Here is a 72089-nt window from a genome sequence, read left to right as displayed (position 1 = left end):
TGAACTTGTGATGTTTAATTGATGAATCCGCAACTATTCCGGGGTGAATTATAATAACTTGAATTGTATAATATTCTTGTGTGATGGAGTAATTCGAAGAGAGAATTACGGTGAGTATGTGACTCACGAGTGATTAATGAGGATCGTAGTATGCATAATGTCATAATGTTTGTGTTTGTGGTGTGGCATGCATTCATATCATAGTATGTGGAGATGAGCCTAAGTGGGAATCCATTATGGGTGCCTAATCTCGTCCGAACTCTTGGGTTAGAGTCTAGTTGAGATAAGTCACAATTCGGGGGAACGCCTAAGACTTATCCGGTTTCTGAAGGGAATCGGGTTCATATAATTGAATCGTATTGGTTGTGTTGGTACCACATGCATAAAGTCATGATGGGTAAATCACTATGCATACATAATTGAAATATGAATTGTACATAGTGAATGTCCAGAGTGTTGTGACATTAATTGTTTATACATGTGATTATTGTGTTGCTTTGTGAATAATACTCCTTAGCATGCAATATTCACCGATTATTATTTGAATGAAATTCTCACCCCTTTTATGTTGTTATGTCGGTGCTTCTTCGGAAGTAAAGATAATTCAGGTATTTGAGAAAATCATGGAGCTTGTGTTGCTCGATCGAGTCTTAGGAGTCGCTTTGATTCGTAACACGGGCATTATGGGACTTTCATTTGTGCTTGTTTTAATTGTTTCATTCGTTACGTATCTCACTTTCTTTGGATTATGTTGAACCACGGGTTGGTGGAGTTTATTTCCGTTGAGGCCTTGGAGCCATTGAATTAAATTATTTTGAACTTCCGCTATTTAATTTTATTGCTGAGCAATAATTATGAAGTTACTTAATACTTCGTGAGAGTTTTTGATGAAATGTGACATTCCTACTTGTGTGTACTCTAATATTTTCGCAAATTATTTTATAATTAATTAATAGGGATGTAGGGTGTTACATTACGTGTATCAACCAAGGTGAAATTGGATGGGCCATACGCGAATGGCCTCCCTCATACGCGTTTGGGCAATAGGTTTTGAAAATCCTCTTTTTTCTTCTAATCATGTGTTTTGGCCCAGATTTAGCTCTGATCATCTTTCCTTTGTTTCTTCGGACCTGCAAACAACATGAAATTTATATCAAACACGAAAAAATAGTCAAAAAAGACTTAAACCATGACAGATAAAGACTTGACACAAACTGAATAAAAAATAACCCTAAACTACGACACAAGTACATCAATTCACCTGTTTTTGACGTCTAAATGATGATAATTCTTACATAAATTGTAATTGATCACCTTCTCTACGTATCATTGGATACGAGAGTTAGCATAAACAACAAGATGGATACGTCCATCACATACATATCTACTCAACCTACTATGAGGTTAACTGATCACTAAGGATCATAAACTTTGAGATATTCTCAAAACACTTGCTTTGATCATTGTCGTTGATATTCACCATCATCGTACATTATTGGATCAAAGACTTAATGTATACTTAAGATTATACTTCTTGAAATTACAGTCATCGTTGGCAAGGTTGTCAAACTCGCGAGTCTACTCAGACTCGTAAAGGGTCCATAGACTCGACTCGCAGACTCGACTCGCAAACTCGTACGAGTCTATGGAAAATAAAAAATGACTTTCAAAAACCTATAAGTGACACATATATGACACACTCCTAAATTTTTACACTTGTAAATACCTCATATATGACATAAATATAAATAATAGTACACAAATTAACATTAAAATTTAAATTTCATACTCTATAACAAACTTCTTAGCAAAAAAACTCGAAAATAAAACAAATAAAATAGCAGAGTATGTAGTTAAAAACTTAAAGTACTAATATATTCTTAATTGGCTACTGCATAAAGCAAAAAAAAAAACATAAAACATATATGCTAATGGCTTCAATCATCAAAAATTCTAGTGAAATTATCACCACAATTATCATCACCATCAAAATCTACCCTAGATGAATCAACTTCTTCATCATTAACCATTGTTGAATTACTTCAAGTTCTACTTCCACGTAACTCAACATTGTCATCCCACCACAGCATAACTTTAATAACAACAACATCATCTTAAACAATATTGTTAACAATAACATCATTTTGCTCAACAATAACTGTAGTTTGCACATTATCTTCATATGGATCTTCAGTAATCCATTCATCATCTGAATGAATATCTTAAAATGAAATAACAACACTCTTTACTTTTCTTTTTTTACTTTTCAACTTCAAATTGCATATTGCATAAACCAAATTATTGATCTTTTTCATATTAGGAGGGAGAGAGAGAGAGAGAGAGAGAGAGAGAGAGAGAGAGAGAGATTGTAATTCTTGTACAAAAAAAGGTTTTTTAAAAAATAAAAATAAAATCTCTTGGGGATTTTGGACCTTTATTGGTTTAATAAAACAAAATTAAAAAAACTTATAGACTCGTAAACTCATGATAGACTCGCGAGTCTATACGAGTTTATGCGAGTCTACCAGAGTCTATTCGAGTCTATCAAAAAATGATTCTATGTGCGAGTCTACTCGTTTACGCTTCCTAGACTCGTAAACTCGTACGAGTTTACGAGTCTACCCGCGAGTTTGACAACCATGATCGTTGGTATTGCTTTTGATTTTGATTGTTTATCAATTTGTGTGTAAAATATATTATTTGATTTATTGTGTGTTTGTATCCTTCTCTATTATTGTAATTCAATTGTAATAATATGTTGTATTTGTATTCATTCTCTTCGGCTATTTAAGTCATTGTACCTTTGAGAAATGTTTAGATTCATTGACTTAGTTGTTGTAGTATATGTTTATGTCTTCCTTTGGGTCTAGCAGTTAGTTGTACGTTAAAATTACAAGTGTTACTTGAATTATAAGTTATAACTCTTGAATCAAGACAGTAAGGATGTATGATTTGAATTATACGTATGTGTGACTCAATTCATGGGGCATCATGAAAGGTGGGATTTGGCTCTGCCTCATTTGATTTGAATCAAAGTTAAGTGTGATTTGAATCACAACTTTTTTGAATAGAATAATGAGAAATACATGACTTGAATCATGGCCTCTTTCACCTCTTTCCAACCTTTGATTCAAGTTGATTATATCTTTGATTCGAATCAATACTTTATGATTTGATAAAAGCCTTTTGTCTAAGTTAGTTGAGAGTAGAATTCCCAATATATTGTGTCTTTCCTCTTATACAATTATTCATCTTTCTCCTTTTTTGTCAATGCGAGAGAGAGTGTGTGTCACCCTTAAGAGAAAAACTCAAAAAAGTGTGAGGAAACACATCTCTTAGATCATTGTTGTTCTTGTGGTTTTGTTGAAGATCAAGAAACCCAACGAAAATGAAGTGATTCATCAATTAAGTGATAGAATCGATCAATCTTAGAACAATCACCAAAGAACCTAGAAACCCATTTTTTCCAAGAATCTTAAAAGAACCTAGAGTGTGTTCTTCCTTCACCTACACCTAGTTCCTTGTTGATACCTTGTGATTAACCTCCTAGAATGTGGATCTTGTAAATTTTATTTGTGTGTGTGAGATTCATTAGATACTATTCATCATCTTCAATCTTTGTCAAAAACCATTGTTGTGGACCTTCAACTCTAACGATTGAGTATGAGTGGTAGATAAAGGTACATTAGGGAATCTAATGTTTTTTTTTGAAGTTATGTCTGGCTATACAGACACGAAGAATTTGAGGACTTATTCGGGGGTTTCACTTACAAGGAGGATCCCTAAGAAGAAAAAATTCACACACATTTTAGAGAATCTTAAGTCGAAACTAACAAGCTGGAAAGCTCAACATTTGTATTTTGCAGGTAGATCAACATTGGCTAAGGCGATCATTGAAGCAATTCCAACATACACCATGAAGACATGTTCATTACCAAAGGAGTGTATTAAAGATATTTAAAAGATGTAAATATATTTTATATGAGGATATTCTGATGATCATAAGCATACACACGTAGTCAAGTGGAGAACACTAATGCAACCTAAAAGAATGGGAGGCTTGGGTTTCAGGAACTTGGAGGACATGGACAAAGTCTGTCTAAATTTTTTGGATGGAACTGATAGCAGGTGATGACAACATATGGTGCCAATCTGTTAGTGGAAAATATGATAGAGGAAACAAAAATTTAGAGATTGTAACTATCAAACCGCACGACTCAAGCCTATGGAAGAATATTGTGAAAAACTGGCCTATAGTGAAAGAGATAACATATTGGGACATTGGAAATGGCATGAAAGTCAAAGTTTGGAATGACTGCTGGATTAGGTCATGAATAATTCGGCAAGATATGATAGATGTTAGGAGTATGCGACAAATGGAAATGATGGAGGATCCGGTGGAAGATAATGAAGAGTGGAATATAAGTTTACTTAATAACTTATTCGATCAAGACATTGAAGGAAAATTGCGATATAATACGCAATAGAAATTAAAATTTTTCCTTTAGTGATCCTTATGAATGGGCATGATCAGTGATAGAAACGGTTACCTCTTGTGGCGATTGAAACCTTTGATGCCAAATCGAAGGAATGATCACAAGCGTTGATAAAGAGCAACGCCTCTACTTAGTCAACACGAACAGATCCATTCAGTCTTAGTGCTAGTTGATACAAATGAAGGCTTTGAGTGAGAGAGAAGAGAATACGCCTAGGGTTTCTCAGACTGAATTTTCATCAAGTCATAATGCTTCTGCACAATGGTTCTATTTATAGAACCACTTGTGTAGGCTGCAAACTAAAAAGCCCACTTAAGTGTATGTGCAACATACCTTATGATGTACGGTATATCACCTAAGCGCGTGGTACCTTACCATATTTTGTATTCTACTTAAGTACATCGAACATTACGGTGTTCCTTTTTTTTATCTCTCATCAATATGTCCTTGTGTGTAACCCTGTAGGTTCTCGCGACATTGACAATTATATTAAATCAAGTGTTTAACATAATAAATAGTGAGCGGTATCTAGCAACACATCACTGCTACCCAAGTCACAAAAATGTCATATGATCTAAAAAAAAATTTTTTCGTGATAATACTTGTGTGTACAATTTGTTAGAACATAGTTTGGTTCTAATCATATTTTAGTGTTTTGATGATAACAAGCAAATAAATTTTGTATAAAGCAAACATGGTACAGAAGATGTACCCGTACCAGCATAATTAGAACTTGATAAATATGCAAAGCTGGATAAACGCAAGAGATACTCAAGTCTTAAGGCAACTTCTCATAAAGTACCAAGAGATGAGAATACATCTATAACAGAAGCTAAAATGCAAGGCTGAATAGAAGATCATGAAAACTGACTCAAATAATACCGTTAAGACATAATTATTTGGAAAACGGATGCAACACTCCAAATGGTGCAACTCCCAAGGCTGATTGAAGAAGCAACCTACATGCAGCTCATTGGAGAAAACAAAAGCAAAATGGGAAACGCGCAAGCATTTATTACGCTCTCCAAAGATCAAGACAACGAACACAATTTCAAAGCTATAAATAGAAGAAAGATTTCTCATGGAATGTGTGGTTCGCAAAAGGACGTCGTGCTAAAATTGCAAAAATCACAGATGTGATTAAAGCTTAAACAAGAAGAAACTTTGAATAAGAACAATTTTTCTTAATCTACTTGAAAAGAAGAATAGAAGATCCAAACAAGAAGCAACTCTGAATAAGAACTGTTGTTCTTAATCTGTTTGAAAAGAAGAATAGAAAATCAAAACAAGAAGCAACTCTGAATAAGAACTGTTGTTCTTAATCTGCTTGAAAAGAAGAATAGAAGATCAAAACAAGAAGCAACTCTGAATAAGAACAATTGTTCTTAATCTGCTTGAAAAGAAGAATAGAAGATAAAAACAAGAAGCAACTCTGAATATGAACTGTTGTTCTTAATCTATTGAAAAGAAGAATAGAAGATTAAAATCAAAAAGCAACCTTGAACAGATATTGTGTTCATAATCTGACTTTAAAGAAGCATTAAAGATGAAGATCAACTTGAAGAAGCTCTCAACACAGGGAGCTGGTGCTCTTACTCTGCTTACCACCAATAAGCAAAGATCTTGTTCAGAAGATACAACAAGAAGACTCCAAAGATTATTCATTCACTCAAAGTGATTACTTGTTATTGTATCAAAACAACTGTACTTAGACATAGGAGAAAAACTGCTTAACTAAGAAGCACACTTGTAATCTCTAGAAGATTGATGAACGTTATATCCCGATAGGATCACTAAATGGTTCATCATCTGTGGTTAGTCACAACGGGTTGGTTGTGCAGGTTCAGTCACAACAGTTTGGTTGTGCAGGGTTAGTCACAACGGTGGGCTGTGTAGGATTCAATGGATGTTATATCTGTGGATCATATCATTGAACAGTCCATTGCAGTTAGTCACGAGCAGTTGGCTTGTGCAGGGTTACTAGATTGATGAACGTTATATCTCGTAGAGATCACTGAACGGTTCAGTCATCTAGGGGTTAGTCACTCGTGGGTAGCTTGTGCAGGGTTAGTCACAATAGTTGGTTGTGCAGGTTGTTAGTCACGAAGGTTGATCGTGCAGTTGTAATCAAGTTTGGCTATAGTGGATTAAGTCCTCTAGAGAGAGGCAAAATCACCTGAGGAGGATGGACTGGAGGTAGCCTTATTCAGAAGGTGAACCAGGATAAAAATGAATGCGTCTTTTACTTTCTGTGCATTTCATTTTAACTCAGAATATCCATGCAGAAATCTTCAGAACTGTACTGAGCCAAGTCAGAAGTTCTGATAATATACAGAAGTTAAAATGAATGTCTCATTGGTTATGCAACTATACTTCAAATATGCTTCCGCAACATGAATCAAAGCATATCCAAATAATGAGACACTAAAAGAAAGAAAAGATTTTAACGAAAGGGAAGTATGTTTTTGGTAGAACACAATTCAATCTCCCCTTTCTTGTGTTTTTCTCCACCTTCAATTGGTATCAGAGCATGGCTCTGTTATTGATATCAAGATCAAACACTTAACCGTGTAGAGAGATCCAGAAGGAGAAAAACCACACTGAGTAGAAAAACAACGTCATATTCCAACACTCAATATAATAAGATGTCAAGGCAAAGATCACAATACTCTGAGAACATTATCTACCATCTAAAAGAGTTTTGTGGATCAACATCAAAATTTCATTAGAAGCTCAAGACATCAGAAAGAAGAATATGCGCTTAATGGAAATATCCAAAGACAAAAAGTGTAGTGGACTCAAGTTAGTTGGTCTAAACCAAAGCTAACTCATCAAGATCAGATCAAAAGAGTGGGGACACAACAGAACAAGACTGAAGCAGAAACAGATAGAACTTCTGCATAAGAAGATGCTCTCTTTCTCAGAAGATACTGGAAGAAAGTTTTATCATCAAGAACAGTCAGATCTTTCTAAAGCCTTGTCTTTTATTATTCTGCGAATTAAAATATGTGTTTATAGTTAAGAACTTATATAGAGCATTTTTGCTTGCCTAGTATTCATTGCCGCCTACTCTATGGTCTGTCATATTCTCCATGCATGTGCTATAACTCTGGGTTAATCCTTAACCACTGTGTTCATTTTAAGCCAAACCAGATAAAAGAAAAGAAAGCAAACTGTTTCTTTTTAGAAAATCTATCAACTCTGAAAGGATAAACAATAAACTTTTGAGGTTTCAGAAGAAAAGAACAAATCCTTGGTAGGATAAACAATAAACTTATGCATGTACGCACTCCCTAGCCTGTAGGGATTTTCCTTTTATATCTCGGTATTTTTATAGCTACGTGTCCCTCCCACGAAGGACATCCACGTTCACGCACGTCAATTGGCCTCCCGATGGCCATGAGACCTAATGACTGTCTTGAACAGTCACCCTACGCTTACATCTACGCATTCCCTAGCCTGTAGGGATTCTATTCCTTCGTATGAAAGACATCTTCGTTAGCACACGTCGATTGGCCTATCGATGGCCATGAGACCAAATGACCCTCCTGAACGGTCACTCTATGCTTGCTCCTACGCACTCCCTAGCCCGTAGGGATTTTCCTTTTACATCTTTGTATTTTTACAACCACGTGTCCTTCCCACGAAGGACATCTTCATTAACGCATGTCGATTGGACTCTCGATGGCCATGAGATATAGTGACTGTCTTGAACGGTCACCTCGTGCTTGCTCCCGCGCATCCTTTGACTTGTAGGGTTTGGACTTCCATTTATGCGCCTTCAATCCCTAGCCTGTAGGGAGTTCACTTCGTCTTATATCGTGCTTAGATAGGTTGCGTTCCGCATAGAGAACCTTCCCACGAGGGACAACTTCGTAAGTACACGTCGAACGACCTCTCGAAGGTCATGAGACTTGGTGACTGTCCTGAACGGTCATCAGCTGCTACTTTCCGCGTACCCCTTAATCTGAGGGATTCCCATTGGCGTATTATAATCTCAAGCTCGCACGTATGTTACTAGGGTCTAATGTCATCCCTAAATCCGCATAGACTATCCTTAGGATTATATCTATCGCACGTCCGAATTGCATTACATACAAGGAGTCATAATATACAAAAATAAAGGGGTCCTTTGCATACGCGTTCAGTCGCATTTTCGTGCATTCATACATTTACATTCACATTTGCATTTCTACCTTCGCCCGCATCCATACTTACCATGCTAGCCGGTTTCCCGCAACTTTCAAAGACCAAAGGGGATCATCAACTATGGAGAAAAGAGGATAAATTATTGAAAACGATCTCGGCCTCACTACAAAAAAAGAGAGGATGTCTTTCGCCATGCCATTTACATATCCATGCCTTGTCGTAACTTGATATAAATACAATAAAAGACTATCGTCGAGCAAGGACTAGTTCAACAAAAGAGTTCCCTCATAGATACACTCAAGGGGTATCTAGCCATAAAAGGGTTCATCTTAGAACACATCAAATTTGCAAGGACACTCTACGATAACTTAGGGGCAAGGATTAGTCTAGCTGGGGCAATATCCTGAACAAAGGTGCATAACTACGGTGGAGGGAAAGCGACATATATTAACTCTCCACCAAGGGGCAAAAGGGTCCTAAATTTCCTTTATCAATCTACGAACTCCGAGGATTGCGAACGGTGTGATACTATCCTTAGAAAAAGCAAAAGAGGTCCAGTCAAAGGAAACTCGTGAAGGTCCGATACGACGAAAACCCATCGCTAACAATTTATTCCCGACAGATTCGACGTGCCCAAGGGGAATTCGAGATTACCCTTCACTTCTACTAGTCCATGAACTAAGGAGTGAAACAAGGTCAACGGATTCACAAAGGAGATTGTCCTTAGGATTAATAGGTTTATCTTTCAAGTTGTAATTCCTACGATCAAAAAATGCTATTTGATGTAAAACGTTGTACCTTTTGAATAGTAATTCAATAAAATAATCATGCATGTTTTGAAATCAATTCATTCGCTTCATTCGCTCACTACTACGACTTTCCACTCACACCCTTCTATTCTATTTCAATTTCGACTTTCAATTATTAACAAAAGGGAGAATGACGAATACAAATAACTAAGTCTCGCTAAACATATGCTTTCAAGGTAAGACCGAGCCGAGGATGTACATGCATGGTTTCAATTCCCAAACAGTGGAGATATAAGGATGTTAATCCCTCGTTACCCCCTCGAGCCAGGAGTTGGATTTTGTTTCTACTTTTTAAACAAACCTTGATTTTAACCAGGGGCAGGGTAGATTTCAATTAATTCAATGGCGTATTTTAGTTGTCAGGAGAATCAATCAATAAAGCAAAGGTTCAAGCATAAGGATCAAGGAAAGCAAAGGTTCAAGCATGCCTTCTTCCTCGCGTTCATCCAAGATTGAGGAAGCAATGGAGATAACATTTGCAATAATCTTCTTCCTCAACATATCATTCAAGATCGAGGAAGTATCAAAGTCGAAGCTTACAAATCAAAATCAACATGGCAGTCACAAAATTCAATATCCAAGGATCATATCTCAAAAGGAGCTTTCAAAAGAAAAAAAAAAATGTCCGCTAAGTCAAAATGGAAAATTCCATAAAAGAAAACAAATGACTTAGGCAAAAATTAGGGCATCCCGATGGGTCAAATTCAAAGGATTTGGTTCATGCAAAAATAAGGGATCAAAACAAAACGAAGGCAAAATACGAAGGATAATCTTGTGATTGCTAAATCATCGAAGTTTACCATCAATGCTTGAATCTCTACATTTTTTATCTATGCTTGGATCTTTACAATATTTTTACCATCAATACTTGGATCTCTACTAAGGCCTCTGCTTAACATCAAGACTGAAACGATTCTCTTACAAACAAAGCACATCCATTGGATTAGGCGAATCTTTAGAATTTGGAGAACATCAAGGAGAAAAGGGTGGGCTAAATAAATTTTGAGCCTTATATCCATTGTTTCTTAAAACATGAACCAGGCCAAGTTACAACACTCAAAAGTCCTAATTGAGGCAAGGTTAACTACAAAAGCATATTAAGCAGGATTTTATTATACTGACTCCTAGGTTTGTTAAAACTATTTCTAACCGCCACGCTTTTTCAAACATTCATTTCTAATCATCCAGTCCTAATTCATAACGGACTTCGATTTCAAAACTTGCATACGCATCGCATCGGAGTTACATCTTAAAGGGTACAACGTCACCTACGAATATACACTTAGCATCAAGGAGATCTCGAAATTGGTTAATCAAAGGAGATTATTTCTAATAAAGACTCTGGAACGGGGGAACCACATCCAGAGGGTTCTCCTAAACAGGGGCAAAATTTCAGGGATTACAGGGGCATGCAATCAAGGATCCTATTAACTAAGGGGCATTCATCCTAAAGGTTCAATCGACATGGGTCACATCTCGAAGCAATCTCAATCAGGGGCATGTCAAACATAGGATAAATTCAAAGGATAGAACACCATGGATAACCCTCCATATCTTGGAGATCAAGAGCATACCCTTCAATCTAAACGTTGAAGCATCTAACAAGGTTATTTCTCGGGGCACTTCCTTCACGACCTGGAGATCACAGGCACCTTTGGGGCATCAAATCCAAAAGGTTAAAGGAGTGGGGAACCTCCAAAGGTTAAAGGCGTGGAGTATTTCACAAAGCCAAAAAGGGGCAAGGCGCACAACAAAAGGAAAAGACATCTTCATACTTTACAACCTCGAATCAATCTTTCTCCTAACTACGATCTTCAAAACTCAAAAACAAGGATTGGGAAGTCGCGCTAGCATCACACCCCACCTTATCAAACAACCTTACAACATTAGAGAGCTATATACGCTTTGGTTATCAACAACCTATCATTGGAGCATCATGCAAATACATATAAATCATGCATTACATACATTGGTTGATACATCACACCACACCTTTTTAGGTAGTCTTCTTTAAGATATTCTTTTTCCAAGAACCTTTTTAGGTGGTCTTCTTTAAGACATTCCTTTTAAGGACCTCTCTAGGTAGTCTTCTCTAAGACAATCATCGTCCTTTCTAAGAACCTCTCCAGGTAATCTTTTTTAAGACATCTTTCAACCTTTTCAGGTAGTCTTCTCTAAGACAAATCGCACGATCCTTTCTAGGAATATTCTCAGGTGGTCTTCTTTAAGACAAATCGTCATCCTTTTCAGGAACCTATTCAGGTAGTCTTCTTTAAGACATTCTAAGAACCTTTCTAGGTAATCTTTTTAAGACATCTTTCAGCCTTTTCGGGTAGTCTTCTCTAAAACAAATCGCACGATCCTTTCTAGGAATCTTCTCAGGTGGTCTTCTTTAAGACAAATTGTCATCCTTTTCAGGAACCTATTCAGGTAGTCTTCGTTAAGATATTCTAAAAATCTCTCTAGGTAGTCTTTTAAGACATTTTTCAGCCTTTCCAAGTAGTCTTCTTTAAGACAAATTTCTATCCTTTCTAAGAACCTTTTCAGGTAGTCTTCTTTAAGACAAATTTTCATATCCATTCCAGAAACATTTTCAGGTAGTCTTATAGAAGACATTATTTCGTTCCACTCATCACATCAATCAACATATGCATGAGCATAAGCATTGTCCACATACATAAACATTACCAAGCCGACATAAGCATAGCCATGGTGTAGGGGCAAACATGGATTAAACAGGTTCAATGGGTTTAAAGAGATCTCGGGATTACATCAGCATACTTACATACGCATTAGCATGTGCATACCATCAAGTGCATTCAAATATTACAAAAGTCCAGTTTCCGACCCTCGAGTCGTGAGTGTCCAACCCTCGTGTTGTGACAGGTGTGTTTTCCGACCCTCGAGTCGTGAGTTTCTAAACATATCGTTTCCTTTCCGACCCTCGAGTCGTGAATATTTAACATGCTATTTTTTCCGACCCTCGAGTCGTGAGTCTCCAAACAAGTGAATTCTTTCATGCAGGTAAGTTTGCTAGAACTATAGCAAATGATTCCTCTTATGCAGGTACGCTTGTCAGAACCATGGCAGGCAATTCCTTTGGTGCAGGTAAGTTTGCTAGAACTATAGCAAATAACTCCTAATGGTGCAGGTGAAATTTGTCCGAATCAGGGCAAATAATCTGAATGGTGCAGGTAAGTTTGCTAGAACTATAGCAAATAACTCCTAATGGTGCAGGTGAAATTTGTCCGAATCAGGGCAAATAATCCAAATGGTGCAGGTGAGCTTGTCAGAACTATGACAGGTAATCCTAATGGTGCAGGTGAAATTTGTCTGAACCAGGGCAAATAATCCTAATGGTGCAGGTGAAATTTGTCCGAACCAGGGCAAATGATCCTAATGGTGCAGGTGAAATTTGTCCGAACCAGGGCAAATAATCCAAATGGTGTAGGTGAAATTTGTCCGAGCCAGGGCAAATGATCCAAATGGTGTAGGTGAAATTTGTCCGAGCTAGGGCAAATGATCCAAATGGTGTAGGTGAAATTTGTCCGAATCAGGGCAAATGATCCAAATGGTGTAGGTGAAATTTGACCGAACAAGGACAGAGATCCAAATGGTGCAGGTGAGCTTGTCAGAACTATGACAAGTAATCGTATTGGTGCAGGTGAGCTTGCTAGAGCTATAGCAAGTGATCCTTTTGGGGTTCACAAACTACGGAAACTTACTAGAACTATAGTAAGTGAGGTTCGCAAATTACGAAAGTTTGCTAGCAATATAGCAAGCTAATCAAGTCCTCGTTATGTAACACTCAGGCTTTAGCAGGACGATCCTTTTCTCTCACACTCGAGCAAAGGGTTTTACAAAAGGTTCCTCAATTGGGTTTATCACGTTAGTCCCTCGGCAGTGATCTTCTCCAAAACATCATCAATAAACAATCAAAGGTGTTATCTCTCTTTTCAGAATTACTAACATACTTCAACTAACAATCATGCATCATTCAACTAACATACCTCGTTCATACAAAATGCATATACATACATCGCTCTCATTTATTTTGAGAAGCTCACTACATCATACATTACATGCATCATGACATTGAATAAAATTCAGGTTGCCTTTTCAGGCCATGCTACGATCAAAATGCGTAGTTCCTTCCAAAAAAAGAGAGCATCTGCTTCACAGTAAAAAAAAAAGAGGGGTATTTACCTCAGATGGCATCTCTAAGCCCATCTCCCGCAGAAAATCCTTCCCGACAAATGCAAATTTTAGGGTATTCTCAGTGTTCAATCATCTCCTACCTGTAGATCATGATAGGCAGACGTGCCTATCTGACTCTTCAGGTTTAAGAAGATTGAACAGGGGCAGCTGTCATACCCCAAAATTTTCCCGATCAAATCTACGTCCGTTAATCCATCAAGGTTCAAAATTAAGAGTCATGGGGTTTGACATTTCTATTGTCAAACCCGCTCTCTTATAAACCAGGTTGAGTTAAAACAAGGGCGTAATTAACAGATGTTTAAGACCCAAACATTTGAGTCCAATTATTACAAGGGTTCTATCATTTTTGGATATAATTGCTTTTTATTAACATTTTTGTTTTTTTGTTATTATTGTAATTTCATTAACTGTTGCTATCTATTGCAATTTTATTAACTAACTAATATTATTATTTAATATTATTATTTAATATTATTAGGATTATTAGTATAATTAGAATTGTTGCTATTAATTTTAATATTAATATTATTAGGTTTTTTTATTATCCTTTTATTATTTTTATTAAATTAAATGAATTAGTTGGGCAATAGGCCCATTAGGTGTAGAAAACCCTAAGTGGAGCATTAAAATTTTCTAACAATTAAGGGGGCCGACATTCACACAATTTTATATGATACATCCGCATATATTTTTTCCGTCAACTAACAAGTAACTCTTATTCCTCCACACACAAATTCACGATAGATAGTCTCTTGCATACTAACATTCACGTACAGATTTTCTTTACCAAAAATCATCGCCTTCAAACTAACAAAAACATTAATCCCTCACCATCGACGACAAACTCGGACAATCTCCCTTTCGAAGGCGGATCTACAAACAGCAACACCACCGAGTTGTTTTTGCAGGCAAAAGGAAAGAGCAAGAACAAGTGAAGAGGAAGATGGAAATCGCCATATCATCACCGCCGATCTGAACCGCAAGCGATACCGGTCACCTCCGTGACTCACCAACTCCGTGATCACGAATCTCTGCACAACTACAACCTTCGACCACCCCAGCCGCGAGCACTAACGAAGCCGCCGGAAGTTTCTCCGTCAACTCCTCCGCGCATGGATCTCCTCTCCTCTAGCACTCCCTTCGACGATCCGAATACGAGATTGTGTTATCACCTGGTATGACTCTTGAATCTATTAGATTGTTGTTTATATTTAGCTGTTTTTGGATTGGGACAAAACGATTTGGCTTTTATTTTGAATTTGCTTCATGGTGTGCTTGAGAAGATAAGTTTTGCAGAAAAAGAGAAACACGGTTTCTCTCACCCTTGTTTCCCATTTATTTCTTTTTTTTATTTTATTTTATTTTTTCTTTATTAGTTATATAGTAAGAGACCCGTGCTCCCGCACGGGTAAATTTATTTTAATTTTGACGTAATAATTATTTTAGATATACATATGAAAAAGTCATTTTTATTGGAAAAGTATAATGAAAAATTATGAAATCAAAATATTACAACAAATAATGGCTTCTGCATCTTTCTTGTTAACTGATATAATCAAGTTTCTTCAATATAGAAATCTATCTTTTGATGCTTTACAAATACTATTATTGCTATGTCAAATAGAACTATATGATTTCAAATCATGTGACAAAGGTGCAATTGTACAGATTTCAATAACAATCATAATTGTTATATCAAGTAGGGGCTTCATAATATTCACAATTATTTCTTGAGGAAAACCTTTTTTGTTTTGTTTTAACTTTTCGGCCCTCGGGAGAGAAAAGAGGCCCTAGTAATCTGAAGTTTAGCCGAGAAGTAAGTAAAATATGACCAATGATTATTTCAGCCAACAAAAGCCTGTATTATAGACAATTCATGAAGTACAGGAATATAGCATAATCATTAGCGGCAAAAGGTTATAGAAAATTTATGATAACAAAACTATAGAAGGAGGAAAAGCAGCAAATTGCCTATTCCACGGTTCTAAATTGAACAACCTGTTTCACTTCTTCATTTTCATTTCAGAAGGCAAAATTAGGGGTAAACTCCAAATCTGCCAACAAATCAAAACCATAGCTAAAATCAAAATATGGTCCATATAAGAAGGCAAAGAATGAGCAACAAAAGCAGGGATCTCATCCATAAATATTCAGCAAGGTAACATAGTGCTTACCAGAGCATAATAAATAGAGGAGTTTCGACAAATACCAGGTGCAGGAGATGAAAAATCAAAACTTGTAGTATCTTAGTTTGTCCAATTGCACCATTCAAACATCCGAGAAGAAATGTTGTGATAACCACCATCCAAAAACTCGTACTAATGCCAAATAGTATGTTGAAAATGACACTAAAATCAAGTTAACATTAGTGATTTTCAACACATTCATATGCTATAGAATCAAAATAAGCAGAATCAAAATAAGCAGAATCAAAATAAGCACATTCATGATCTTGCCAAAACATGAATTTGTTCATGAAGAAAAGTCAATTCAAAAGTACATTTCACATAAACACATATATTATCAAATGATATAGCAATACAGGAAATGAAACGTTGAAGAAACCGATAAGGGAAAAAAACCTTGGATATTAGTGGAGGCTCTTTGGCAATCTCCCTTCATACTTTTTCTTACAACATCTTCCTGCAGGAATAGATTTGTAGCATACTAACATAATGTGAGATTTAATAAGAATAACCATATATGGGGCAAGAAACCCTTTATAATGCCTCCCCAAAGCGATGAGTGATTTCAGTAATATCTAAGCTTACAAAAACCTAGTACAACGGATTTTTCACCAAGAAATGAAAATAATAATATCTTGAACTGATGCAAAAACTTACTACTTCCAATCTGAAAATTTCCTTTAGATGTAACATAAATAGTAGGCCTGCATCAAGGATCATTTAACTTCATCAGAGCCAACAAAATCAACAAAAAAAAACGAAAAAATAGAACCAACAAAGTTTTCTATTGAATCTTTTTCTCACCAAAAAGAAACATGGTAGCTATGAATCCACCTTTTTTTCTCTTCTATGAATCCACCAAAAAGAAACTTGTTTACTTGCTTCTTTCTTTTGAAATCAAAACCCCTAAAAATCACCAGAAATGAGAAGCAAACAAAAAATTAAATCAATACACCGTAGTGAAAAGAAACATGTTGACATCTGAAATCACATCTAAACTCTAAAATAAAAAACAAACCCTAAACCCTGGAAAAAAACAAATCACATCTAACTACAAAAAACAAAACTTTAATGAAATCGAACCTCTTGTTCATGTTGACATTAGCTTTCTTGCAACAAATGTTAGCGAATCTTCTCCCAATACCTTTGGTTGAGGTAAGAGCAAACATGATCTTCTGCTTTCCATCAACGTTGGTGTTCAACACAGGAAGAATGTGTTGGAACTTTTCGTTTGCGACCAATGACTACAAATTTCCACAAATCAAAACAAAGGTTAAAATACAAATCGAAATCGAAATCAAGTATAAGAAAATTCTATTACATGTGAGAAATCAGGAAAGAAAAATGAAATTGGACTTTACTGATCCGAACAGGGCTATGAAGATGGAAGAAACGGATGTGAGAGACGAGTTGAATGGAGAGAGGGAGAAGAGAGAAAATGGAGAGAAGTGAGAAGTGTAAGGTTGTGCAGCTATGGTTTTGAGAAAGGAAGGATTAGACGAGAATGAGAGAGAAGTGAGAATGAAGGAATTTGATTAAACTGACGAATGAGAACACAACACTTGGCATAGAGTATTATTTATTTTGTTAATTACGTGAATAACCTTTACTAAGGGCAAACATTTTATTTTGAAAGGGCAAAATGGACAGTTTGGTCAATACTTCAGTATTGGGTAGATAGTAGATGTGTTTTATATTTTGTTAGTTAAAATGATAAGCCACGTATCTCTTAATAATTGATTATTTGAAAAAATTAAGAAAAAATGGAAGTGCCTGATAAGAGGTGGTGTGGACCGATCTATGTTCACGTGTGTTCCTTTTGGTTTGTTCTAATTTGTTTATCATTTTAAATATTGTTAATGTCTAGTCTAATTAGAGTTTGATTGGCTCCGGTAAGTTGGACTATTCGTCGTTTTAATTAAATTATTTTTTTACTTAAACTAATTTTATTTGGACGAGAGGACAAACTAATTTCATTAAGATATTAATTAGTTTACACAATTTTGTAAAACAACCTCATTCCAATATTTTAATCAACCATTTAAATCACAAAAAAAAAAAAAACCCTAATAAAATTATCAATACATTAGGGTTTGCCTGATCCCACTGGCCATTTGGCCAAAGTGTTAGGAAATTGATTTACTATTCGTTTCGACTAGCCAAAGTGTTAGGAAATTAATTTACTATTCGTTTCGACTAAACCTATTGGTCGCGATGGGTAATAATCCATAATCAATTATTCAACCATTTAATATAAATTAAAATAACAATTTATTCTGCTAAATGGTTCTAACCAAAGCTATTGGTTATGATGTTTAGCATTTCCTCCTTCATTGAATTCGTTATTATTTGTAATTGAATCCATCGATTATGAGGAGTAACGATAATTAAATTATTTAAAATACATACATTTGCTTTTCGTGATAATCGAATCTATCGATTATAGTGGTTAGCAATCCTCCCTTCAATCCGTTAACCATGGTGATCAAACCTATTGATCATCGCAACTAATGGTAACAAATTAAACCAGGGTTGTACGCCCAAATCCTAAAACACTTCCCAAACCTTTTCAAACTACTAGTACCAAACTACAGATTTTCATCCTTTTCAATCAGGCAACTCAAAATGCCTTTCAAAGCACAAAACAACTTCAAACACCTCCATATCAAATTCTAAGGGCGTACAACCCTTCCCCGAACTAAGTTGACTCTGATTCTCCATAAGGAGATACGTAGGCACTTGGATAACCAAGGCGAGTCCCCTTCCCTAAAATCTCAATTTTTCCCCTATTCACTTCCTTATCTATAAACCTTAATAATTCTGGCCACAAACCTTTACCTTAAAATGCAAACCTTAGGAAAGGGTTGAGGGTGCCTAACACCTTCCCTCGACCTGAATATAGTATCTTACCCTGATCTCTTAACTGCGCGAGGTTTCCTATTCGCCTTGGTAGAATAGGTGGCGACTCTAAAAGTCTAATTTTTAGGGAAGGTTGCTACAGAAACACATCTAAACTCCGGGTTCAAAAGATCATAGGTCAGAAGATCCATTCTACAATAGTGCGGTGTCACACTAACTCCAAGATGATTAACATGTGGGTAAGTCTCTGAAACATCGCGCGTGCAAGGTATGGTGATGAAACTCTAGGAAATTGTTCCAATCAATTCAATAGTCACGTCCCTTCCCATGTTTGTCAAATCCATTAAATGATTACCATGATTGTATCTTTAATATTTGATAAAAATCTTTTATTCTCCATTTAGATTTTTCTTATAACTGTATGTGTGTTCTCTATAAATAGTCTGTGAAACCGTCCATCTTTCCTTTCTCTCCCTCGTCTTTTCAAAAACCCTATAAGCTTCTTGCATCTCTCTCTCTCTCTCTCAAACATCTCAACTGCTCATCAATGGCGTCTGCATCGTCATCCCATGAAAACCCCTCTACTGCCTTCAACCGCCCTCAACCCAAAGGTTATATTGAACCACAAAGGACGATGCTTCTTCCCGTGGATGAAATAGAAGTTATCTGCGAATACATGGTTGATCTGGCAAACATAAAAAAAACGGGATTGATTTGCTTCCAGCAGTTAGGTTTCAAGGATGGGAAAGTTTCTTTGACAGATTAATCGAACCAGTCTTCCCTCTTCTTGTCAAAGAATTTTGGAATCATACAGTCACTACTCCAACTGCGATTCTGTCAATCGTCTTCGGTAAATAGATTGTGATCACTGAAGTATTGATCAGAAAATCGTTGGGTCTTAAAGGAAAAGGGGTTGTTGGTGTTTCTGATGGAAGACCTGATATGGAATTGGTTCATGCTGAAATATACAAAAACTGAGAATCCTTTCTAAACTCAAAGGTTAAACAGTTGAAAGAATACTACCAAGTTTGGGCAAAAATCCTTCTAGGTTGCATCTTCCACCGTAAAGCAATAAGCTCTTCAGATTACGTAAATGCTGACCAACAATACTTGTTATACTGCCTTGGTAAAAACATCAAAATTGATTTACCATTCATTCTCTTCAAACACATGTGGACTCATGTCAAAGAATCAAGAGAGGATCGAAAAGTCAAATTTCAAAAAAATTGGATTCCTCTTTCAAGGTTAATCTCAGACATTCTGACAGAAAATGGTCTAATTACTCATCTAGAAGAAGCCAATCTGGTTCAAGAGTTAGAACCAATATGTGGGAAAACCCTAAGTGGGAAGAATCTGAAAAAGATGAATATCATAAATAAAATTGCTTGTAAACCCACTTCTCCTGAAGCAAGCCTCATCACAAACAAGAGAGTTCAAATTGTTGACTTTCCTATGTTCAATGCTGGAGACACTCCTGACATCATTCTGAACTTCATTGAGCTAAACAAGCAAGCAGGCATACCCATTGATCCAGCTTGGCTTCAAGGCAGAAATGACCCCACTCCAGAAGTTTATAAGAAGAAGAAGTCCAAGAAGAGGAAGGCTGAAGAATGAGGAACCTCTATCAAAGCTCCCAAGGCTCAGAAGACCAAGAAGGAAAAGTCTTCAGGTAATTCTTCTATCTCCATCTCAGCTATTAATTCTGATAATATTGAAACATCTGTTTTACCCGAGCCTCAAACTATTGAATCCCGTATCCATCAATCCTCCAAATATCCTGATATCCCAACTTTAGAAACCAATCCCACAAGTCCTCCAAGAAATGAAAGTTTAGCACAGCTGTTGTGAGACATTGACAATTTTGATTCAAAATCAACTGAACCATCCAAACCAACAGAAACCATTGCTGTCACCCAGCAACAAGAAACTCAAACCCCTGCTCCTCAAGCTATTTCCAGCACTTTAGAAAATCCAAAAGAAACAGATCTTCAAAGTTCCAACCAAAAAGAATTCTCACCCATATCATCTGTTGAAACCCAAACAAAAATAACTCCACCAGAAATCCAGCAGGAAAATCCTATCATTGGTCCCATACCAATAAATCTAAATCCATCTGAAACTTCACCCCCAAAAGAAAAAGAAAATCAACCACCAAAAGAAATGGTATCTACCACTCTTTCTGAACCAGAAGCTTCACCTTCATCAGAAAATGATCCATCATTCCGCGTTGAAAAAGTCTGTTCAGAATCATCTGAAATCAGACCTCAACCTATAAACTAAATTGCAAAACCTTATGAGTGGTATAAAGGATCATGAAACATTCTTGGGATTACCAGCCCCTTAGCGACATTATTACCCAATGTTCCGACATATAACACCCTTGATGAATCAATCACACAAACACCACCACACTTAACTAAAACTACTTCACCTCACTCATCCCCAAAAGACATTGTCTGTCCATCCTAACCAGAAGTACAAGTCATCTCAGCCTCACCTTCACCACAAAACTCACCAATTCACACATCAAACTCACACCCAATAATCTCAGAAGTTTCAACTCCAGAATCTTAGCCAACTAAAATCATTGAACCTCAAACTGAACAAACTATTGAACCAGAACCAGGATAGTATGCTGAATCGGAACCAAAATAGTCTGCTGAACCGGAAACAGAGCAGCAAGAACAAGAGCAATCCCCCAACCAACAACAAGAACAATCCATTGAACCTGAACCTAAACAAACCTCTGAACCAGAACCAGAACTTTCCCATGAACCTCATCATCCTGATCCCATCCTAATAGATGTTGACATATTATTCAAGAATTTTGAAGCAGAGATGCAGGGCTGGATTGCAAGATTAAAAGATGATTGTGCAACAAATGGAAGTCCAGTGGCCTCATAAGCCCTTTGGGATGAATTCAGAAGGAGATTCAACTCTGAGTCTCTTAAACTCAAAGAAGTATGCTGCACTCATGCTAATGAGAAATTTTCTGAGTATTTGAATGCTGTCATCACTCTTGTGATGGATCTCTGGGCGCTAAAACCTCCTCTAGTAATCAGCAACACTCCCTGTACTACATCTTCTGAGCATATGGATATTGATGATGATCAAGCAATTTCCTTGGCCTTGATAAAGAAAATCCCTATTGAAGTGCCTGAAGACATTTGTGAAGGAAGAATACCAACTTGGGAAGTAAATGCAAATCAGTTGACTCCCAAAGTTCTTATTGTTTCCTCTGTGCTTGCAAGTGTTGCTAGTTACAAATCTGCTAAGATGCTTGAAACGCTAAATGAACTCAAGAAGGAAAATGCAGAAGTCAGAAAACGACTAGACAGGCAGGACGCAACCAACAGGGAATTCAAATCCTGGATGATGAGGCAAGAGGAGTCCACAAATGAAATCAAGAATCTTCTGCTATCTCTCATTCCCAAACAAACCTAGTTTATGATATTGGTCTAGTTAATTTGTATTTTTACTCTGCTTGAATTGCCTTGAACTCTGCTTTGTCTATTCCTTGAATTTCCTTGTGTGCTTCGTCTGCTCTAATACTCTACTACTCTGAATTACTTTTTGTTTATGACAAAAAAGGGGAAAATTATTAAAGAAACATTAATTAAAACTTTTTAGAAATTTTGAAGAATCAGAAAGGGGGAGAATCTTAATCATCATTATATAAATTTGAACAGAACATATCTAATTCTATATCAAGTACTCTGTTCATTGAACTCATAAAGTAAAATTACTATTCTGAATTATCTGAACATTATCTGGACAAATCTTAGGAATCAAAGATAAATCTTTTCTAACTTGTTTTCTAACTTGTGTACCAGAAGTTTATGTTGTTAAAAGAATGCAGGTATATCTGAAACAATAGAAATATATATCCTTAGAACTTCTGTGAAGATGCGCGTATGCATAGCCACATCCATCAATCTTCAGAAGAATCAGGTTAAAGGGAAAATTATTCACGGAAGTTATCTATTATATTTCTCTTTAAATATTTATTTCAGGGGGAGATTACACATCTCATGGGGAGACTATTTCTCTCATATACAAAATTTCTGAACATAACATAAATGTTTTGTCATCATCAAAAAGGGGGAGATTGTTAGAACATAGTTTGGTTCTAATCATATTTTAGTGTTGTGATGATAACAAGCAAATAAATTTTGTATAAAGCAAACATGGTACTCTAATTATATATTTCTGATTTCAGAAGATGTACCAGTACAAACAGAATCAGAACTTGACAAATATGCAAAACTGGATAAACGCAAGAGATACTCAAGTCTTAAGGCAACTTCTGATAAAGTACCAACAGACGAGAATACATCTATAACAGAAGCTAAAATGCAAGGCTGAACAGAAGATCATGAAGACTGACTCAAATAATACCATTAAGACATAACTATTTGGAAAACGGCTGCAACACTCCAAATGGTGCAACTCCCAAGGCTGATTGAAGAAGCAACCTACATGCAGCTCATTGGAGAAAAAAAAGCAAAAAGCGAAACACGCAAGCATTTATTACGCTCTCCAAAGATCAAGACAACAAACACAATTTCAAAGCTATAAATAGAAGAAAGATTTCTCATGGAATGTGTGGTTTGAAAAAGGATGTAGTGCTAAAGTTGCAAAAATCACAAATGTGATTAAAGCTTAAATAAGAAGCAACTCTGAATAAGAACAGTTGTTCTTAATCTGTTTGAAAAGAAGAATAGAAGATCCAAACAAGAAGCAACTCTGAATAAGAACAATTGTTCTTAATCTGCTTGAAAAGAAGAATAGAAGATCAAAACAAGAAGCAACTCTGAATTAGAACTGTTGTTCTTAATCTGCTTGAAAAGAAGAATAGAAGAACAAAAAAAGAAGCAACTCTGAATAAGAACAGTTGTTCTTAATCTGCTTGAAAAGAAGAATAGAAGATCAAAACAAGAAGCAACTCTGAATAAGAACTATTGTTCTTAATCTGTTGAAAAGAAGAATAGAAGATTAAAATAAAAAAGCAACTCTGAATAAGAACTATTGTTCTTAATCTGTTGAAAAGAAGAATAGAAAATTAAAATAAAAAAGCAACCTTGAACAGATACTGCGTTCATAATCTGCCTTTAAAGAAGGACTAAAGATGAATATCAACTTGAAGAAGCTCTCAACACAGGGAGCTGGTGCTCTTACTCTCCTTACCACCAAGAAGCAAAGATCTTGTTCAGAAGATGCCGACAAGAAAACTCCAAAGATTATTCATTCACTCAAAGTGATTAATTGTCATTGTATCAAAACAACTGTACTTAGACATAGGATAAAAACTGCTTAACTAAGAAGCACACTTGTAATCTCCAGAAGATTGATGAACATTATATCCTGATAGGATCACTGAATGGTTCATCATTTATGGTTAGTCACTGTAACACCCTTCTAAACCCCACGGAAATTTATAAAATAATTTTCAGAGTAAAACATGAAAACAAGGGTGCCACAATTCAATTTAAAACAAATTATCATAAATTCATTGTCATGCTTTCACTAAGGAACAATATGTCATAATACATAAAATCTCATGTTTACACAGCGGAAAATTCATCATACGGATAAGCATAACATTATCTATGCAATATCCCACATAATTTAATACAATAACAACACGATAGAGTATCATCATAAACTCTAATCTAACGTTCCCCCAGTGTTACAATATCAGAGCATGACACCTGACGCTACACTAATACACTGACTTATGAGCTAATCCTCACCAAGTCGAAAGCAGCTATCCTCAATCTGAAAATGTCAACAGTAAGGGTGAGTCTCATCACAGTTAACAAATGTTATTGCATCTTAAATAACAACACATCATAGTTATATCATTCACCCAATTTCATCATATTCAGATTATCAGGAACATCTATCATTTACACAAACATCAACAGAACACATCTTTCAAACAGACAATCATACTCAACATTAATTCAACAAAACACACAACCAACACATCATCAATATTTATAACACTGGAATACATCCAATCATGTTATAAAAGTATGCATATGTATGAACTGACACTATGCATGTGGTACCAAAATTCGTGAATCATATTCACAGGACTTCTCTCTGCGATACTGCCCTTCAAGTCGCTCCCACCCCACATGGGCACACGACTAACCTCATCGCTCACACCCCCATGGGCACACGATGACTGCTTACTAATCTCCGCACAATGGGAATTAGTCACCAACGATCCACTCATCAACGGGATCCAATGTAAATGATTTATGAATGAATGCACACATATCACATACTGATATCATCACCGATCCGATGCTTAACATCGTCTCATTTCATCCCACCAATATCATCACAACAAGTATGTACATGTCCAAGCATCATTCAATCATTCACATGCATTCACCACAATCAACATATTGATATTAACAGCATATTAATATTCACAATTCATCAATCATCATCATATAATTCTCAACAATCATCACATCGTAATGTTTTCAAAACAACATCATATATTGTCACATTTCCTCTTATATGTCAACAATACATCATCCAATTAAACAGATCGTCACATGATTAATATTTCAACATAGCATGTATTTAACATACCTCATCACATATATGTACAATACATCAATCACCAAGAAATAAAATCATATTTAAAAATAATTGGATTCACGCCTCATTCCATCATTTAAAACATAGGCTATCTCATAAGATTCATCATGCTCGAAACGGCACTAAAAACAGGCCTACAGTTCGAAAGTTACACATCATTTAACTTTTCAAGAAAACAACTAACGCTACAGCACGCGGCGCAACCAAGACTCGCGGCGCGACCTGAACCATACAAACGTGTTCGCGGCGCCAACCTATGCACGCGGCGCGGTACGAGCAAACAAGTACGCCTTCGCGGCGCCAACACAGGTACGCGGCGCGACCTGTGCGTATCACAATTTCCTGTCATTCTGCCCACCTGTTCGCGGCGCCAACCCTGTGCACGCGGCGCGAACCGGCGATCTCAGAAACCCCAACCTGCAGAAAACAGCATTCTATGCATTCCAAACACACCCAATTCATACCAGTACGAACCTAGGGAAATCGAATGCACAAACAACACGAAGAACACCTCATAATATCTCAATCACGCATCAATTGGGACCAAAACAACATAGGTATCATGGATTCAAACATAGGGATCAAACATCATACAATTCGACTAAATCCCTAAATCTATCATATAATCCAATTGACTCAACAACATCCCTAATCAATATTATTATCTAAGAACACGATAATAGATGATAACCGGAGAGTCCCCCCTTACCTTAGCCAAAGATTCTTGATTGGTCTCTCCCTCCATTGCTCCTCTTCACGTACCAGCTTCCCAATCCCTCATCTCCTCTGCTCTGCTTTTCACGTTCCTTTTCTTATTCTCAATTCCTTATTATTTTATAAAATAACCTTTAATTGGAATAAGACCTTTACTAACATAACACCCCCTCATTCCTTAACGTCACACATGGCCCAACACCATAAACCATCATTTTCCAATTAAATTCTACAAATCACCAATAATTCTAATTATTAAATTAAATTTCCATTTAAATTAAAAATTAAAATATACGGGTATTACAACTCTCCCCCACTAAAAGAGTTTTCGTCCTCGAAAACATACCTCAAGTATCCAGCTCGTATAAGAGTCCTCCACTTGACTCTTCATCTCCCAATTAACATTACCATCGGTCAACCTCAAAAATCCATCTGACATAACCAACAGGAAACATGTTTCATACATTCAAATCCCAGTTCTTACGTCGCTTTTGGCTATCCAAAAGTATACCACTCGCTATAGCTCCAAAAGGTTAACAACAACAGAACATTGAGATACAACCTATACAATACGCCCAACAGCCGATTAATACAATTACACAATCTATAGTATGATCACACTGATCAACACTGCAGTAATGCATACCATCTACCAACACACCAACCTTAGGCATATTCTTCCATCTGAGCGATAAAATAATACTTACACTTTTCACTAACCGCTTCCTTCAAGAAACTCAATACTCATATTCCTATACCATTGAATTCCAATTATCTGTCTCCTCTTAAGTCACACCAGCAATTATCCAACTCGTTGCATTCCGCTTTTTCCGCACTACTCTGATTACTCATCACAATCATCTATACCAAATAGATTTCTGAGTTTCACCCGATTCCGATTCTCTTTACTCATTCGTCCAAGAATCATTCTTCATCATTCATGGTACCAATTTACCATTCAGTAATACTTACTCGCACTCAAAAACAAATTCCTGAGTTACTACATCTATTAAACATTCCGGCCATCGGAACGAGTGCACACAAGTAATTAAAATCACGCTCATCAGCCTCAATACGCCATTCCTTACAAACAACTCAAATTAAGTTTCACTCTTTTCTAAGAACTAAATCAACTCCTCCCTTCATAGAGTATAATTCCTCATTATATCTAGAATCTACAATAACCCCTTAACAACAACACAAAATTATTACGACGTCATATAGCATCAACTCTTCGTTTTAATTTCACCGAATACATACTCGTTAACTACGTACAACCGTAATAACATATTCATCATCTCGGCAATTATTCAAAAGAGTTATAATTTTTCGACACGACATCCTTACATCCACTGGATTCTAAATCCAACATATAGATCAACACATATGTTCTATGTAGGCTTCCGACATATTAATTCCTTTACTGCCCGCGAGTAGTACTCATAACACTACTCCACATCACACTTTCGCTGCGCGACTCTGGTTACCCGTCTTAAGTCATCATCCACCATGTTGCACTCTTTCATATTCACTTCTTCATAAGTTCACACAACATAGTGAGTGATTATTCTCACGGCTTAGTATTCATCACATCTTAAACCATTAAGGTAATAAAACAAGCTTATCTCTTCTATATGATTCCATCTACTACCAACAAGAGATTTAGGGTGATCAAGTCCTAAATTTGTCAATATTAGTTGAAAATCATATTTAAGCATAAACCGTCGTTACTACATAATAGTGTCCATTTCCGAGTTTGCACCCAAACTCATTAACATCGTCATAGTCCAATAATTCACTACGGTGTCCTGCTAGAATATCCTTCTGAAGCTCAAAACATCAGTTACACAAATCCAATCACTCAACCTCATTACATCATTTTCGTCGATTCTGAATTCACCGCCTTTACTTTGGTAATTCAAAGTCAACCTATCGATCAACTCAACATCATCTTTCTGACCTTCTCTAATCTCGTCAAGAGTACCACTAGTCATCTTTTAGCATACTCAACCTAACACTATTAGGAGTGCCTTCACATACTAACTCAAGTCTCTAAATTGTCCAATTAAATCCAACTCATTCATCATTAGCACCGACATTTTAAGGACTTCTTACGCAACACAATAGCACAACATTTTCCTCATTAGGATGGTAATTCAAACCAAAATCCTAATCCAAAAATATATTCTAATCATCTCTACTGCCTCATCTTAAGCCCTTTCTGATTCAAAGAGGTACTTCAACTCTTATGATCACTAAACACTTCGAATTTTGAACCATACAATTAGCCTGCAAGACCAAGACAACATTCATAACTCGTGGTTCTAATCCAAATTCTATTACATCCTTCACGTCCAAATATCATCCCACTCGAAATCTCAACAAAGTCTTCCTCACGTCAACAAATGTTAGAAATTCCCTACAATTCTTCTTTTATACTTATCGTTATTTTGCCATCACAAATACGATTCCAAGGGTTCTAAAGTTTATCCCATCTTTACTACTAATGCACTCTTCACTAAAATTCATCGGCCCTCAAACCATCCTTATTACCGAACATCTCATCAACAACATGTTACCCTCAATTTTGTTTCCAACAATCACGGTAGTAAGCATTCTTATTCAACAAGTTTCACGCTTCCATAACCGACTTCAGAACCTTTCCTCATAGGGTCACTCTACTGTATTTATAACTCTCCCATAAATTAGAACACAATCCCTCCTCTTCGTAGGTTCAAACGGCACATCAATCCGACACTCGGAACTCAAGATATGAATTTTCCAATCATTGCCCGAAAAATGCAACACTGACATCATGCAGTGACACTCTATACGATATATCCAAAACTCCTCAATTGGTAAATTCAATTCTTAAAATTACTCCTCAACAAACCTGCTAATTGTTCCTTCGACCCCTTCAACACTGACACTGACATCCCGTGCAGTACCAATAAACAAGTCTAGTTATAAGAACAAGAGTAACCGTAACTTCGCCTCTTACCAACGTCATCCTGTCACAATTAATTATCTCACAGCTGTTGCAACTATTTTTATAACAAAGTTCATCTCATTAGCTTTCCGAAGCTTCAAACGGAACTCAATTCGGGTGTCCAGAACTCCAGTTATGAATTTTCGAAGTTCCGCAGCTATTCAGCAATTTTCCTGCGTTTTGCTTACGAAAATCTCTCTCCAAAACTCATTCTCTTCAACTCTATCACATTCCAAACAGCCCCTTATCGTATCTCTTCACTTCCAAACATCCTTATAACTTAAGCGACACATTCCCCCGCCGAAGTCCGCTTTCTGCAACATCACGACAACATTCCTCGTTGCAAACTCGTAACTGAACCTCTTCCGAGACGCAAGGCTACTCAACTGACAACTTCGCAGCACACCAGCAGAGCTGACACATCGCAACTCTCCAATCTCCTTCTCTTACAATAACTGTCAATTACCTCTAATCATCTTCCTTCAAGATGTTCAAACTCAATTCCCAGTGAAGTCTTAATTCCATGTCACCTTCAACTCGGGAAACAACAAACTCCAACAACGCTCGCACTGTTTCCAACAACAGCCTACTGAATCAATCTTCTTCAACTGAAACATAACCGAGAAGCGAAGCTTCTCCCCCACTTGTTTCAATCCCACACCTGCAACAAACAACCAAGTACCGACAGTGATTCACTCACATGTCGCATACCAAGGAATAAAAATGCCGACAGTATTCAACCGTCGTGCAACTCAACTGACTCAACAATTGGCCGGACGGACCGACCTGCTCTGATACCACTATTGTAACACCCTTCTAAACCCCACGGAAATTTATAAAATAATTTTCAGAGTAAAACATGAAAACAAGGGTGCCACAATTCAATTTAAAACAAATTATCATAAATTCATTGTCATGCTTTCACTAAGGAACAATATGTCATAATACATAAAATCTCATGTTTACACAGCGGAAAATTCATCATACGGATAAGCATAACATTATCTATGCAATATCCCACATAATTTAATACAATAACAACACGATAGAGTATCATCATAAACTCTAATCTAACGTTCCCCCAGTGTTACAATATCAGAGCATGACACCTGACGCTACACTAATACACTGACTTATGAGCTAATCCTCACCAAGTCGAAAGCAGCTATCCTCAATCTGAAAATGTCAACAGTAAGGGTGAGTCTCATCACAGTTAACAAATGTTATTGCATCTTAAATAACAACACATCATAGTTATATCATTCACCCAATTTCATCATATTCAGATTATCAGGAACATCTATCATTTACACAAACATCAACAGAACACATCTTTCAAACAGACAATCATACTCAACATTAATTCAACAAAACACACAACCAACACATCATCAATATTTATAACACTGGAATACATCCAATCATGTTATAAAAGTATGCATATGTATGAACTGACACTATGCATGTGGTACCAAAATTCGTGAATCATATTCACAGGACTTCTCTCTGCGATACTGCCCTTCAAGTCGCTCCCACCCCACATGGGCACACGACTAACCTCATCGCTCACACCCCCATGGGCACACGATGACTGCTTACTAATCTCCGCACAATGGGAATTAGTCACCAACGATCCACTCATCAACGGGATCCAATGTAAATGATTTATGAATGAATGCACACATATCACATACTGATATCATCACCGATCCGATGCTTAACATCGTCTCATTTCATCCCACCAATATCATCACAACAAGTATGTACATGTCCAAGCATCATTCAATCATTCACATGCATTCACCACAATCAACATATTGATATTAACAGCATATTAATATTCACAATTCATCAATCATCATCATATAATTCTCAACAATCATCACATCGTAATGTTTTCAAAACAACATCATATATTGTCACATTTCCTCTTATATGTCAACAATACATCATCCAATTAAACAGATCGTCACATGATTAATATTTCAACATAGCATGTATTTAACATACCTCATCACATATATGTACAATACATCAATCACCAAGAAATAAAATCATATTTAAAAATAATTGGATTCACGCCTCATTCCATCATTTAAAACATAGGCTATCTCATAAGATTCATCATGCTCGAAACGGCACTAAAAACAGGCCTACAGTTCGAAAGTTACACATCATTTAACTTTTCAAGAAAACAACTAACGCTACAGCACGCGGCGCAACCAAGACTCGCGGCGCGACCTGAACCATACAAACGTGTTCGCGGCGCCAACCTATGCACGCGGCGCGGTACGAGCAAACAAGTACGCCTTCGCGGCGCCAACACAGGTACGCGGCGCGACCTGTGCGTATCACAATTTCCTGTCATTCTGCCCACCTGTTCGCGGCGCCAACCCTGTGCACGCGGCGCGAACCGGCGATCTCAGAAACCCCAACCTGCAGAAAACAGCATTCTATGCATTCCAAACACACCCAATTCATACCAGTACGAACCTAGGGAAATCGAATGCACAAACAACACGAAGAACACCTCATAATATCTCAATCACGCATCAATTGGGACCAAAACAACATAGGTATCATGGATTCAAACATAGGGATCAAACATCATACAATTCGACTAAATCCCTAAATCTATCATATAATCCAATTGACTCAACAACATCCCTAATCAATATTATTATCTAAGAACACGATAATAGATGATAACCGGAGAGTCCCCCCTTACCTTAGCCAAAGATTCTTGATTGGTCTCTCCCTCCATTGCTCCTCTTCACGTACCAGCTTCCCAATCCCTCATCTCCTCTGCTCTGCTTTTCACGTTCCTTTTCTTATTCTCAATTCCTTATTATTTTATAAAATAACCTTTAATTGGAATAAGACCTTTACTAACATAACACCCCCTCATTCCTTAACGTCACACATGGCCCAACACCATAAACCATCATTTTCCAATTAAATTCTACAAATCACCAATAATTCTAATTATTAAATTAAATTTCCATTTAAACTAAAAATTAAAATATACGGGTGTTACAGTCACAACGGGTTGGTTGTGCAGGGTCAGTCACAACAGTTTAGTTGTGCAGGGTTAGTCATAGCAGTGGGCTGTGCAGGAGTCAATGGATGTTATATCTGTGGATCATATCGTTGATTAGTCCATTGTAGTTAGTCACGAGCAGTTGGCTTGTGCAGGGTTACTAGATTGATGAACGTTATATCTCGCAGAGATCACTAAACGGTTCAGTTATCTAGGGGTTAGTCACTCGTGGGTAGCTTGTGCAGGGTTAGTCACAGTAGTTGGCTGTGCAGGTTGTTAGTCACGAAGGTTGACCTGACAGTTGTAATCAAGTATGGTTATAGTGGATCAAGTCCTCTAGAGAGAGGCAAAATCACCTGAGGAGGGGGGACTGGAGTAGCCTTATTCAGAAGGTGAACCAGGATAAAAATGAATGTGTCTTTTACTTTCTGTAAATTTTATTTTAACTCAGAACATCCATGCAGAAATCTTTAGAACTGTACTGAGCCAAGTTAGAAGTTCTGATAATATACAGAAGTTAAAATGAATGTCTCATTGGTTATGCAACTCTACTTTAAATATGCTTCCGCAACATGAATCAAAGCATATCCAAATAATGAGACACTAAAAGAAAGAAAAGATTTTAACGAAAGGGAAATATGTTTTTGGAAGAACACAATTCAATCCCCCCTTTCTTGTGTTTTTCTCCACTTTCACAATTACCATTTTTCCCTTATATCTATATTGAACACAAGGCATAGACCGTGTCACCCTTGTCCAGTTCAAAATTGGGCCCTTAGTTATTTATCCTGTTACACAGGATGGGCAAATTCCATCTAGGTTACTCATGTCCCTCAACATGCTTTGGGTAGTAACCATCAACCGTCTTTATGGTCATCCAATTACGGACAATGTTTGATTAACAATAAAGTATTCGACTCTACATCTAGGATCCATAGTGGTTTCAGGTCGAAGGGTGGTATACACCACTTATCACCATGAGAATAACTTATGACACTTAGCATAACATTCTATGTAGTATTCTCATAGCGGGTCAATCCAGTATAAATATTACTCCTAATATTTATACCTATGTTAAGACTTGATAACTCCTTATCCATGATCCATGAGATGTGATCATCAGTCTATCTACATAATAGTCTCAATGCTTTAATATTACCCCACTTTACAATAAAGCTCGACTACAGATACTTTAAGAATAATGTCCTTACGTTTAATGATTCTCATGAATAAGTCAAACTTAACATTTTATTAAACAGACTAGATATTCTCGGGACTTTATTATTTTGAAAAAACAAACAGAATAAAGAAATACATTTTATTATTAATAAATTATTCAATACAAGTATAAAAAATATTGGCCTATAGGACTTACACTAACAGAGACTATTGTAGAAATTAAAGCAATACATCCGCCTAAAACTAACAATGGTAATGACGTATGTTTATGGAGAGGATCAAATGATGGGGTTATTTCAGTTGCAAGTGCATATGAGACTATAAGAAGAGGGATTCAGAGGAGTGACACTGATGCAATGTGGAAGCACATATGGCGACTCAAATTACCGGAAAAAAATGAGGTTCTTTGTTCAAAATAAATCTTTGTGCACCATGGTGTGTTGACTGCCCTACTATAGTTGAAGATATACTCCATGTGTTAAGAGATTGTAGGACTTCCAATCATGTGTGATGCTCCATCATTAGAGAAGCATATTGAACTGATTTTGTAGAGTCAGCCTCCATGATTAGATCAATTTGAACCTCTCAAATGGTTACAATTATGCTGCCTCTATGAGGTGGGAGGAATTGGGGGCAACAACATGCCATACTTTGGGGTTTTAGAGAAACAAGAGGAAACATGATGATGAATACTTTATGCCAACCAACTTAACTCATTTCATTAGGGAGAAAGCTAATTTGTATTTGGCCAGTGCTAAATTCCACTGTCAACTTTCTTCTAACAGACAAGTCTTGACTCAAGTTAGGCGGGTTCCTCCAGATGAAAAGTATATTGGAAATAATGTTGATGGGTGTGTGAATACTTATAGGGGAGCAAGTTGTATGGGCTTGATTCGTGACCATAAATGTATTTAGTGTGGTGGTTTCTCCAAGCTCATTAGAAGCTGCAGTGCTGAGATTGCAGAGACTTAAGGTGGTGCTCGAGGGACTGAAATTGACATTTGGAAGAGGTTATAAAAAGGTTGAATTGTAGTGTGACAACAAGAAAATTGTTGATAGTTTTAATAATAGAAGTATTAAAATATGCAGTGGAAGAGAACTGACGACGCAAATCTGACATTTGATAACAGATGATAGAGAGGTCTGATTCGTGCCCGTCTATAGGAAAGCTAACCGGTGCGCTGATAATATGACAATGTTGAGCTTTTATCATTATCTAGGACCTAAAATCTAAGAAAATTTCCCGGAGGAGTTGATAACCTTGATTAATAGTGATGTTTTAGGGGTTACTACCTATGGTGTAGTTTTTATTTAGTTCCGTTCTTACTGGGCTTAGGCCCTCCTTAAAAAAAGGTGTTATACATGTAGACATAAAATTATAATAAAAATTATTAAATATAGAGAATGCTAACTTCTTTTTGGGTGTTTTGTCAAGGCAATATTAGAATATTTAAGATTTCGTAAAGGCTTTCATGAGTTCACTCGGTACAAGAGTTACAACATTGATTATGGTTGTCACAGTGTCAATTAACCATAATTTATTCTTTATCGTAATAATAATAAATAACAATATTAATATCTTTCAATACTGTTTTGTCGCAATCTTTTTTTACAGGCAAATATCATTTTTTAAAATCTTGTTAAATATTAAATTTGCAATCTCACAGAAAAAACAATTATTTCAATAATTTATTTTAGTGTATCCATAATTTTTTTTAATTTCTTACCCACACACACAAATATATATATATATATATATATATATATATATATATATATATATATATATATATATATATATATATATATATATATATATATATTGAGAATGTGATTATGAATAAGAACCATCCGATTTAAAAGGAAATGTTGAGATTAAACTGTAACGTTCATTGAATCATGTGCCAAAAATTCAAAAATTAAGGGTATTTAAGAAGAAAGAGAAACTATTAAGCAAATTTTTAAAATATATTTTAATCATAACCATTAATTTAAAGCTATTGATTGTTATTAAATTCTCACATTCTTATTTAACATACTCATTCTCGTTTGATAAGTTTTATATATATATATATATATATATATATATATATATATATATATATATATATATATATATATATATATATATATATATATATATATATATATATATATATAAAAGAAAATTTTAATTTCTTGTCGGCAATAATTTCTCCAAATTTTACGTCATCAGTGACGTATCCTTTTTGAAATTTACACAATTAAAGGATTATCTTGTGAGGATTCTGAGGATCCTGATCTTTTTCCCCAAGACGTGCTTCTTCTCCTATATGCCTCTACCAATTTTAGCCTTGAATGTTTGACTTCAAAAGGGAAAAAGAATTTTTTTGTAATATCTGAATTACAATAAATTTTCCCTGTTTTATCTTCTCTTAGAAGATTCTTTTCGTCCATTTTGTATTTGGACCAGCCAAAGTCTTTGGAAATTATTTTGGCTCTAGTAATTTCTATTTGCTGTGGGAGGTCTTCCAAGTGTAAGGTCTTTGGACCAGAATTTTGTACTTGGAATTCTTCAAATTCAATATCCAAGTTCTTGAAATATAGCCAAATTAAATGATGACTTGGACAGTTATTGTGAAAATTTGGATATAACGATGTTATTTCCAGTTTCGCATTTTGTGGAAATTCTGGAGTTATGGTTTCTAATGTGTCTGCTAGGAATGCTAGTAAATATGGAGTGAAGTCATATAATGGTGGAATATTAGTTACACTTATCAGCCCATGTTTAAGCAAATTAGTTAATGATATAGGATAATCTCTGAATTTGAAGGTTTTAAAAGTTGGCAAAGAGATTCTTGCCTTCCTAATGGAAGAATCTAGTTGACAATAACATTCACCCTCTTGATTTTCAGGGCAGTCTTCAAACATGTTTTGACATTGTTTATAATTATTGTGAACAAAATCCCATTTAGTGGAGATTCCGTTGTGAATAATTTGGTTGTTACAAATTTGGCCCAAGGCTTCTTGTAAAAAAATAAATGTTTTTATTCCCATTTTTTCTACAGAAGTCTTGGGAGGTGTCTGAATTGATGGTTTTCCCAAATTTACCAAACTTGTGGTGATTTTTGGGTTTTTTGTAGAATTTAATGTTTCACTGAAAGTTTTTGTTCTTTAAGTGGAATTTGTGGTGTTAAGGAAACTTCTTTTCCTTTGCCTTTAGGAACAATGTTTTGAATTTCATGTAAAAATTCTTGGTCACCAAAGGTTTCCAAGTGTTTTAAATAATTTTGGTATTTAAGAACTCGTGGTGATATGATAATATCATTTCCACAATTCTTAATTACTGTGTCTATGGCCTCTTGTATATCATAGAATCCTTTATACAAGGGTTGACCATATCTTGGAAATAATTTGATTTCTTCAATTAATTTGGTCATTTCTTCCCAATCTAAATAAACTCCGGCTTTCGGACCAATGAATAATGTATAACAAACAAATGGTTTTTTGCTAAAATGTCTTCCAGTAACAAAATAAGATGCTAATGCATTTATTACTGCTACTTTCTTGCTGTTACCTTGAGAGGTGGTGGATAAGTTCCAAATGTTGTCTAAAAGACATGTTTCTTCTTCTTTGAGCTGATTTCTCAAAGATGTTTTGAATTGTTCCTTTTCAGGAAATGTCTTTAATTTGGTTACATCAAAGTTAATGACTTTGCCTGCCATTTGAAATGTCTGAATTTCTTGTATTTTTCTGAAAAATTCAGGCACAATTGTTAATTATGTAACAATTTTCTAGATAATAAATCTGGTATTTTATTATCCTTTCCTTTAATATGTTCCCATTTTATCTTAAATCCTCTATTTAATACAAATTCTCTATATTTAAGCCATCTATTAGAGGTTAATTTTCTTTCATTTTTTGTATTTGTAAATTTTACAATTGCTTCACAATCAGTTTTAATAGTAATATGTTTTTTAGATAAAATAAATAAAACAAATTTTTCTAACACATAAATAATAGCTAAAATTTCATAGTCAAGGGATGTTAAATATCTTTTTTCTTTGTAAGTTCGTGAAGTATATCTAAAAAAAATTTCTAATGACTTCAAAGAAAATTCATTGGGTCTTTTGATTAAGATTCCTCCCCATCCTAATTCACACCCGTCAGTTTCTATAATTAAATAATATGATTCTAATGGTAAAGCCAATGGTTCTAATGCTTTAATTTGTTCTTTCAATTGTTGAACTATTTTGATGTCTTTATCATTGAATTTTCTAACTCCCTGTTGTTGTGCCTTATTATATAAGGGAGAAGTTAATTTAGACAAATTTTTGAAATATGGCCTAACATAATTTACTAATCCTAGAAAAGATTGTAATTGTTTTAAGTCTTCCAGTTTATCTGAAAATTCTAAAATCTTTCTAGAAATATGAGGTTGTAATTTAATAGTTCCATTTCCTATTTCCGCCCCTAAAAAAGAGATACAATTTTTTCCAATTTCAATTTTCTTTTTTCGATATTATTAAACCATGTTTTTCAAATAAGGAAAAAATTATATATAAATGTTCTAGATGTTCTTTTTCAGATTTAGAAAAAACAAGAACATCATCAATATAAACACAAGTAAAATTGTAACATTCCTTAAAAATGTCATCCATCATTCTTTGGAAATTTTGTGGAGCATTTTTAAGTCCAAATGGAATTACTAACCATTCAAAATATCTTAATGGACAGGAAAAAGTTGTCCACTCAATGCTGTCTTTATGCATTTTTACTTGCCAAAAACCTGATTTTAGATCAAATTTAGAAAACCAATTTTTACCTTGTACTTTGTTAATTAAAGTGTCTTTGTCAGGTATACAGTATCCGTCTTCAAATGTATTATCATTTAATCTTCTATAATCAAAATCCATTCTAGATTGTCCTCTTTTCTTTTCCGCTTCTTTTTCAACAATAAAAGCAAAGGTTCTGTGTCTAGAATTTTATTTTTGAATAATTCCTAATTTCAACAATTGGTCAATGTGCATTTTAAATTCTTCTTGTTCCCAATTGCCATACTTAAAATTAGGTGATTTAATAGTAATATCTGGGTTGATAATTTCTAACTTACATAGAATTTTATTTCGTTCCCAAAATTTTGTAGGATTTTCTGCTATTATTTCAATTTTTTCTAATTTTTTAATTATCTGTTCTAGATCATAACTTTGTAGGTTTTTCGTTAAATGTGTAGTATCTATCAAGTGTAACTCATTTTCTATACCATTGTCTATGTCTAAATCTAAATTTTGTTGTTCTATATTATTGCAAGAACATTCATCCTTATTTCCCTTGCAATTGCAGGTTTCTGATTTTATTTGTGGTTTAAAGTTTGAAATAATAGGTATTAATGAATAATTTTTACTTATTGTCACATAATCCTTGTTAATACTAATTTGTCCAGAATTATGGAGAATAAAGTCTAATCCCATAATAACAGGTAGGGGTGTTCGCGGTGCAGTTTGGGCGGTTTTGACGAAAAAAATCATTCGAACCGCAAGAGAAAAAATCGTGCGGTTTGGTTTGGTTCGGTTGGCTTTTAAAAAAAATCTGAACCAAACCAAACCAAACTAATGCGGTTTGGTTCGGTTTTTTACAAATATTTTATTGAGCCATAATACACATATAGATGACAACATGATTTTGTATTTAGACATTCATACACTATCAAATAACAACAAAACTCGTCATATTTTGACAACAATTTTCCATTTAATATGTAAAAAATTAAATTAGAAAAAAGTGGAATATTAAATATAAAATAATAACATAAAACAATATAAAAAATATTATAATGAAACAAAATAATATAAGAGACAAGAGATTAGTAAGGGTGAAAAAGAAAAAAAAAGTGTTGAGAGACTAGAGAAGAAAATGTGTGATAAAAACGAAACTGAAATACGGAACATTTACATAAAAATAGAAGGTGAAAAAGAAAGAATATAAGAGAGTAGAGATTATAGAAGAAGAAGGAAGATGTATGTGGCAAAGAATGTGTGATAATGTTATTAGAGATTTGAGAAGATCGGGACTAAAATTATATGTGTAAGGATGAGAAAATTGTTGGTAATCATAAGGCTAAGGTATAATAGGTTTAATTTTTGGTTGGATGTGAGTTAAGTAAAATTTAGGTTGTAACATAATGCGGTTTGATTCGGTTTTGTTCGGTTTACAAAATACAAACAGCAAACCGAACCAAACCGTGCGGTTTTGTTAAAAGATGACCCAAACTAATCCGAACCAAATGCGGTTTTTTGCGGTTTCGGTTTGGTTTGGTTTGGTTTGCGGTTTTCTATTGGGTTGGTTTGGTTTTGATCACCCCTAATAACAGGAACAGAAAGATTCATATCTCTAACCCAAATTTTTGGCCATTGATAATAATCGGACCAATAATTACAATTTGTTTGGAATTTTACTTGGATATTTTTAAATTGTGAATCTGTTAATAATTTAGTTCCATCAAACTGTGTATAATATGATGATTTTACTTTAACAATTTTATTTTTTAAGCCCTCTGGGATTATTTTTACATCTATAGTAGATGAAGTTGTTCCAGAATCTACTAAAATTGGTAAAGTGTTTTCATAACTAGGAATATTAATTTTTGCTGGTATTATAATTTGTATCAATTTTTCTTTATTGCAAATTAGTGGAACATAAATTTCACAAGGTTTTTCTATATTATTTATAATGTTAACTTCTTCCTGAGTAATTTTGGTTAATTTAAAATTAGTTTCATAGGCTGGTAATTTTCCTTTTTCAATAATTTCTGTTAATTTTTTAATTTTTTCTTCTAAACATTCAAGTCTTGCTTCTAATTTGTCTACCTTATTTTCTAGGTTTTTAAATTTGGTTTCTACTTTATTTTCTGAATAATTTTTATCTTTTAGAGGATTTGAATTTTCTAATATTTCTTGAATTTTTGTTTCTATGCTAAAATGTTTTTTAATGCAATTTGAACATATTTGTTTTTTTGACATTTCCATCTTTTATCAAAAGAAGAAAATCAATTACATTTAAAGCATCTAATGTTGTCACTTCCAGCTTTGTAGTTTCAATTATGGTCACAATCTAAAAGTTTATTTTTTGGCTCCATTATTTTGTTTAAAAGTGAATTTTTTTTCAATTTTTCTAGCAGAATATAATTATTATTATTTTCATCTTCGGAAGGAATTTCAATTTCTTCATTTTCTATTCCTTCTAAGGAGCAAATACTCCAAATTTCAGAGTTGTCTGAAATATCTGAAGTTATTTTTAAAATATCTTCTTTTATAGTAGACATGAGATTTGATTCTCTTGTAAATAAATTTTGTTTGTTTGGACAAACAGAAGATAAATGTTCAGGTTTGCTACAAGCAAAACAAGTAATTGTATTTTTATAAGTTTCGTTAGGGTTATATTTTCTAACATGTTTTTCTTCGTTTAAATACGATTTCTTGGCATTAGATTTTCTTAAGTAATTTTTCTTTACATAATTTCTCTTAAATCTAGGCTGATTCTTCTGATTTTTATCATCAGGATGCTTGCCATATTGTTGGGGAGTATAAATTTGTTTACAGAACCCTACACTATTTTGTTTTAATTCTTTTTGAATTTGAATATAAGTACATTTCTTTTTTAATTCAGAAATAATGTATTGTATTCTTATTCAGATGTTATCAAATTCATTATGAACTTCTAATTTATTCTAATTTTCATGAATTTCGTGACCTAATGGTCCTGGTAATTTGGTAAATAATCTTTCTCCTAATTATGTAGAAAAGTAGTTTCTTGAAGTGCTTGCTAAGGCATAAAAATCTTGTAAAAATTCTATTATATGGTTCAAAAATCTTGTAAAAATTCTATTATATGGTTCAAATCATACAATTGGATTTGTTCTAAATCTCTCCTGGCTTCTGCCTGTCTCATGGTTAATCCTACATTGGCATCTTTGCCTGTAATAATTCTATGTATTAAGTATGTAAAATTGTGAATATTGTTTTTATTCATAATCACATTCGCTTATAACTTACTTATTCTCAATATATATATATATATATATATATATATATATATATATATATATATATATATATATATATATATATATATATATATATATATATATATATATATATATATATATATATATATATATAATAGGTATATATAAAATAGGTATTTTTAAATAAAATTTAGGTGTCTTTTGTTTAGACAATTTTGTATGATTTTTAATTTAGAATATACTTTTATGAGGGAGGTGTTGTAAATGTAAAGTGATGTAAATGTAAAGTGAGGTAAAGTTGTTTTGTTTGTATTAGAGTAAATAGTGCTTTAGATAAAGTTAGAAAATAATACCTTATCTTTTCGTAATGTAAAAATAATAAAGTATTGTTCCCTAAAGACTTTCTCTTCACTTATAAAAGGAAGCTCTCATTATGTTTGTAAATATACTCATCACTCTTCATATGCAATCAAATATAATATATGTTTTTCAACATGCTTAGTCTCAATTTCCAACACTAAATTTCTTATTCCTTATTCCTATTGCTCTCAAAAGGTATGAGTTTTTAAGCAATTAGTTTAACTTGTTTATGTATGTTTATTTTTATTACTAGTATTAATTCATGTTTATCTCCCAATCAAAAGACGTAAATCCTGTTTGAACCAAATGTGTTCTAGTCTAAAGAAATAATCCGATAGGGAAAGTCCAGAAGAAAAAATAGTACCGCTAGGATGAGGTTCTTAGATGATAAGGAACATTGACGCAGAGGTTGTCTCTAGAAGAAACTCTGTGGAAGTAGGTTAGGGATGAAAAGGTGAGATTCTTAGATAAACAAGGACTATTAACTATTAATAAGAATAAACATAAATAAATAAGTTAAACAAGTGTGAAGAACTCATACCTCAAGAGAAACAAGCAATAGGAAGAAGGAATATTAATATAAAACAAAAACACCTTTCACTCAAAAGAAAATAAACTTACATTATGGAACTTGAAAATAAAAATTCTAGTTTCACAATACAGAGGTATTTTTTCAAATTATTTTGGATTTGATTATTCTGAACTTAACTCCGCCAAACAATTATCAGGACTCGTGTTTATCCAAAATTTTGATGAAAAAATGACATATTTACTTCAGGCAATCCCATACCCTGATCTAGTTAAAATTATTCTAAAGAAATTAAAATTTTTTTATTTTCAAGAAAAAATAATATTAGAGACATTACAAGACATAATAGAAAAAGATTTTGAAGAACATGAATTGAAATGTCTAGTCAGTAATTTAAATGAATTCACTTCCACTTCACTTCATTTAGACTTTTTTGAAGGACATTTTTATGGAGATCATTCACAGGTATACTACAGAATGAGAAACCATAGAAAAATTCAACCAAGAATAACTATAAATTTTAGGAGGTTTAATCCAACATAATCTGACGGTTCTATAAATTTTGATGAAGATGGATATGAAATAGACTAAATTCCCTACACATAACTCTGATCACATGAATCTGATTACACAATACACTCTCACCTTACCTCACTCTACATTTACATCACTTTACATTTACAACACCTCCCTCTTAAATGATATATATATATATATATATATATATATATATATATATATATATATATATATATATATATATATATATATATATATATATATATATATATATATATATATATATATATATATATATATATCAAACGAGAATGAGTATGAATGAGTATGTTATATAAGAATGAGAATTTAATAACAATCAATAGATTTAAATTAATGGTTATGATTAAAATATTTTTAAAATTTGCTTAATAGTTTCGCTTCCTTCTTAAATACTCTTAATTTTTGAATTTTTGTCAAATGATTCAATGAAAGTTAAAGTTTAATCTCAACATTTCCTTTTAAATCAGATGATTCTTATTCATAATCATATTCGCTTATAACTTACTTATTCTATATATATATATATATATATATATATATATATATATATATATATATATATATATATATATATATATATATATATATATATATATATATATATATATATATATATATATATATATATATATATATATATATATATATATAGGGTTTGCTACAATAGACCAACTCATTTGTATGAAGGTCTATTTTAGCAATTAACACATTTTCATTTGGACAAAAAACCTTTTTTTTTTTAATTTTAAAAAGTAAAAACTAAAGGACACAAATGTAATTTATGTTTTAAAATAAATATTTTTCTTTTAATTCTTTTGGACCATTCAGTTCTCTCTTTCTCTTTCATGTTTCTCTACAGCTTTCATGTTTTCTTTTTTTAACCTAAATCAATTCTTTTTGCTTGCTCTCTATTGTTATACTTTATGAAGAAGTGCTGCTAGTGAGGTTGCATTACGTTCTCTCTCTCTGCTAATCTCTGCTAAAAAAGGTATTCTTTTAATGACTTTTATTATTATTTTGTCTTTGCATGGTTTAACATATGTATATATAGACATCACATTCGTCATATTTTCTCTTTTATTATTATTTTTGTTTTTGTCTCTTTATGATAATTCTTAATTGTTTTTGTTATCATTATTTTTTTAAAATACTTCTTTCTATTTAGATTTGAACTGAAATTATTATGTCAGCTGCGGGAAGAAATGAGGCCATTGATTGTTCTTGGGAGCTTCTTAGAGATAATAATTTAGTACATGAAGATGAAAAACAACGAATCAATCCATTGTTCTTGCAAGGAATTTGAGTTTTCTAGAATATTATGCAGACATGCTATTCGAGTGCTTGTGATGAAAAATTATTTTTGCCTCCCTTCAAAGTATCTTCCTATTCGTTGGCGACAAGAAAGTTCATTGGTCCCAAAATCTAATCACCTTATTTGCTGCGATGATAGCTCTCATGTTAACTTTCGGTCAATAATTCAATGTCTAGAAGTTGAATCCTTAAAGACAAAGGATCGAGAACAAGCTGCAGTTAGAGAGTTAGAAAAAGTCATTCAAGTGATTAAATGCATGCCTGAAATTCAAGAAAAGTGTGTGGATTCAGATTCTGCTATTCCAAATAATGATGAATTGAATGTTGAAAATCCTTTAAGTTCAAAAACAAAAGGTCGACCAAAAGGATCAAGGCCAAAAGGAGGAGTTGAAATTGCAAAGAAACCTCGTCGTTGTCATGTTCCAAATTGTGGTGGAACTAATCATGATTCGCGGAACTGTCCAAATAAAAAGAAGACTATAGTATTACCATCTCAATCTCCTAATAAGTAAATGTCATTGCGATTTATGCTGACTTTTGTAGACTTTTGATCTTTGTATTATTGTGGGAAAAACTGATAGATGAATCTAATCTAAAGCAAATGTCATTGTGATATATGTTGATACATCCCTTGATTTATGGAAGCACATAATTTTTTCTGGAACCGTCAAACCTATAGTATGTGTCTTTTAGTTGTTAGGATATATTTTTAGTCTACTGTGTAGTCTTTAACAATTAAAAATGTGTATTTGAATTCATATGAAAAGAATTTTCTAGTCCATTTATGTACATTTGCTTTAGTCCCTAGATGATACAATGGATCGGAACCTAAGTGTTGCAGCTTGAGAGACACTGTCATTTTTAAATCTTTAGCATCACTATTTATACACTTTCACGACAAGAATTGTGGTTCTGAGACTTGTACTAAATAAAATTAATGAATTTCATTATTTAGGTGTGTCTTAGCTTGTACCAGGTAGAATTATTTTATAGTTTCTACAAAATCATGGTTGCACTTTGATTTGCAAGTGAACCATAGCATGTAGACTTTTTATTGTATGTTTTTAGTCTAGAATGAATTGACATAAGAGATATATTAGTGATCATAAACCAAGTGGTAAATCAATTCATTATTTTGGATGCTTCTGCTAGTTGCTGAAATGAGTTTAAGTCAACAATTCACTTTGTTTATGTTAGTCTGATTGATGACGGTGTATCCCTCTTTAACAAACAAAACATGTTCAACCAATTGAATCAAATCCAAACCAGTTGAATACCATCCAATTAAACCAGAAAAAATTGTTCAACTAATTGAATTAAAATTAAACTAGAAAAAATTAAACTCATACAATTTGTACATGTTCGATTTGTTGAAACTGCTGTTTTTAGCACTTCAGTTGGCGTAACCGGTTACGCCTGTTACCGTAACCGGTTACGAACCCGTAAAACAGATTTACTGTAGATGTTGCGTTTGCGTAACCGGTTACGCTGTTTGCCGTAACCGGTTACACTGAAGCCCAACTGTTTTTTCTGTTTGTTTTAGGGTGCTTTAAATCATTCCAATCATTTTGTAACTTGTACTATATAAGGAGCTCACTACTCCTATGTTGTGGTTAATGCCAATTCACTATCTCACCCTCAATTACTCTCTCTCTCTATTATTTCTCTTCTTTCTTTAATCCTCATCTTCTTCAATTGATCATTTTCCCCATTAAAGAAACCTTAATTTGATTTGTATGTTCCAACATTTGGCATCAAGAGCTCTGGTTCTGATCCGATTCCGCTGCAACAATGAGTACCAATGATCGAATCCCATCCAATTTACCGATTCTTGATTCGAAGAATTACGACAAGTGGTCTAAGCAAATGAAGGTCTTGTTTGGATATCAAGAAGTTCTCGATATCGTCAACAATGGAGTCACACCTCTTGGGGCTGAACCTACAGCTGCACATCAAGCAACTTTCAGGGAAGAGAAGAAGAAAGATTACAAAGCTCTCTTCTTGATACACTCTTGCGTCGATGGTGATAACTTCGAAAAGGTCGGTGATTGCGAGTCCGCAAGGCAAGCTTGGTTAATTCTTGAGAAAGCATATGCTGGGGCTGCGAAGGCGAAGGTTGTGAGGTTACAAACTCACAAGAGGCAATTCGAGTTAACGCAAATGGAAGAGAAGGAAACGATCAACGATTATGTGATGCGCATTACGCGCTTAGTGAATCAAATCAAGTCGTGTGGGGAAACGATCTTAGAGCAGAATGTTGTGTCAAAAATCCTACGTTCGTTGACGTCAAGATTCGACAACATTGTGGTTGCTATTGAAGAGTCGAAGGACCTTACGTCGCTGAGCAAGGATGAGCTTCAAAGTTCCCTAGAAGCACATGAACAAAGAATGGACGAGAGAGGAAGCGATAAAGCAAAGGCGGAATTAGCTTTGCAAGCTCGTTTCAATGAAAGGAGTAAAGGTTCGAAAGGGAAATGGCCTTCGAAAGGGAAGCAAGGCGATGGTGAACCTAAACATTCGAAGGGACAAAAGGGTGAGAGCAGCAGCTCAAACGGTTATGGTGATCGAAGCAACGCGAGAGGTGGAAAACCAAGAGACATGAGCAAGGTACAATGCTGGAAATGCAGGAAACTTGGGCATTTTCAAGCAAAGTGTGGTGCTAAACAGCTTGAAACTAAAGGGGATGAAGCCAAGGTTGCTAGGCAAGAGGTGGATGATGAAGCCACACTCTTAATGATGATTACCGATGAGTGCGAAGGCATGACAGAGGTGCTGGACAGCAGCTGCAAGTCACGGGACAGCAGCTGCAGCAGTGCAGAAAAAGCGACAGTTTTGAGTTCGGAACAAAATGTGATGATTTCGGTTCGTGATGGAACTCAAGGCAAAGAGGAGTGGTACTTAGACTCCGGATGTTCAACGCATATGACGGGAAGAAGAGATTGGTTTGTGCAAATCAATCAAGTGGCGAAAAACAAAGTAAAGTTTGCGGACGATTCCACTCTCATGGCCGAAGGTGTCGGTGATGTGTTGATCGAGAAAAAGGATGGTGGACATTCTATGATCAAGGATGTGCTATATATTCCAGGTATTAAGTGTAATCTTTTGAGTATTGGTCAATTGCTCGAAAAAGGTTACAATATACGGTTGGAAGATAAGATCTTGCGAGTTGTTGATGCTAGTGGAGTGTTGATCCTAAAGGCTCCCATGGCTACCAATAGGACTTTCAAAGTGGAGCTGAAAGTATTGGAGCATAGGTGCTTAGCTACAGCTGCAAGTAGAGAGGAGTGGTTATGGCATTATCGTCTCGGTCACTTGAATTTTCGTGATCTCAAAGCGTTGCAACAAGAGGGTATGGTTACCGGGCTGCCACACATTAACGTTCCAGCTGAGTTGTGTGAGGAATGTGTGAAAGGAAAACAACACAAAGGAAGTTTTAGCAAGGATGCGGGTCATAGGACCAATGCACACCTTGAGGTGGTGTATTCCGATGTTTGTGGACCTATGCAAGTGGACACATTTGGTGGCAATCGATATTTTGTCACGTTCATTGACGATTTTAGTAGAAAGTTGTGGACTTACGTCATCAAGAGAAAGGATGAGGTGTTTGATGTATTCAAAAGGTTTAAGTCCATGGCGGAGAGGCAATGCGGTCGCAAGTTGAAAGTTCTCAAAACGGACGGTGGAGGTGAGTATACCTCGGTTGCGTTTGGGAAGTATTGTGATGATGAGGGTATAGTGCGTGAGGTTGTGCCACCCTATACGCCGCAGCAAAATGGTATTGCCGAGAGGAAAAATCGTTCAATTATGAACATGGTTCGAAGCATGTTAAGCGGTAAAAGCCTACCGAAGGAACTATGGGGAGAAGCGGTCTCTACAGCCACATACTTATTGAATCGTTGTCCTACAAAGAAGCTTGAAAAGCTTACACCGGAAGAGGCTTGGTGTGGATTCAAACCGAATCTAAGTCATTTGCGTGTATTCGGTTCGGTGGCTTATAAACATGTGCCGGGACAATTGAGAAAGAAGTTGGACGATAAAGGAGAAGAGATGATATTCGTTGGATATCACTCTACAGGCGGTTACAAACTGTTCGATGCGAGAAATCGGAAGATTCAAATTAGTCGAGATGCTATTTTTGAAGAAAATAACAGCAGCAGTCTCAGCGTAACCGGTTACGGCCAGCCAGTACAAACAGGCGTAACCGGTTACGGACAGGAAAAACAGAGTCAGAATTCTGCAGGGAACAGCGTAACCGGTTACGGTCAGCCAGTACATACAGGCGTAACCGGTTACGAGCAGAACAGAATCCCAACTGCTGTATTTTTTGATGATCCAGTCAGTCCCGAAACAGTTCCGCAGCCTCCGAATGATGTTCAAACTGAAGGACACCGTAGAAGATCAACAAGGCAAAGAGTGTTGCCTTCTAGACTCCAAGAATGTGAGAGATTCCAAGATAACGAAGTTAATAATGAAGGTGATTTCGTTCATTTTGCGCTTATGGCCGAATCCGAACCGGTGAATACGGAGGAGGCTCTAAGGGATCCAAAATGGATTTGTGCAATGAAAGAGGAGCTGGAATCAATCGAGAAAAACGGTACTTGGGAGTTAGTTGATCTACCTCATGGTAAGAAGCCAATTGGTGTCCGTTGGGTCTTTAAAGTGAAAGCAAATCCGAAGGGCGAGATAATCAAGTATAAGGCTCGATTAGTAGCGAAAGGGTTTTTGCAACGTGAAGGAATAGACTTTGAGGAGGTGTTTGCTCCTGTGGCTAGGCTTGAGACCATCCGATTGGTTGTTGGTATTGCAAACAACAACAATTGGAGCGTTTATCAAATGGACGTCAAATCTGCGTTTTTGAACGGTCCACTTGATGAGGAAGTTTATGTTGGACAGCCCCCTGGTTTTGAAGTAAAGAATCAAGAGATGAGATGCTACAAGTTGCATAAAGCCTTGTATGGTTTGAAACAAGCTCCAAGAGCTTGGAACAAACGCATAGATGGCTTCCTTGTTGACATTGACTTCAAGCGGTGTGTGTCCGAACATGGTGTATATGTGAGATCAAATGCTAAGGATGGAGTGATAATCCTTTGCTTATATGTGGACGATCTCTTGATCACCGGCAGCTGTGAGGAGAGTATTTCAAGGTTCAAGAAGGAACTCATGAGCGAGTTTGAGATGACGGACCTTGGAATCATGAAATACTTCCTTGGCATAGAGTTCCAAAGGTCAAAAACGGGACTGCTCATGCACCAAAGGAGGTATGCACTTGAGATCTTGAAGAGGTGTGAAATGGAACATTGCAATGTTGCCATTACACCATGTGAAGCAAGGCTACAGCTGTCCAAAAGTGAGGATGAGCAAGATGTTGATCCAACTCAATATCGAAGATTGATTGGATCATTGCGGTATTTGTGCAATACGCGACCGGACTTGGCATTTAGTGTCGGTATTGCGAGTAGATTCATGGAGAGACCAAAGGTATCTCATATGGCAGCTGTCAAGAGGATCCTTAGATATATTAAAGGGACTCTTGGTTGTGGAATTCTCTTTCCGGCATCGGATACGAGCCGAAAGTGTGATTTACTTGGTTTCACCGATTCCAATTGGTGTGGTGATAAGGATGATAGAAAGTCAACAGCTGGATACATCTTTATGCTAGGTAGAACTCCAATCTCTTGGTGTTCGAAAAAGGAACCGGTGGTAGCACTCTCATCTTGTGAGGCCGAGTATATTGCGGCATCGTTGTGTGCTTGCCAAGCCATGTGGCTTATGAATCTATTGAAGGAGCTTAATAGTAGTGAGGGTGAGGCTATTACTCTCCTTGTCGACAATGTCTCCGCGATCAACCTTGCAAAGAATCCAATTGCACATGGAAGAAGCAAGCACATAGAGATGCGGTTTCATTACTTAAGGGAGTTAGTGAGCGATGGAAAGTTACGATTGGGGTATTGTCGAAGCGAAGATCAAGTAGCTGACTTATTGACCAAGGGTGTGACCAATGAGGTGTTCAAGAGGCTGAGAAGGAAGCTGAGCATGGTGGACTTGGACCAACTGAAGTGAGGTGGTGTGTTGAAACTGCTGTTTTTAGCACTTCAGTTGGCGTAACCGGTTACGCCTGTTACCGTAACCGGTTACGAACCCGTAAAACAGATTTACTGTAGATGTTGCGTTTGCGTAACCGGTTACGCTGTTTGCCGTAACCGGTTACACTGAAGCCCAACTGTTTTTTCTGTTTGTTTTAGGGTGCTTTAAATCATTCCAATCATTTTGTAACTTGTACTATATAAGGAGCTCACTACTCCTATGTTGTGGTTAATGCCAATTCACTATCTCACCCTCAATTACTCTCTCTCTCTATTATTTCTCTTCTTTCTTTAATCCTCATCTTCTTCAATTGATCATTTTCCCCATTAAAGAAACCTTAATTTGATTTGTATGTTCCAACACGATTTCAAGCCCCCTTCTAAAAAAAGAAAGTACAAACCCCCTAAATAAAACACATCCAAACACCCTAGTTACAATACACAAAGCTTAACAATATCTTAAAACCTCAGTTCTACACCAACATCCAGAAGCTATACTATAAAAATGTTTCACGAATCTTTCTTCAACTGAACTCATAGATATCCTACTGAAATCATTTTTCTTAAAGAGAAATCATTTTCTTCACTGCTACAATAGAACCTCCATAGATATATACCCACTAGAAGATTAGATGCAGTAAATAATTTTTTTTTGAAGAACATAAAAAAAATTGATTTCGATTGAAAAGGGAGGAACGAAGAGAACAGTGGAAAGATTAAATTGAAATTTTGATCGAAAGCAAATAATTTGAGAGGAAGGAAAAGAATGAATGAAAGAGAACGTGAAAGCTGTAGAGAAACATGAAAGAGAAAGAGAGAACTGAATGGTCAAAAAGAATTAAAAGAAAAAATTTTATTTTAAAACATAAATTACATTTGTGTCCTTTAGTTTTTACTTTTTAAAATAAAAAAAATGGGTTTTTGGTCCAAATGAAAAGGTGTTAATTGCTAAAATAGACCTTCATACAAATGAGTGGGTCTATTGTAGCAAACCCATATATATATATATATATATATATATATATATATATATAGGGGACGACTCAAGTGAGAACACTTGATTATTATGAGAAATGAGAACAATGAATCACGACCATTAAATTTTGATTTTGTTGATTTTAATGGATTGGATTGGTTTCTCTTTCTAGAATCCTTAATATTTATTTTAAATCAACATAGAAAGAGAAACCAATCCAATCCATTAAAATCAACAAAATCAAAATTTAATGGTCGTGATTCATTGTTCTCATTTCTCATAATAACCAAGTGTTCTCACTTGAGTCGTCCCCATATATATATATATATATATATATATATATATATATATATATATATATATATATATATATATATATATATATATATATATATATATATATATATATATATATATAATATTAATAAAATTTAGGTGTCTTTTGTTTAAAATTGTGTATGATTTTTAATTTAGAATATACTTTTTATAAATATAATAAATTTTTGAAAAAATTTAAGTAACTAAATCAATAACATACCGTAAGCTTTTAAAAAAAAAAAAAAATACAACTTTTGTCTTTTAATTTGGATCTTTTAATATTTGAAAATGCATCTTTTATAAGTAAAATAATGTTAATCTGAGTACAAGTGTCCTATTTGATGATTATTTTAGGTGACAATTTTTCTATCCGTCACAAAAAATTGGGAAATATACCTTCAACCAATCATATAACACCATTTAATTTTATTAATTATTTATTAAATGACACACTTTTTATTGTTTTTAATATATTTTCTACTAGAAATAATTCTATCTAATTTTTTGTATTGGGTGCTTGAGTTGGAGGGCCCTCCCTCTATCGAGTCCAGTAATTCGCTATCGGAAATTTAGATAAGAATTCAAATTTTTTATTTATTCTATCTATCACTTCAAATATTTACCTTTTAAATACAACATTAAATCAACAATGCCATCATCTATATAAGAAACCTCAACTGAGCATGAAAATTCACAAACTAAAATAAGAAAACCTGTGTGAGAGAAACATTAAGTCAACCATGTCATCTTCATCTATAACTTTGAAAGGTTCTTACACTGTGAGACCATCAGAACCAACATTAAGCGAATGGGATCAATTTGGAATTATAACCCATGTTCCAACTATTTACTTTTACCGCCCCCCACAAAATTGGCTTACTCCTCCCATTAAAATTGCCACCACTCTGAAAGATTCACTAAGCAAAGTTCTGGTGCATTTTTATCCACTTGCTGGACGTTTACAATGGAAAACGAATGGTCGTTTTGAATTGGAATGCAATGCAAAGGGTGCTCAGTTCATCGAAGCGGAATCCTCGTCAACATTATCCGATTTCCGTGACTTTTCATCTTCTTCAAAAAATGATTACCGCAACCTTTTTCCATTTGTTGATTACACACTCCCGATTGAAGAACTTCCATTGGTTATTATTCAGCTCACGAATTTCAAATGTGGAGGCATTAGCATTAGTATGTTAGTCTCACATGCGGTTGTTGATGGACGAAGTGCATCCCATTTCTTTTGTGAATGGGCTCAACTTGCACGTGGAGAGCCTTTGAATAGGGTTCCGTTTCTCCATAGCAACATGTTAAATGATGGGAAACCATGCAATGGTGTTAAAGAGTGGAATTTTAGTGAGCTTCCGGTTTTGCTGGGAAATTTAAAAAGTAACGTTGAGAAAAAAAGGAACAAAACAACTGTTGCTAAAGTCAAAGTTAGCAAAATACAAGTTGAAAAATTGAGAAAAATAGCGAATGAGAGTTGGAATAAGTCTAGCAATGATCGAAGTTATTCAAGGTATGAAACGATAACTGGTCATCTTTGGAGAAGTGCGTGTAAAGCTAGAGGGCATGAAAATGACCAACCAACTTGGCTCGGCGTAAGTGTTGATTGGAGGAGTCGTGTAAAACCTAATTTATCTAAAGAGTATTTTGGGAATGCGACAATGGATGTGATGGCTACTAGTCTTGCAGGTGATTTGATATCTAAGCCATTAGGATATGCTTCGAGTAGGATAAGGGAAGCAATTGAGAAGGTGGATGATGAGTATGTGAGGATGGTGAGTGAGTGCATTAAGAAACAAGATGATTTGACTAAGTTTCAAAATTTGGATGAAGTAGTAAGTGGTAACATTGTTCCTTTTTATAAAAATCCTAATTTAGGAGTGATTAGTTGGTTGACATTGCCGTTACACGGACTTGATTTTGGATGGGGGAAGGCGGTTTATATGGAGCCAGGAATACATGAGATATATGAAGGAGAATCGTTGATTCTTCCTACTCTTCATGATGACGGATCTTTGTTGATTTTTATTTGTTTGCAAGAGGTTTATATGGATGCTTTTAAAATATATTTTTATGAAGGTATTGAGTTGGACACAGTTGTAAAATGAATGTGTTGTGTTGTGTTGTTTTTTTCTTTTTCTTTTTATTTCTCTTTTTAGGTTGTTGTCTATGTCCAGAATACAAGTCATAGTACTTGTAATATTTAACTTTTCTTTAGTATAAAATATTATGAGTGAACGAGGAGCTTGGTCTATTATTGTGTAATGGAATCATAATCGAAAACATGAGTTTGTGGCATTTGGTGATAGAAATGGCAGCATAGCATCAGATGAATTTTACTTCACCTTTTTTATTTTTCCTGCTTGTTTGCTATTAATCTTATTCTATGGCCATCATTGCTGATTCAGAGTTATTTATGATGTCAGAAGTAAAAAAATACTCCCTCCATCCTACAATGAAATGACTTATTTCAATTTTTAATACACTTTTTAATTCTATTTTCTAATTAATAAAAATTTTATAATTTTTAATATATGATAAGAGTATTATAGTAAAAATAATATTCTCTCTTAATTGTATCCGGTTTTTTTAATTTGTATGAAATAGTGTACTGAATCATTTATTGTAGAACGAATAGAGTAATATTTTTTTTTTGGAGTGATATTATTTTTTTTTGGAGTAATATTTCTAATGGCTGCAAGTTTTCCTTTTTAAATTCTAGAGATAAGCATTTGATAAAACAAATGAATAATTTTGATAAAATAAATCAATGATATGATGGTTTCACTTACTTAGAAGGTGTATGATTTGGGTGTTAAAATACCAAGCCTCTAAGCATATATATTATGGAACATACTTTTTTTCTCTTGTTAACTTTTGTCTTATAAATATTTTCGTAAAGTTTTTTTAAATTTGGATTGAGTTTTTTTATTTATAATTTACTCTTTGATGTAAATTCTTAAAGTGTATTCATTATTTTTATTTTTTAATTTTAAGCATTTCTTTAAGAAAAGAAGAGAAATGTGTTTGATAGCAACACGTAAAAAATTGGTCTTAAAATAATGGAAAGGTAGAAGATTCATTTTTAGAGAAGTACTGTTATATATCACAACTTATTTATCAATGAATTCCAATAAAACATAAATCCATCCTTGTAATTAAATACATGGGAGGGAGAGAATAAAAACGGTGCATTTAATGTAGTTTCGGTATAGTCTATTTTTTTATCGGTTTAAATGTATTTTTAGACTCCATATATTGATATTTCTAACATTTTAGTTTCTAAACTAAAAAAGCCAATTATTAGGTCCTTCATTTTCAAATAAGATGAATTTTTTAATGTCCCTTATCACTTAACAGGCTTTTTAATGACATGACACTTCATAATTAGTCCAGTCACTTGCCACATTATAAAAATTATTTTAAAATACATTTTTAATTGGTAAAATAATAATTTATTTTTCCAAAAACATTATATTTTATTTTAAGGATTAAAAAATCATTGGTAATTAGGTCATAAAGTGAAAGTCATTCGTTCCGTAACCAAGTTTCCTTTAGAATCATTGTTCATTGCTCATCTTCAAACGAAACTCATCCTCAAGCGAAACCCTAACCAAGTTTGATTCAGAATCGTTGCAATGTTTCTAATTTCACCGTCATCAAAGTTGAAAGAAGATGAAAAGTTTTGCTTCAGGTACGTATTTCTACACTTATGTCTTGTAAGTGGTCCCAATGTGTTTTATACCAATTTTTTATGTTTGTGGTCCCAACTCGTTGAAACCCTAGTTTTTTAATCGTAATGATTTGTCTGTGGTCCTAATGTGTGTAACCCTAATTGTTTAATCTAAAATCCTAACCCTAAAATTTGCCTTATTCAGACCAGCTATTGAATAGAAAATTAGGCTAAGAGTTCACCATCGTGGTACACTTGTTCACAGTCCTGTTAAATGGTACCTAGATAGGGATGTAACAGAATTGAATTGGGCATGGGATGTTGATTATATATCTTACATAGAGCTAGAGAAATTGATTCATGAGGTGGGATATACAAGTTTGAAGGGCATTTAGTTTTTCTAGGGGTCTTACACCTATAGAAAATGATAGGGATGTACTAAGATTTGATAAATATGTTGAGGGATTTGATTTGGTGGATGTTTATGTTGAGCATGCTATTGATATCCCTGTTATAGTAGATGAGGAAGAGTTGGGAAATGATGGGAATTTGGTTGAGAATGTGGCTGAGGGTGGTCCTAATGTTGAGGTTGAGAATATGGATGAGGGTGTCACTAGTGTTGAGGTTGAGAATGTGGCTGAGGGACATCCTAATGTTGAGGTTGAGAATATGGATGAGGGTGTCACTAATGTTGAGGCTGAGAATGTGGCTGAGGGTAATCCTAATGTTGAGGTTGATAATATGGATGAGGGCGTTACTAATGTTGATGGTGAGAATGTAGTTGAGGGTCCTACTAATGTTGAGGGTGAAAATATGCAAGAGGGTGATAATAATGATGATGTTGACTTTGTGGGTGATTCTGATGATGATTCTATAGAAGTGGATTGGACTACTGTGCTACCTACAGATACATCAGAAGTACCAACTGAGCATGTTGCGGATGAGGATTCAGATCAGCTATACACTCCACCTACTATTGAAGATGAACAAGAGTATGAACATTTTCCAAATTTCCAAAGCAGTGGGACATTGAATTTTAAATTAGATTTGGTCTTTAACAATAAGGATGTGATCAAGGATGCTGTCAAAGAGTATGCAATGGTTAACAACAAAAATATTTACTTCAAAAAGAATGATGGAAAAATGATGGTGGTCAATTATGAATAGGGTTGCAATATTACATGAGGTTTAGTAAGAGGGTTGGAAATCAGTTTTGGCAAATCACTAGTTTGTATGATGAACATGCTTGTGCTAGGACTGCATACAACAGGCAATCCAAGACTGGATGGTTGGCAAAGTAATTTCTCCACATACTTAGACACACTCCAAACATAAAACCAACTGGGTTGATAGCTATAGTTATTGAAAAATGGGGTGTGAAACTGTCAACGGATCAAGCATATAGAGCTAAGAGAAAAGCAATGGAATTGATACAAGGGGCTGAGAGGGATCAGTTCACACAACTGAGGAGTTATGCACAAGAACTTTTGAATTCAAACCCTAACAGTAATGTTATTTTACAGTGTATTGATTCAACTAATGGACATGTATTTGTAAGAATCTATGTGTGTTTAAGAGCATGTAAAGTTGCATTTGCAAAATTTTGTAAACCATTAATATGTCTGGATGCATGCTTTCTGAAAGGTGACTATGGTGGACAATTGATGGCAGTTGTTGAAAGTGATGGGAATAACCAAATATTTCTCATTGCATATGTTGTTGTAGAAGCTGAGACTAAGGATTCTTGGGAGTAGTGGTTCATAAATCTTCTCCTAGAGGAGTTGCAATCAGTTAACAATGTTCCATATGCCTTTATCTCAGATCAACAAAAGGTAATAGTTGTATGCCTTTATCTCAGATCAACCAAAGTGTTTATCATTTTAACTGTGTTTTATGTATATCTTATCAGGGACTTGTTCCAGCTGTTCAAGGCATAAGTGAACATGTTGAGCAGAGGTTGTGTGTAGAGCATCTGTATGGAAATCGGAAGAAGAAGTTTTCAGGGTTGGTTTTGAAAGAGGTCTTTAGGAGTGCACCTAGGGCTACTACCATCCAAGAAAGGGTTTGGTCAAGATCACACTTCAAGACACATGTTAAGTGTGATCTTCAAGTTAACAATTGGTGCGAGGCATTTAATAGAGCTATACCAGAGCACAGAGACAAACCAATAATAAGCTTGTTAGAGGGAATTAAACATTACATCACTAAAACGATTACAAGTCAGAAGGAAATGATGCAAAAGTACAATGGAGATATATGCCCTAATATCCAACTTATTCTTGAAAAGAACAAGAAGCATTCTCATGGTTGGATTCCTACTTGGCATGGTGATGATGATATGGAAATATTTGGAGTAAACAATGGGAGAGACACTTTTTGTATTAATCTCAAAGAAGGAACTTGTTCATGCAGAAAGTGGATGTTGAATGGGATTCCTTGCAACCATGTTATTTCTTATATGTGGCAAATAAAGAAATCTCCATAAGAATATGTTGATGACTATTACAAGTAAGTACCTACATGATATTAGTAATTGTATATTATGGTTGTAAATAGCTATCAAACTGATATTGGTAATTGTTTGTTATGGTTGTTATTGGTAAATCTTATGCAGGAAATCTAAGTATTTGGAATGTTATGGCAATATCGTATACCCAACTAATGGACCACAATTGTGGCCTGTTATGGATGGACAAATGGCAGTCAACCCACCATTGATGAGAAGGGCTATTGGACGCCCCTAAAAGATGAGGAACAAGTCAAATGACGAGTAAAGAAACCCTAATGTGCTGCCAAGGACTTTAGCAACAGGTACATGCAAGAAATGTGGAGCTGTTAATCATAACATAAGAAGTTGCAAAGGAAAAAGAGCTGCAGATAGATTCATACCTGTTGGTGGGAACAAGAAGGCAAAGACTAAGGCTACTGCAAAGGACAAAGGCAAGACTAAAGAAAAGACAAGGGCAAAGACTAAGGAAATGACTAAGGCAAAGACTAAGGCTACTACAAAGACTAAGACAAGGACCACTGATGCATCTGAAGGGTCCACCTGCCACACATCCAACTCAAGAGTAGTTCTAGGAAATTTCATGAATATGTAATGTGTTTCTTGGTAAAGTCATGAACAAGTTTCTGTCATGATATTTTGTTATGTATGCTTGGTATTTTGGTATTTTATGTTGTCATGAACAAGTTATATGTCATGAACAAGTTATTATGTGTAGGAACAAGCTAAGTTATTATATGACAATTATATGTTATGATTTCTGTCAATTCAATTCTATGTTATGAACCTGTCAATTCAATTCAATTTTATGAACAAGCTAAGTTATTATGTTATGTCAATTCAATTCTAACAATCAAAGTGAACAAGATTTAATTCAAGAAATTCAATTAAAACACAACTTCATTACATTTGATATTTTGACAATAGAGAATTAAACTTCATTACATTTGACAACATAGAGTTAAACTTACAAACAAGTATACACCAACTGACAACATATTTTAAACATAACTAACACCATTAACCCTAACTTACACCAATCAATAACACTACTTCATTACATTTAACATCACTAGCCCTACTGCCAAAACATATGTCATTGAAACAGAGAATTTCATCATTAAGTTCATTGCATTCAACTTCATCTTCACTTTTGCTACTTTAATATTATCTTCATCCACTCTTGCCCTTTTTTGATCCAACTTTTTCTGCAGTGAAGAAATAATTTCCTTGGCTCTTGAAGACAGTTCATCATCATACCAAACATAACGGCTACACCTTTTATGACCTTGTACCTACAAATAACACATGTGAATGAAATAAAGCACATGGCATTACCATGGTATGATAATTTCCTTCTGCAACAGACATATGCCCTAAAAATGGATTTTTTCAGTTCCAGCAACCATGGCATTACCTTGTACATCCCATGCCCAAAAAAACATCGATCTGGGTTCGAATCGGTCCATGAGGTCAATAATGGAGCTTTAAGCCCACACCTGCACTCGCTTTGAAACGAACATGAATGTGTAGCTTCGATACTACTAGCTTTCGTGCATTGAGACATCTTCAGAAAAGCAAAATGGAAAACGAAAGAAGAAGAAATTGGATGAGATATGCCCCAGGTTCTGAATGCAAACTTCAATGGATAAAGAAGATGATTCACAGTTCCAATTTTATAACCTAATTACCAATGGTTTTTTAATCCTTAAAATAAAATATAATGTTTTTGGAAAAACAAATTATTAATTTACTAATTAAAAATGTATTTCAAAATAATTTTAATGATGTGAAAAGTGATTGGACTAATTATGAAGTGTCATGCCATTAAAAAGCATGTTAAGTGATAAGGGGCCTCCAAAAATTCACCTTATTTGAAAATGGGAATCTAATAGTTGGCTTTTTTAGTTTGGGAATTAAAATGTTAGAAATGTCAATATAGGAGGAGTAAAAGTGCATATAAATCTTTTTTAGTTGTAAAATACTCTATAATTTTCATGTTACACTCACCAAAAACTAAATTGGAAAGAAAAGAAAAAGAAAAAGAGAGAGACAATAAAATATAGATAGAAAAAAGACAATGAAAATAATAGAGAAAAAGTCCATGAGAGCAATTGTTGCCCTTTGGTAATCGTCAATATTTTCCCTCAATTTCACTTGGATTATCTTTTATGTTTTTAATGAATTAATACAAATAGATAATATAATATAACCAATAATTCATTTTACTTTTTTAAATGTATTTAATATTTTTTTTAATGAAATAAAAATTGAGAAACTCTTATTGCACTCATTGGGGTTCTTAGGCACCATGTGTGCTTCCAAAATTACCCCTCTGCTTCTGGAAGTGTATCCACAGACGCACCTTTTTTTTTACTTAGCGTGAAAATCTTCCGTAGATACATCTACGGAATATACCGTATGTATATCTACGGAATAAACTAGATACAGAAAACCAGAAAATCAACATTGCAACAATAAAAACAACATCCATAAATTAAAATCGGTATTACACTGATGATTTCATAGAAAATTAAATATTACATTTCAATAACTCGATGGACGTTTGCACATCTCTAAGATATGCTCGACCGTTCTTTGTACTTTCGCTACGAACTCGAGCAGGATTTTCTCTTCGAAATCGTAATACGTTCGCCACAACGCCAAAACATCCTCTCGTTTCTTGAGCTCAAAATTATTGTAAACGACATTCCCTCCGTTATCAACTGAAGGTGAACGATAATCGAGCTTCACAACTTTTCGTTTGTCTCTTAAGGTAGGCGATAATGGATTTCATCAATGATATCGTCGAGCGAGGTGTAATCGTTGAGTTTGAACATCCGTCTGGGTGCTTGATGACACGCAAATACATCGTTTATTTGACTTGATTAATGCATGTTTTCTAGTTGTTTTGAATTGCATTTGCACTATTATGTTGATATTTAGTTTGTTTTCAGGTACTTAGTCATTTTAGAGGCGTGTGTGAAGAAACGAAGCAAAACAGGCAAAAAACGGAAGAAATTGAGCAATTTACACACGAGACGTTGTCCGACTGTTTTGGCCATAACTCCTAAACCGTAATTCAGAATGATGCCCTGTTCGAAGAGCTGGAAAGCTAACGCAGAGATCTATATTCTTGGAAAATATGAAGGCCGTGGGTGTCGATCAAAGGGTCGCGGGCGCTGAAAGAGAAATCATTAAGTACCAATCAAAAGTAAATTCATTAGATAGAAAATTGTTGTCATTACAAGGTTCAAATAAGAATCATCAACAAATCCAGATCAAGGACACCCCCTAGAATTGAGGGGTTTAGCTACTCATAGAATTTAGGAAAAACATGATAAAAGTTGTAAACATTACAAATAACTAGATGAATTAATCTTCAATCACGAAAAAATCTTGGAAATCTCGATCCACCTAGAAAATCTAAGTTTTCCAGCCTTCAAAACGTGTCTTTGCCGTCAAAAATTGTCCAACCTTTCGAGATTCGCATTTTCCAGCTAAATAGATCAATTTTGGGATTTTCTGCATTTTTGGGATTCCATACACGTATTGCCTCATGTCATACGTGTATGGCCTCTTTTCACTGCAACTTCATACGCGTATAGACCAGGGTGGCACATATGACCGGCCTGGTCTAATACGCGTAAGAGCGTGACATGGCCTAGACCTGCTGGTTGTTGATGCCACATACGCGTATGGACTAGCTCATACGTGTATCGGTTGTGACCTGTTTCTTGCCCCTTCCTACTGTTACACGTATCAGCCAAGGTGGCATTGGATGGGCCATACGCGTACGGTCTCCCTCATACGCGTATGGGAAGTAGGTCTTGAAAATCCATTTTTTCTTCTAATCATGCATTTTGGCCCAGATTTTGCTCTGATCGTCTTTCCTTAGTTTCTTCGGACCTGCAAACAATATGAAAACTATACCAAACACGTAAAAATAGTCAAGAAATACTTAAACCATGACAGATAAAGACGTGACACAAACTCAATAAAAAATAACCCTAAACTACGACACAAGTACATCAGTTCACCTATTTTTGATGTCTAAATGATGATAATTCTAACACAAATGGTGATTGATCACCTTCTCTATGTATCGTTGATACGAGAGTTGGCATAAACAACTAGATGGATATACGTTCATGACATACATATCTACTCAATCTATTATGAGGTTAACTGATCACTAAGGATCATAAACATTAAGATATTCTCAAAACACTTGCTTTGATCATTTTTGTTGATATTCAACATCATCGAACATTATTGGATCAGAGACTTAATGTATACTTAAAAGTATACCTCTTGAAATTACAATCATCGTTGGTAGTTGTTAGAAAGTATAGGATAAGCATTTTTCTATCGTCTCCTCAGGGATTGATGCGACATTACCGCCGTTCTACAGTTTAGTATGTTTTGAGTTAAGATTTTGGATGTGTTTAGTGACATGAAAGATAAATAGCATGAAAAGAAAATAAAGACAATAAAATAGGGTTTAAAAACGGTTTGTTAAAACTGTGTCAAGATTAGTTTTCATTAGCTTGCTTTTGTATATACTCTGATGATCATGTATGTGAACATATCGATGATTAATACAATCACGTATCCTCTCGATACCATTTATCTCTAAAGCAGTATCGTGATTGTTATTATATTAACCGTCAGATGATCTCTCATGCCGACAATTGACATAATAATCTTTAAAGTTTGATACAAGTGATTATCAACTCACAAATCTATCTCTAGAGTTTGATTATTGATAGATGAATACCCTTTTGATCAAGATTTGAAACATATCTCTCAATAGTGTATCAAAACAACATATAAACATTGAATACAAAGATATTCACCATATATTAATCATCAACAAGGTTCATATACAAAAGATCAAGCTAAATATATACTATACAAGCTAACTACCTCTAATCTTGACACATGAGAAGTTTAGCTCTCCATAGCTTCAACAACAAACATCAACACAAGATCTCCTAGCATAGATATCCAAAGATGATGAAGAAAAATGCTTGAGAAATCTTGAACGATTATGAGTTTTTCTCTCTTCTTCTCTTGCCCTAGAGTATGTGGTTGGTGAGAATGAAAAACAAGATAAGACTCCCCCTCAAAATATCTCTAAGTGCCTAAAAGTAGTCACTTGAAAAAGTACCTCCGCTTATTTGTCAATGAGAGAGAGTGTGTCACCCTTAAGAGAAAAACTCAGAAAAAGTGTGAGGAAACACATATCTTATATCATTGTTGTTCTTGTGTTCTTGTTGAAGATCAAGAAACCCAAAGAAAATGAAGTGATAGATCAATTAAGTGATAAAATCGATCAATCTTAGAACAATCACCAAAGAACCTAGAAACCCATTTTTTCCAAGAAACTTAAAAGAATCTAGAGTGTGTTCTTCCTTCACCTACATCTAGTTCCTTGTTGATACCTTGTGATTAACCTCCTAGAATGTGGATCTTGTGAATTTTAGTTGTGTGTGTGAGATTCATCAGATGTTCATCATCTTCAGTCTTTGTCAAAAACCATTGTCGTGGACCTTCAACTCTAACGATTGAGTATGAGTGGTAGATAAAGGTACATTAGGAAATCTAATGTTTTTCTTTTGAAGTTATGTCGGGCTATAAGGAAACGAAGGAGTTGAGGACTTGTCTAGGGGTTCCACTTACAAGGAGGAGCTCTAAGAAGAAAAACTTCACACACATTTTAGAGAATCGTAAGTCGAAACTAACAAGCTGGAAAGCTCAACATTTCTCTTTTGCAGTTAGATCAACGTTGTCTAAGGCGATCATTAAAGCAATTCCAACATACACCATGATGACATGTTCATTACCAAAGGAGTGCATTAAAGATATTTAAGAGATGCAAATAGATTTTATATGGGGAGATTCTGATGATTATAAGAATACACACGTAGTCAAGTAGAGCACACTAATGCAACCTAAAAGTATGAGAGGCTTGAGTTTCAAGAACTTGGAGGACATGAATAAAGCTTGTATAATAAATCTTGGATGGAAACTGATGGCACATGATGACAACATATGGTGCCAAGCTGTTAGAGGAAAATACGATAGAGAAAACAACAATTTATAGATTGTAACAGCCAAACCACATGACTCAAGCCTATGGAAGAATATTGTGAAAAGTTGGCCTACAATGAAAGAGACAACATTAGGACATTGTAAATGGCATGAATGTCAAAGTTTGGAATGACTGCTAGATTAGGTCAAGAATAATTTGGCAAGATATGACAGATGTTAGGAGTATACGACAAGTGGAAAGGGTGGTGGATATGGGGGAAGATAATGAAGAGTGGAATATAAGTTTACTTAATAACTTATTCGATCAAGACACTATTGCAAAAATCAGAGCAATACATCCACCTAAAACTGACAATGGTGATGACGTCTGTTTATGGAGAGGATCAAATGATGGGGTTAATTCAGTTACAAGCGCATACGAGACTATAAGAGGAGGGGCTCAGAGGAGTGATGCTGATGCAATATGGAATCACATATGGAGACTCAATATTCCATAGGACATCTTCTTGTTGTACCTGTTTTGTACCTATGTTCTATTAGCAAGTTTTACATCCTATTCTACAGTACATTATTGTTGCCATTATTTGTTTTACAAAAATTAAGGCAATCCTAAAACACAAAGAACTACACTTTCATTTGTGATGCAAATGGTCCATTTGTTCTCATGTTCAATATGACTGAGTATTCTCCTCTACGACGATAAAGTGTCTATCTAGTTTTAAACTTTTTCCCCTTAAAGTGGGACTACATTAGCTTTGACTTCTCCATTGCACCGAGGAGGTATGTAGGAACAAGATATGATGTCTTGCCGAGCTTATTTTAAAATCAATCAAAACCATTTCTTTTGCACACAATTCTTTTTTACACAGATTTTCAAAAAAGATTCCTGTGGAGTACCACATATATGTGGGGTGCTAACACATTCCCCTTGTATAACCAACACCCATACCTAAGATCTTTCTTTTTGTTGTTTTTACTTAAAAACTTTTTTTTTTTGTTTATTTCGCTCTTTTATCTTTTCCTTTAAAAATAATAAAGCGTGGTGGCGACTTTCACTGAAATAATAAATCAAATCAATTTAATGACTTTGATCTCAAATTTTCTCGACAACACCTATATCATAAAAATAACTAAACAAAGGCACCTAAATTTTATCAAAGAATACCTAATAAGCTAAAGCTTTTTAAAAATAATTGATCATTGAAATATTTTTATTTTATTTTGTGAGAGTGCAAATTTAAGACCTAGCATGATAATTGATGAGTGATATTTTTTCTCAACACGCCCTACACTGAGACAAAATACTTAAATCACATGCATTGTTATTTTATTCTAAAAGTTTTTTGTTTTTGGTCTCTCCGGCCTCCATAGTACAACACTACAACCCATGTGACTAAATTATTATGAATCTATGCTTCTCCAATAATTCAGAGACAATCTACACCCTATATGCACTACGTACTCTTCTGCATTAGTCAGAACAACACAAAATTAATGACAAACAGTATGTCATTAAAATTATTTTGTAATTCAAATATAATATTGTATTATTAATTAATTTCATCATATTGTATCATTAATTAATTTAAATATAATATTGTATTATTAATTAATTCAAATATAATATTGTATCATTAATTAGGTCTCTCTTTGTCAACAACAATTATTTCAAAATGTGTTCTTTAGTGTTGGAGATGATTTTTTATGGTGGACTCTAACATCAATCTTTCATAATTTTTAGACTATGTTTGGAAATTTGGAGGGGAAGCGAGCGGAAGACTTTGAAATATAGAAAGGATTGAGGAAAAGAATAGAAAGATTTTAGTTTGGAGGGTTTCGAATAATTTGATTTTCTTCATAACATCAAAAAACTCCCTAATTTATGAAACTCAAGATTTATATTATAAGAGATTTTTGGAGGGTTTAAACAAAATATTCAAATAAAATTTTTGTTGTTATAGTATTTCAAAAAGTAAAAATACATTAATGATAAACATTATTTTATCATTCTAAATAAAATCCTTTTTCCAAAAAATGTTAAAAATTTCTTTATATTTTTAAAAAAAATTAATTTTCGAAACCCTCACTTCTTCTCCTCTTCAAACTCTCAAACATAGCCTAAGGGTTTGACATCGATGGAATGAAAACCTAAGAAAACCTAAAAGAAAGTATTAACGTTTCAGCTATGTATATAACGTGTACAGAGGGAAGGCATAAGAAGCGTATGAAGTTCAAGGGAAGAAAGAAAAAAAGTGGTACACGTAATGGAATAGAAAAAACACAGAGGAAATATATAATTAGGAAGTACTCCCTCCGTTTTTTATTATAAGTCGTTTTAGACTTTTCACACAGATTAAGAAAAATAATAATTGTTGTATGAAAACGAGAAATTATGTAGGTTTTTACAAAATTATCCTTCATTAATGACATGTGGAAGATAAATTTATATGATTGAAAGGAGAGAGAATAATAAATATTTAAGGATATAATAGAAAAAATAGAATTAATTATTCATTGAAATTGTAAAACAACTTATATTTAAATACATTTTTTTCCAAAACGACTTATAATAAAAAATGGAGGGAGTATATGATTAGGTGTACAGAAAACAAATGATAAACATATAACATGGAAATAATTGATTTTCCAAAGGTCATGCCATAATTTTCCACCAATCAAAAAACGTAGAGTAATTATCAATAAATGAAACGTAGAGTAATTATTAATAAATGAAATTGGGGCAACAATTTTAAGATAAAATTTACTCTCAAAAATTCAAATTCTAAATGTAAATCAAAAAGGGTAGTTTAGAGAAATCCAGAAGATATAAGTAAGTGATAAAATATAAATAAGTGATTAATATATTAACTTTTTGTAGTTAATGAAGTAATCAAATTGATTAATGACAATTTTTAATTTGTGTTGTAAAATAATATTTTATAATTTTAAAATAAAAGAAATTATAAATAATATTTTAGGAAAGAGATACAGAGTGTCTAATATAAAAAGAGAATTTCTTTATTGATCTCCTAACCTTCTTGGTCACCCGCGGCGAAATTCCCAGAATGTTCCTATATTTCGGAAATGCATCTCTGAAATCACTTTTTTCGGAAAAAAATTAATTTCGGAAGTGTACTTTCGAAAACATAAAAAAAAGGTGTTTTCGGAGATGTATTTCCGAAAACACAAAAAAGTGTTTTCAGATATGCATTTCCGAAATCAATTTTTTTTAGAGAGGGGTGCCTTTGGAGATGCATATCCGAAAATATTCCAATTTTTAGTGTTGGAATGCTTCGGATATGCATTTCCGAAAAAATTCAATAATTATTAGAAAATTAAAATCAAGGTGAATCAATACAATTAATAGTATAATCAACTGTATTAATTAAAACAAAATATTAAATATATATCATTATAATCAAAATATAATAATAATAATGATAATATTAATCTAATAAATATTTAAATTAACATTTTATTTTTATACAAAAATTAATAATAATAATAATTTTATAAACTAATTTTCAAAAACAATTTTATAGTTATAAAAAATCATTTTATAAACAAATATAAATTAAAAACATTCTAACTTATATAAAATTATTTTAATTTTCAAAATTTCCTAAACAATTTTAAAGTTAAAAATTATTTTACTAACTTCCATAAATTAAAAACATTCTAATTTCATAAGTAAATTTTGAATTATATAAAATTAAATTTATAATTTATTTATTAAATAAATAAAATTAAAACAAAAATTTCTTTTAATTTTTTTAAACTAAATGAAAAATGATTTTTTATCATAATTAATTATTAAAATATTTTTTTATATTTTTTTATTTTTATTTATTATTTTGAAAAACTATGTAATTTAAAATTTATATTAAAATAAGAATAAAATAGTAAATAATTTTATTCTTATTTGATCTCTTTTATTTTAAAATTTTGCTGAATAATTATTAATGTATTTATTTTTTATATAATCATAATTATTGTGTATTAGTTATAGTTTTAGTAATTATTAATATGAAATTTATTTATTAATTTTAATTGAAATTAGAATAGAAACATCAACCGGATAATTATCATTATTATTATTTATAACTTATAAATTATATCAATTTAATAATATATGAATTAATCTTCAAAAAATAATAATTTTTGGGATATTTTCGGATATGCATATCCGAATTAATCAAAATCCTAATTTTTTTTGGTGTTTCGGAGATGGATCTCCGAAATAACCAAAATTCCAATTTTTTCAGAGATGCACTTCCGAACTCTAGAAAAATCTAAAAAAAATTTACTTCAAAAATATATTTCTAAAGTAAGGGTATTTAGGAGTTTTCGCTGGGGCCACTCTACGAAAATCAGGAAAGAAATCTACAATATAAGAAAGTTAGATGTTCTGGAAAGGACCGGAATGCCCCTTTGGTTATATGGCTTGCCACGTGGATGTGTTCTTTGCAATTCTTTGAATACCTATTCTTTCTATGCTTCTTGCTTCTACTAAAACACAACCCTTCATTTTTTTCTCAATCTTTCTCTCTCTTCCTATCCACTTTATTTCTCTCTCTCTCGCCCTATTTCTTAGTCTCTCTTTCTCTCTTTTTTTTCTCTTTCTTCTTCTCTGTTGCTTCCATCTCCCTCTTCCTTTTGCTCTTCTTCTTCTCCCTTCTTTCTCTTTTGTTATCCGAAACAATAATGGTATCTGAATCGGTTTATGGTGTGCAAATCGGTTGGATTGAAATTTTAAGGTTTCAAACAGTGCAAATCGGTTAGAAAGTTAGGGTTTTGAATTTGTAGTTAGGGTTTTTGTGGTTTATTTGATGATTTTGCGGTTTATTTTTCAGGATATAGACTGGATTGAGTTTTTCCGCTGAGTTATGAAGCTGACAAGGTATGAGTTTTGTTTTGTTTTCTTATGAACTTAGGGTTTTGATTTTGTAGTTAGGGTTCTTATCAACTTATGGTTTTGAATTTGTAGTTAGGGTTTTAGTGGTTTATTTGATGATTTTGTGATTTATTTTTTAGGTTATGACTGGATCGAGCTTTACCGCTGAGTTTTGAAGCTAACAAGGTATGGGATGTGCTCCGTGATCTTTTCATGCTTACCACTTTACCGTTTTCCAGACCTATACTGATAGGTAAATTTGTGAAACAAGAAATGGTTCAAACCATAGTACAATTGTTGCTTAAGGTTTGCTCAACTCAATGTATCTTTCGTCTTCTGTATTGCCACCTCTGTATTGTGAATTTGTGATTTGGGGTTTTATTTTCTCAATCGATATTGATATATGTTCATTTTGACAGATATGGTGAGATGTAAACCGAAAAGAATGTAGCTATTACCGGAACTCACTCACGCCGTCAAATTGTGGAAATAAATATCCAGAATTGTTATCAAATATTTGCTTCTTAATTTGTCAATTATGTTAAAATCTGATATTTTTGCTTCTATAACAGTTACGATTTGATTCATATGTTTTGTTGCCATTTGCAGGTGATGATTTAAACAGAGTCACTAATGCAGATGTTGGAGAGGAGTATGAAAATGATGAACATTCTGATTTGAACATTGATGTTTGAGTATTTTTCACTCTGAAGATTATACCAACAAAACTTAATATTGTAGGCAGGAGGTGAAGTTGTTTATGTTAAACATTCATCAACTTCATCAAAGTATGTTTGATTGCAGAACACCCTTTTCTTTTTACTGTGTTTCACAATGTTTCAAATTTTTTTCCTTCTTGAAACTATTGATTGATTCTGGTAGGTCGGCAGTCGAAGTTATGAATCACTACTAATATTTGATTTATGATGTATTCTAAATTGATTCCGATCGGGATGAGGTTCTGAGCTACGTCAAATGAATAGGTGGTCAATGGTGGTGCATTTTCTGAATGTGATTCTTCTAATGAAATTTCGTTGATTCGAAGCTTAAACATGGCGGTGGTAACGAGGGGAAGAAAGGAACACCATGGACTGGATAATAACATAGGTATCTGAAATATTTTACTTCAACTTAGGTTTTGATTGTGTAATATTGTCTAACTAACAGTTTGAATGTTGTTGGTGTTTCAGTGTTTTTACAATGTTGTTGGCTGTTCTACAGATTCTACATAATGTATGAGAAAGTTTTATTTATGATTTGCATAGTTTTAAAAAAATTTCAGCCTGAATTAGCGGGGGTTAACTTGGGAAAGTTTCTTATGAAAGAGATTGTTACTTTTTTACTTAACATCCATCTTAAGTTTGTATAACTCATAAAAACTTAATGGTTGAAAAATATCTCCATTTTTTGTTAGTTATATTAGATTGTAAAACTCCGTTAAATGAATAAGTTGATGTTGATAGTGCAGGGTAACAGTTGATCTGCATTATCATGTGGCAGCGGTTAGAACACTATCGAGAATATGAGAGACTCTATAATGTGTTTGTTGCCTTGCTGTTGCAGAATTCCAGAGGTTGTTCCACGTTTAACAGAGAATTGGAAGAATCGCGTCCACTAGAAAAACCACGCTTTTGGATTGTATTCGAGGTACTGATGCTAATGCTGATGTTATGCCTTTGTGAGTGACCAATTTGTTAATGTTTGTTGGTTTTAAAAATGAACAATGATTATCATTACTGCTAATTAGTGCATTTGTGGACAGAAAATGGACTGAGAAATGACTGAGAAAGCTGTACTAAGTACTAACCACTGCTCCCTAAAAATGCCAAATTAAAAGATATGTTGTTGTGCTCATTATTGTATGGTAGGTTTCGGTTTTGTAGCCAGTTGGCTTGATATGGTGGTTGGTGGTAATTTCTTTATCCTAGGATGTTTTCATGGGTTATATGTTAAACTAACAGAGTTGATTCAAGTGGTTCATCATTAGTTAACTTAGATGATTCATTTCATTTGCTATAGTATAACAAGTGGGTGTAATATTGTGTTCAATTGGCTGAAAGCATGATGACTTTACAATTTACCTTACTTTTTCTGGGGATGATTGGTACGTGTATGCTACGTTATTGTTTGTTGCCTGAAAATTTCATGTGCTTTTCAGATGCCTATGTGGGAACACAGCAACTGAAGGAGTGGGAAGTAGCCGTGACTAAGAATAACATTGCTTCTAATGGATTTGGTGAAGGTAATAAGAACCAACAGCCGAGGCTCCCATAACTTCAATAATTGTTCGTCTGAAAACGGGGCTCCGGTGAGGAGATTTTGTTGCTGCGAAGTTCAAAGTCACCGATTTCTGTCATCTATGTAGTTCAGACTCTTATTTTTTGAGCAAACTCAGTGTCCGTACGATATCCGTACGGTATTTCTATAGCTATTAATCAAAATCAGTGTTATATAATTAACTTTTGAATTGAATGAATGAACTTTTATATATATATATATATATATATATATATATATATATATATATATATATATATATATATATATATATATATATATATATAATAAAACCTTATTAAACATCTTATTTTATATTTTGGCTTTCTTCTAACTAAAAATAACTACAATATTACTTCATTTTCTTAATAATTAGACGTGTCATTGTAAATATATGAAATTTATGTTAAATTTACCTTATATTTTACTTGAAGAGGAATAATTTTTAATTATATTTTAGAAATAAAAGTGTTTGTACGACGTTAGTACTCCTGAAATAGTTAAAAAACACTTCAGTTTTATATGAACGCACGGGTAACAACATCAGATTCCGAGCGAACAATATATAAAAATCATAGTCTAAATTTTAATAAATACAATATTAAATTTAATTCTTTTATATCGTTCTCTTTTTGAACTTTTATATAAAATTATATTATTACTGATTTTCAACTAATTTTAATTTTGGATATTTTTTTCACCTAAATTAACTGATCACCCTAAATTTTTCTTAACAATAGAAGTTTTTAAAAATTTATACAATCATGTTGCAGTCTATTTTTTTTCAATACTTTTTTAATTTTTTTTTAATTTGTTTGAATTTTCATGACAAACTGGTGACGTATTCGCGGTCCACACCAGTACACATACGTTGCGAACACGCGGGTGACACATCAGTACCGTGTAAATGCACGGGTTATCAGGTCAAAACCCGTGTGAACCCACAGGTAACACACCAGTACCGTATGAACATACGGGTAACCAGATAAAAAATTGTGTGAACAATATAACTTTTGATCTATAAATAAACCATTTTTTATAAATAAATACTACTTTTGAATTTTTTTTATCAATTTAATAGTTTTGTTTAAACAATATAATTTTTATATTTCACTTTCATATAAAAACACTTTTTCGATTTTTTACTTAAGACTACATATGTCTGATAAACCCGGTCAAACCCACACTTTTTCAATTTTGGTTTAATTATATTGTTTGAACATATCGCGATTTTCCTCTATACTCTCATCACTCTCTTTGTACTCTATCTCACACTTAA

The 72089-nt window shown here is 34.1% G+C and overlaps 3 protein-coding genes across 3 annotated transcripts; 2 read left to right on the top strand and 1 right to left on the bottom strand.

Moving 5' to 3' along the window:
* The first annotated feature begins 52032 nt into the window (after nt 1–52032).
* On the top strand, nt 52033–53693 carry LOC131606643 (spermidine hydroxycinnamoyl transferase-like). Its single transcript, XM_058878829.1, has one exon. It carries the CDS (start codon nt 52141–52143, stop codon nt 53509–53511), a length of 1371 nt encoding a protein of 456 aa, XP_058734812.1. The 5' UTR covers nt 52033–52140; the 3' UTR covers nt 53512–53693.
* Nucleotides 53694–56497: 2804 nt separating this feature from the next.
* LOC131640795 (uncharacterized) lies at nt 56498–57820 on the top strand. The gene is made up of 3 exons (XM_058911201.1): nt 56498–56791; nt 56986–57539; nt 57691–57820. The coding sequence occupies exons 1-3, from the start codon at nt 56498–56500 to the stop codon at nt 57818–57820; spliced, it is 978 nt and encodes a 325-aa protein (XP_058767184.1).
* Nucleotides 57821–58631: 811 nt separating this feature from the next.
* LOC131640709 (uncharacterized) lies at nt 58632–59149 on the bottom strand. The gene is made up of 2 exons (XM_058911122.1): nt 59000–59149; nt 58632–58877 (listed from the first exon to the last, which is right to left on the bottom strand). The coding sequence occupies exons 1-2, from the start codon at nt 59147–59149 to the stop codon at nt 58632–58634; spliced, it is 396 nt and encodes a 131-aa protein (XP_058767105.1).
* Nucleotides 59150–72089: the final 12940 nt, after the last annotated feature.

This window comes from Vicia villosa, linkage group LG1 (assembly GCF_029867415.1).
Source record: "Vicia villosa cultivar HV-30 ecotype Madison, WI linkage group LG1, Vvil1.0, whole genome shotgun sequence".
Taxonomy (NCBI): Eukaryota; Viridiplantae; Streptophyta; class Magnoliopsida; order Fabales; family Fabaceae; genus Vicia; species Vicia villosa.
This window is presented reverse-complemented; position numbering and strand designations above follow the sequence as displayed.

Coding starts and splice junctions, on each gene's coding strand:
- LOC131606643 (XM_058878829.1), top strand. CDS start 52,141: ATGTCATCTTCATCTATAACTTTGAAAGGTTCTTACACTGTGAGACCA.
- LOC131640795 (XM_058911201.1), top strand. CDS start 56,498: ATGGAATTGATACAAGGGGCTGAGAGGGATCAGTTCACACAACTGAGG. Junction 56,792..56,985: donor AAATATTTCTCATTGCATAT/GTTGTTGTAGAA, acceptor ATATCTTATCAG/GGACTTGTTCCAGCTGTTCA. Junction 57,540..57,690: donor CATGTTATTTCTTATATGTG/GCAAATAAAGAA, acceptor AATCTTATGCAG/GAAATCTAAGTATTTGGAAT.
- LOC131640709 (XM_058911122.1), bottom strand. CDS start 59,149: ATGTCTCAATGCACGAAAGCTAGTAGTATCGAAGCTACACATTCATGT. Junction 58,878..58,999: donor TTGGGCATGGGATGTACAAG/GTAATGCCATGG, acceptor TGTTATTTGTAG/GTACAAGGTCATAAAAGGTG.